Genomic DNA, 72,089 nt, shown 5'->3' on the forward strand with positions numbered 1-72,089 from the left:
ATCCATTTTTACAATTGAAAGTTTGAGGGTGTAATTACAACTACCAATATACTTCAGGAGTAGTTTTTGCAACTTGCCCAAATAAATAAAACAGTAGGTATCAATATAAATTATAGACATATCCATGGTTTCCAAATTTTTAAGCCTCATTTGGTAACCATTTGGTTTTTTTTTAAAAAAATTAAGTCTATTTCATCACGTTTCTTACAATAATTTGTATTTTTCTTAACTACAATAGTTACATTTTTTACCAAATTCCAAAAACAAAAACAACTTTTTGAAAGCTAGTTTTTTTAGTTTTCAAAATTTGGCTTGGTTTTTTAAACCACTAGCGAAAAGTAGATAACAAGGAAATAAATTTGGAGTAGAATTAGTGTCTATAAACTCAATTTTCAACATCGATATCGACATTTTGATAAAATTTAAAAACATCGACAATTTTATCAATATTGATATTTTAAATCTTAATTAATACTCATTCTCCAATCTCCTGAATTTATTTATTTATTTTTTTAACTCTATTTATAACTTTTGAGATGATAATTAGTATTTGATGTCCTTATTTATATTTAAGCGATGAATGGATTTCTACCACTTACATCGATTTAACAACATTAGATTTGTGTCCATTTTTTTCTCGTTCAATAATTATGATGTGGGCGAATAATAGATATCAAATTATCGACCTTTTAGAAATAATTGATGTGCCTTTATACCCATTGAGATAGGGTTGGAATGGCTATGTACTAAAGCAACAAAAACGCCAGTAATTTGAATAAAATATAGATAGTAAATATTTTAACTTATTTACAAATACTATATGACTATTTATTAAATTAAATATATATATTTTTTTCACCTTTCTTGTTTTTATAATATTTTCAAATTATTCATTTACCTCAACATCCTATCCATATTTCATCTAATTTTCATAAAATTGAAATCGATACACACCAATAACTTAGGTGATAAGTAAGAAATGTCCCATAAGCGTACAAGACTTTTGTACTGTTATTATAAATATATATGAGATTCACTTTACAAAATAAATATATTTAGTATTAATATGGCTAAATAGTGGTGAGAGCAAAAAATATGAAATGTATTTTATATTATATTATGGTATTAAAAAAATCAATTTCAAAGTGAATTTAGTTCAATGATAATTAACTTGATTATTATTTTTCTAAAAATTGAAGGTTAGATTTTTCTTTTTCGAGTTGCATTTAAAAAACAAAAAAAGAACAAAAACTCAATAAAATGTCCAGTACATACTACATCAATATGGGAAGTAATTTTCATTATTAGGACATACTATATTTAACATCAGCATTTAAAATAATTAGGACCACTGAATTAAGGCCCATTTGACAATATATTTGCTTTTAGTTTTTTTTTTAAATAAATATTTCATGATATTTATTTTTTTTTTTTTAAAAAAAAAAAGTTATATTTTCTCTTTTTCTTCTCATTCTTTTGACCCGCTAAAAACACTAAAATATGAAAAATATGATAACAAAAAATTAATTATCCAATGATCTCTTGTAGTTTTAGAAATTGAATAGATATAAAAAAAAAAAAAAAAAAACAAATAGATTGTTATTAATTCATTAAAAGAACCCTAATCAAATAAAAAGATGCAAGCAAACGTTAAAATAAAAAATGGAAAATTATTTCAAATGATAAAACTACTGAAAATATTTATAAATATAACAAAATTTCAATATATATTAATAAACACTGATAGACTTCTATCGGTGTCTGTCAGATTGATAGATTCTGAAACTTTGCTATATTTGTAAATATTTTGATTCATTTTGCTATATTTGAAAATAGCACATTAAAAATTCGATTTTGAATGTCTTTTTTTAGAATAATAGTAGTAGTAATAATAATAAAATATTAATTGGTAATAAATAACAATATGATATCAAATATTTTTTTAATATGGGTTCCATCTTGAAACTAATTCACAATGAGAGGAGTAACTCGTATATCTTACAAATATCGTGAGATCTTTTAATTTTTTCAATGTGGGATCCTTCAATACGTCTTTCAAAATGATATATCTTTGGATTTACTATTATTCTGATATTAGATTTCGTTTTTTTTATTTTTAGACCGAATACTCGTTGGGAACATACATATGGAAGTATGTAGACACCATTATAGAGCTAAGAAAGATTGTGTTAGATAATGAAAAGGGGTTGCTTTCAAAACCACAAAAATCTATGCAAAAAGGGTGAAATGTTTTGCTCTTTGTTTTTTAAAAAAAATAATGGGAATTAATTGTTTTTATTAGAGGCAATTTATAGTGTGAGAGAGAGTTGAAGGAAAAAGAGAGTGTTATTAAGAAGCGTGGGGTTTTGTGGGAGTGATGAGTGCGACCCATCGATAGACAAAAGGGCAAATAATTAACCATTTTCAAATTTATACTCACTCTTTCTTTCTGCCACAAACAATAACACCACACCATTCATTCATTGTAAATAAAAGGCTCTTCTTTAATTAAACCCACTCATTTAATATCATTAGGGTTTTTAACCTTTTCATTAATGTCATTTGTTACTGTTAATTTGGGAGTTTTCACAACTTGTCAAAGGGGTAATTAAATGTGACCTTTATTATTATTATTATTATTATTTTTAATAATACTCGGTGCATCTTTGAATGACATCTATCTCTGTGTAGTTCACTCCAATCACACAATAAAAAAATTTCAAAAGAGAAGAAAAAAGAGTTCGACACATGGTAAACTATAGTTACACAATTGAGTGGATGACATAGAGATAGATGTAGCTCAAAGATCAAGGATTGAAATCTTCGTCGATACGTGGATGTATCTATAAATTAGAGGGTTCGACATCAATATTAAAGGTTAATCAATACTTTTTATAAATACACATATAAAACATAACAAATCATCATTTATGAATACTAATTAATTATAAGACCTATAACATGGTTTAGAAGTAAAAAATAACTCGGTATCAATATGTTATCCAAAATTAATTTGTTGCATCTATCTCTGTGCTTCCAATGTTACATATATTTTTGTGTAGTCCACCTAAGTGCTCAATTACAAGTTGTCACGTGACAAACAGTGTGTGTTTTTTAAATATGATTTTAAACTTTTTTCTTTTGTAATTAAAGAAGATGCATAATTGCACTCAAATATATCTCTATTTTATCGATATATCTGAAATTTTGTAATTTCAATCTCGATATCAACATTGATATTATAATCTCACCTATGATGCACTTAAACTCAATTGTTTTTTTCAAAAAAAAAAAAAAAAAAAAAAAAAAAAAAAAAAAAGTGCATAGGGGATTTCCTAGGATTCCATACATAATGGTGAAAAACACAGTTGGACCCATGAAAGAGGGGGTGTGTGTCTGCCTTAGCTCCAAAAGTCAGTGTAGCCCACTAAACCTCTTTGTATTGACCATTGGTAAAATATATACACCTACTTACATCAAATGTGTCAAATATAATTTTCCTTTTCTTTATATATTCTTCTCTCTTTATCACCCCTATAATAACTTTGAAATTCTTTGGTCAATACATCAATGAGGACATCAAATAACATTGATATTTGTGATCACTAAGTTGGTAAGAGAGAATTTAGGTAAAGTTCTTCTATATTTGAGTAAAAAAAATAATTGATTTTTTTTATATGATACAATTGAGATGTGTAAATATGAATGCATCTTTAGGATGTACTTAAGTATTGCTCATTTTAATATGTTAATGTACCATTTTTCATATAATCATGTTAACTCTTCGTTACTATCAGAGATCTGGTTATAAATTACGGGATGGTAGAATTAAAATTTTCGTTTTTTTTTTTTTTACTTTTATGTTTTGTCAAATATATTTAAAGTCAAAGAAGATGACCTTAATGTTTGTGAGTATTAGTTGGTAATGAAAAGTGGGTTAAAAAAAAGGCATAAGTGGTGAGAGATATTGTCAATTTACTTTAATTAAATAATTAGAAGTCAAAATTTTCCCTTCCTTTAATTTCATTTTTATTTGACACACATTTCATTTATTAAAAAAAAAGGGATAAATTAATAATAATGATGATGATAACGAAAAGAAAAAAAAATAAATTCATCCTAAAATTGATGTGAAAGAGAAATGTCCAAACAAAAGAATTGGTAGTGCCATAGTAATACAAAAGCTACTCCTGTACTTGTCATGCACACGATTACCTTCTATATTCCTTTTTATAAAAGTAAATGCTTCTACTTTACAAAGTTGTACTCTTTTTTTTTCCAAAAGAAACTTTTCTATCAATAAAAATTAAAAAATCACCGTAACATATATATGTATAAATTTTTTTTTAAAAAAAATTATCTTTTTAGTCTTCAAATTTGGAAGAATATGTACATTTAGTCCATGAGTTTTTAAAAGATATATCTCAATCCCCAAATTTATAAAAATAGGTCAATTTGATCCCTAAATTTTCAAAATATACCTTTTTAGTTCTCCATTTTATAAAAATATGTTTAAAAGGTTCTTAAAATATTTTTTTATTTGATTTTAAAAAAAATAAGTATATGATATTTAAAATTAGAAAAAAAATTAGTTTTTAGAGAGTCGAAAGGATGTGATTTTTAGAAATTATTCTTCTAGTTTAAAATGTAATATACTTTTTAAATCTATCTTAAAAGTTTAGGAACTAAAAATATACATTTTGAAAATTCAAGGACAAAATATATCTAATCTTATAAGTATGAGACTAAAAAGTTACATTTTAAAAATTTATGAATCAAACACACATATTCTTTAAAAATTGAGGACTAAAAGGGTAATTTTGCCAACACCTTTTTATAAGTAATGATAAAATAGTTGATAAGGTGAATATAAACAAAAGATTTAATTTACAATAATAATAATATATAGTTTGAAAATTAAGAAAAATAAAGTATTTATTTGAGAAGGCATAGGAATAATAGGAAAGAAAAAGGGAAATTTTTAAATATAGAAAAATAAAATAAAATATTTACAAAATATAGTAAAATTTTATAACTATCGATGATAGGTGCTATATTACTAGACACGGATAGAAGTAGCATCTATTATTGATAGTTTTAAAATCTTACTATATTTTATAAATATTTTCAATAAATTTACCCTTTGAAATAATTTACCAAAGGAAAAAAAAATTGAGATGAAAATTGAGGGTGAGTTTAGTATAGTGGAAACCTCAATGGGATTGCTGGGGAAATGGTTGACAAATAAAAGCGCATGCCAAACAACAAACAACAACAATATTTGTGTGCTCTTTGCCAATTCCCATTTGTTGACATAAGTGCCCCATCTTTTGCCTTTCATTTCTTATTCTCATAATTCTATTTTCTAATATTAAAGTTGCAAACAAAAAAAAACCAAAAATCCTTTTTTTACCAAGATTTAATTTTAATTTTTAGCTTTAGTTTCTCCTTTGACAAGTTTCAAAAAGGAAAAAAATAAAGGTATAAATCTGATTTTGATCCTTGAACTTTGACTAATGTTCTATTTTAATCTCTAAATTTTAAAAAATATTTGTTTTAGTTGAATATTATTTTATCTGGGTCTCTAAACTTTTAAAAACGATTGTTTTGATCCTTGAACTTTTAAAAAGTGTTTGTTTTGGTTTTAACATATTAAGATTTTGTTAAATTTTAACAAAATGGCAAGGTGATTTGTAATATTTTTATGACTAGGCTACCAAAGTTAGATACGCTAAAAAATCTAGCGTTTCATTTTGAATGAGGTGGCAAAGCTGGAGAATTTAAAATACATTTTTAGTTCAAAATTTTGATGTGTATTATTTATTGACATTTTATTTCACCTTCATCTTACTCAATACACCTAGAGCCTACTCATCAAAAATACAAAGCTCCTTCACATTTCTCTTGAAGAGTTAATATATTTTTAATAACAAAGACCGAAATAAGCATCACTTGAAAGTTTAGGGACTAAAATGAATGTTTCTAAAAGTTTAGAGAAAATTGAAAGTTCAGAGACTAAAATAGGATTTAAACCAAAGAAAACAAACCATACATACTGAAGTATATCCAAAACTCAATATCGAGTGATACAAATTTAAATGAGATTAAATTATAAGTTTAGATCATGTACTCGTTGATATGCAAAATTTAACTTTTTAAAATTGATGTATTTATTGGATACAAAATTAAAGTTTAAGGTTTGATTAAAATAAATTAAATATTCAACAAACAAACACAAAGTAGAAAGGATTTTCATCATATATCTACATTCTTCGCATCTGTCAATGCTTGTTACTAATTCGTCCTCGTTCATTAGTGTATTAGCAATAACTTCTATTAATAAAATGATATATAAGTTGATGTATGCTAATAAAAATAAATTAAAAATAAAGATGTCATATTTACTAAAATATATTTTTGTTTGATAGTTCTGCGCAATTATGGCAATCAATTTTGCCACAATTATCATTTTTATTCTCAAAAAATCTTAAATGACAATTTATTGAAAACAAAAATGCAAAATCATAACTCTTCTCAAGAAAATAATTTAATGTGGTGTGGCCACCGCAACAAAACTTAGTTGTCTTATAATAAATAATAATAGCTGCAAATTCAAAATCTTGTATCCTTATAATCATTGGAAGATAGATTTGACCATTTAAATTACCATTCAAACGAATAAAAGGGTGATGACATATAACTTCGACACCTTTAAATTAATTGTAAATTCAAACCTAATTCAATAAATAAAATATCAATTACCTTCTTAAGGATGTTTGGCTTAAAAAATTAGGGTTGTGGCATCTACCATTTTGTTTAGTCCAAAGAATCTGTAACTTTATGACTTAATGTCTTCAAGATTAAACAACTTTCCAGACGTCACGACTTTACTCTTTAACTTGTCCCAAACACTCCCTTTAGTAGTTGATAGTTCAATCTTTAGACCACATTTACCAATTCATCATAAAAATTGGTGTAGTCGTAATGAGATTTCATTGCTAGATCAATCATAATGAGTCATAATCGCAAACGTAATTAGATTGTTTTTTTATCATATTTACTTAAAATTATGAATCAGTCACATTTACTGCTACCATTATCAATTAGGATCAAACAATAACGGTAAGAATAAATATGACGGATTTCGTGATTCTCATGCTATAACAGTACAATAATGATAACTGTAACGATAATGGTAACGTAATTTTCAAACGCATTCGAATTGATCACTCTCCGCTTCTCGATCGAATTGTAGTTTGATTTGGAAGTGAGCCCCAAATGTCAGTATAAGTACAAAACACAAGTAAACAACACCAAACGGATAATCAAATGAGATTCACTTTTCAAATTATCATTGATTTATTAAGTTATTATAAAGTAAACATGGCATCGAATATGTGATTATTATTATTATATTTCTAAAAGACCCCCACCATGCCTAATTTATGTGTCCTCGTGCCCCAATGACAAAACATAGCATAACATAACTGATACGCAAGCTAAGGAAACACATACATACAAAAAACACAACTCTAAACGCATACGTTTTAATTTTCCTTTGGCCACACATCTTCCTTCTTTCTAATCTCAATCACCTCAAACCCATCTTTCTCGATATTTGTAGATCTTCTTCTCCTCAGTAACACCAAACCAAACGCTTATTATTATTATTTTAAAAAAAATAAATTTGTAAATATTATTTTCATCTACTCATCTATTTGTTTTTTTTTATTTACTTTTTAAAAAATAAAGCTAAGTCTTGAAAACTCTAAAACAATCTTTTTTTTTTTTTTAATATTTTCATTTTTAAAATTTAACTAAGAATTTAAGTGTTTATTTAAAAAAAAAATGAAAATTATGGTAAAAAAATAATGAAAAAAGAAATATAATTTTCAAAAATATTATCGAATGGAGCTCGATAATTATGAGTGTTTGTGGTATTATGGAAAATTTTCTCTATTATCTATATTTAATGCTTGTCACTTCATGCGTTTTAAAAAGTAGAGTGGAGTTTACTAGCATAAAAAAAAATCATGAAAACAAATTTATGTTATAGACAAGGAATCTCCATATATTTTTGTGACAATGGTATGATATTTTACACTTTTAACATGAAACTTTATTTTCAGTTTCATAAAAACACATTGTAATAGTGAAAATAGTTGTTCTTACTTATATACACACGATCTTTCAATCTAGTCAATATGAAATTTTGGTTGCATTCTTAACTATTTTAGTGTAAAGAAATGGAGTATAATATGGTAGAGATTTTGTTTTGTTTTGTTTAAGTTTGCTTGAAAATGTACCAATTTTAAGGTGAAAAGAATTGGTATATTTTTTAAAAATATATAAACATTGTTATATGACAAATTATAATTGAACAAATTGATGAAATATGTAAAGATAGATACTAAGGTGATGTTCCTAAGGGGTGTTTAGTCCACCAATTTCATAAGTAGACGTCAAATGACTATTGAAGTTTGCATACATTTATGAAGTGAATTCATATTTCCCTATTTATCTATTTTGCACATTTATATCTTACAATTCTCCACTCGAAATACATACTTACTAACTCCATCATATTCATTTCAGACTTCATAACTCAATTTTGTTGAGAAAAATCTTCCAGTTATACCACATGAATAAGTAGAAAAATAACATAAAAATTAAAAGAAAACAATAAAACTGAAAACAGAGTGGAAAACTCAAAACTCAGAGAAAAACCACAACCATCATGTAAAATAAGTCTCTCTCTGATCACAATTAAAAGAACACTCTCTCAAAATCTTTATACTATTCATATTTCTTTCCACTCTCAACCTAGAGAATATATAAAGGGAATTTAACTAGAGTTAAACATACACTAAAGTTTAAAGTATCTCTAATTAGGATAAGTTAAAATCAAAGACAGAGAATCCTTTTATGATATCTGACTTTTTTTAACTTTTCGACGTGGGACAACTGCACCGTAAAAAAGCGAAAAAAAGAAAAGAAAAAAAAAGAAAAGAAAAGCGTTACTTGGTTGGTTTGTTCATCAAGAACGAGGAAAGAATAACCATCATTCATCATCCTTTCCTTTCCTCTCTCTCTCTCTCTCTCTCTCAACTGCTTCTAAATATAACCAAACTCTTCTCTCTTCTCTCTTCTCTCCATTATTATTTGCTCTTAAATTCACTCCCATCTGCCTTCTTCTTCTTTCCATCTAATCACTCACTCTTCTCTTCTATGGCTCTCTCTTTTGCCCTTTCAAGAAGGAAGAAGAACAAGTAAGAAGAAGAAGACGATGATGATGATGCTCTTTCTTGAAGTCTCAAAGCGTGTTTTCATGGGGGGTTTCTCAAAGGGTTTCCAACAGAATTTATTGGCATTCTGTCCACCTCCTTCTCTATAGAAACACACCCATAATTTAAGAGGGCTTTGGTTTTTGGAGGTGGGCATACTGCCAATTGAGCTCTGTTTGGATCCTCTTTGTAACACCCTTCTTGATATCCTTACATTTTTAACCTTTCATTATTATTTCATCTCCCTCCTCAGGTATTCATTTCAATTTCCTTTTTTTTCCTAATAAAATTTTAGTTTCTGAAATTTTTTATTTGGGCTTTTGAAAATAGTGGTGTGAAACTAGAAAGTAGGTAAAGATAAAACAAATAAACTTGTAAATCAAATGGGTTTCAAAATCTCTGACATTATGTTTTATGCATCATATATATTGTTCCTCTTTGATTTCTTAGCTTCATCAGTCTCAATTTTACCAAAATCATCCTTTTTTTTTTTTTACTTGAATTTCTTCTGGGTTTTTTGAGGTCTCATCAAATCATGGGTTTTATAGATCTTCTTTTTGAATATCTCAAACCCATGAATCTAGATTCTCAAAAAAAAAAAAAAAAAAAAAAAAAAAACACCATGAATCTAGGGTTTTCTAAGTAGACAAACTAGACATAAGGTTTTTCATAACATGCACTTTCTTTTTTGTTATTGACTTGTTTCGAGGTTTTACTCGATGAATCTTCATTTTAAGGGTCAAGTTATTTATTTATTTTTACACTAATTTTTCTTTTTATTTTGTTGTCCCTATATATATATATGAGATTTATTTATTTATTGATTGATTTATACAGCCGCAGTCATTGATTTACGTACGTGGGCTCATGATTAAAGCCTGACAAAACCCATTAAGTATTTCTCTTAAAAGACGATTTTATCTTCTTCATGGCCTAAAAAATAAAAAAATAAATAAAAGAATACTGCTGGCCTGTTGTAACGTAATCTTAGTAATATCTCATCAGCAAGATTCTAACCTATTGGATGAAAGTGGCCAGTTTTTGTTTTTGCCGGCGATCATGTACGGCGGCGGCGGCCCTGCAGCTAGCCCTTGCTACTGTTCCTTTTATTTATTATTACTACTTTTTCATTTTGTTAAATTAGGTTCAGGTTGGTTGACATTAATTTTACTATTGGATAAAAAATGGCATTGTGTAGTATTTTGGGGATTATAATTAAGTTTATAGTAATTTTTTTTATAGAATTATAAATTAGCAAAATCTAGATCTCTCTACTAGCAATAAGGTTTATCACTCAAATATTTTGAAAGTAAAATTTAAATTTTGTTATATTTACAAATTCTTTTGTACTATGCTATGTTTACAAATATTTTGAGTCTAATTATTATATTTGCAATGACCCATTTATCATTTCTTAAACAAATGTGAAACCCACCCCATGTTAAATTAGGATTGGATTCTGAATTCTGAATCTCTTGATGTTTTGATTCTATGTCACAGATTCTAAACCATCTGGAAAATTGATAGCTAGCAGGGGGAGAATATGAAGAATTATGAATTTCAAAATGGGTGAGTGAATTTTAATTTTCTTTCTTTCTTTTTCTTTTTTTTTTTTCTTTTTAAATTTCTTGTGGATTTATTCTTCATATATATATATATTTATTTTGTGATAAAAGGTTATTACTTGTGAGGATCTGTTGATTCCATATTTCATTTTTAAAAAAAGAGAAACAAAATCGAAAATAATAGTGAGAGGGCGTGCAAATTCTTGTCCCCAAAGGCCAAAGCGATGGGCCAGCTAGTAAGAGTTTTTTTTTTTTTTTTTTTAAATAAATAAATAAATTGGGATTTTGGCGCGGTAATGAAAAGCCTTTTAATTTCAAATTTTTTATGGCAAAATTATTATGGGAGTAACTTATAACAGCAATAATTGTTTCTTTCAAAAAAAAAAAAAAAACAAAACAAAAAGAAGTAATAATTGTAAAGTTTTTTTTTTTTTGGTGGGTTTTGAAAAGAGGAAGAACACTCCTTGAAACAAAACAAGTTTTTTAAGGTTAAAAAAAAAACAATATAGGAAAGAAACAAGAAGTTCTAAAATGTTTTGTAGTCAGACTTGAATTTTTAACACTTTTGGTCTTGTTGAGTTTTCAATTTTGGCTTTTATTTATTTATTATTATTATTTTTACTTTTAGTTATGTCTTGAATGTGAAACAAAAATGTGGTTTGATAGATAATGGTCATTTTTAATCAACAGATGGAGTAAAACTATGTTTGGTAATAATTTTGGTTTTCATTCCTTAATTCTTTTAGATGAACGTTTGTGTGTTTTTTTTTAATAACTTTTATGTTGTACAAGCAATTTTAGAGTTATAAATATTAAACATTAAATTTTTTAAACGTTAGAAACATGAAATATATGAAAGAAGATATATATGTATTTATATGATAAGAAAGTACCCAACTCTTATTTGTCAACAAATATAAATGAAGAAAACAAGTGTTTAGGAATTAGGAGTTGCCAAAACAGCTTGCTAATAAATGTTTGAAGTTGATGTCTTGGGATCTAGTGAAAGGATTCCTATAAAAGGTTTCATTAACTCCTAATTCATGTCGAGTAGACCTTGTTGTTGCGAGAATTCTTAATTCATGAGTTGTAGGGAGGCATAGATTTATGCTCATATAAGTTTTAAATTTGAGGTTGAAGTTTTTTAATATTTTTCTTCTAAGATTATTATGATGTTTGTATTTGATTAATGTTTGTATTTGATTAAAGTTTGTAATAGATATCATGGATATTTGGTATTTAATATTTAAATTTCATGAGATTTTAATGATTAGTATGTGTTCTAGATAAATTTAAGTATTTTAAATTAATAAGACAAGAACCCAATAGTGGGTTGGAGACTCTGTTTGACTTTTTTGAGTAGTTAGCTCGACTAACCAGGATTTTTGAGTTGGTTCAAAAAAATCTCTCAACTCAATCTAACCAAACTCATGTACGTCTTTAGTAAAATTCATGTCCATCCTATTATATTAGGGTTGGTTGTATAAATAACAATAATCATCCCAAAATAATAAAAGATATAGAACAAGGATACACATATTAGAGATATGACCAAAAATTAGTGCCATATATCACTGATAGCAACAATTAATAATAGCTATCCGCACGTAGCACAACATTTGGTGCTTCTTCTTCTTGTTTTTTCAAATTGAAAATTATCACTGGTAGCGACTATCATTGATGATAATTGATAGTAGTTATTAGTGATAGCTACTGATAGTTGTTATGAGTGATTACTTTCAATTTGAGAAATATTAATACAGTCTTTAAATAATACTTTCAATTTGAGAAATATTAATACAGCCTTTAAATAATAACACTTGAAATATCACTTTTCAATTTGCTATCAGTTTTCAATGACTATCATTGATACACTTTGATCAATTATAATCAAACTTGAAATATTAAATACCTAAAGCTATCAGTGGATATCAATGATAGACTTAATAAGTAGTTATCAAGTTTTGGAAGGAAACTATCATCTTTAAAAGATTAACATTTAAAGCTATAATAGATAGAAGTCAATCAATAAGAGGTTTATAAGTGACAATCTCTCTGATATTTACTTAAGTCATATTACCAATATCATTAATATTGTTTATTTTATTGATTTATACCTAAGTCATATCACTGATAGCTATGACTATCATTAATAGTTTTAATCAATGGTTATCACCAATAACTTTTATCAGTGGCTATCAATGATCATCAAATGGAGTTGATTTTCTTTGATATTATCAATACAGGGATATCACCTAAATTCTATCATCATATCATTTATATCACTTATATTTTAGTTATAGATGATAGCTTCTATCATTGATAATATGTTATTAGAGAGAACTTTTGTCATTCTTTTTTACCATCAAATAACATATCATCGTTGATAGCTTTTATTACAGATAACATTTTATTAGTGATAACTTCTTAGCATTCCACTTATACTTTAGTTCGAGATTCAACTTTATTAATTAATTAGCTAAGTTGGTTATCAATGATAGACTTCTATAAGTAGTGGGTATTATTTGTGAAAAAAATCATCAAAGGGTAAGCTATCAATGATAGAAAATATAAGTGATTATCACTTATAGACTTTCATTAGTGATTTTCGATTTTGAAAGATTAACACTTAAAGCTATCAGGGGCTATCATTGAGAAAGTTTTATCATGGTTATCAATAATAGGCTTTTATCCCTAATAGACTTTTATCACTTATAGACTTTTATCACTATTATCTACCTAAATTCGATATTGCTAATACATGAGTATGACTGATATTTGTCTAAGTTTTATCAGTAATATCACTAAAAATTGTTATTATCAATACACAAATATTATAGTACACAACACAAATATTTTAGTTTGTGCCCTTCATTTTGAGCCATCTATGTCATTTTTTCAAATTTATTTTTGATAGACATCATATTCTTAAAGTCCTATAAAAAGAAAAAAAATTATTGGCATGTTTGATATCGTTCACATTTCTTATTTTTGGAGAAATAAACATATTTAATAACTATTATTGTTTTTTATTTCAAAATTTTAAGAAATATTTCTAAAAATGGTGGAAATTTGTGAACTAAAAAAAAGTAGTCTCTTTCAAATCTGTTTTCATTTGTTATTTATATTTAATGTTTCATTATAATAATCAAATTTGATGATTGACTTGTTAGTATTAAGTCACATATGAATTGGATACTTTAGAGGGTATAGAAAACTAAGTCTCATAATTCTTTTGAAAAAAAAATGTAAAAGTTAGATAAGGGAAAGAAAATTAAAAAAGAAAGAAAGAAAGAGAAGAAGCAAAAATTAGAGAGAACACAATCTTTTTTTTAAAAAAAAGAAGCAAAAATCGAAGATAGAAGAGAAAACAAAAAAGAAAAGAAAAGAAAGGGAAGCAGTAAAAACCAAAAGAGGGAAAGAAAATTTTTAAAAAAAGAAAAAAAATAAAGGAAAGAAACCGAAACGATTAAAAAAAAGAAAGGGAAGAAGCAAAAACTGGATAAAAGAGAAAGAAAATAAAAAAAGGAAAGGGAAGAAGCAAAGTCATAAGAAAGAAAAAGAACAGGAAAAAAAGAGAAGAAGAAAAAAAAAAAGAAAGAGTAGAAGCAAAAATCGAGAAAATAAGAGAAAAGAAAAAAAGAAAAAATATCGAAAGAAGCAAAAATTGAAGAAAATAAAGAAAAGAAAAAAAAAGAAAGGGAAGAATAATGTGTGCAACAAAATAGGCAAGGGAGGGTTAAATTGAAAATTAGAAAAAATTCAAAAGTTGACTAGTCAACATTTCTATGTTTGCAAATATTTTAGAGATGTGATATATTTTTAGATATGTTTCTCTTATTTTACTATCTATTACAAATATCCACTATATTACTAGGTAAAAAGCAATACCGAGTCGTGCATCACTTCAATTATAAAGGAAAATACAATTAATTTTTTTAAGAAGAAGAAAAGTTTTGAGGAAACTGTGACTGGACATTTGAGTGGCGGCACAAAGAAAGGTGCATCTGGGGATTTTCTTAGGTAAAGTAACTTTTTTGTCTCAAAGTTTTGGGTTGAATTTTCATTTGTTTCTTAGGTTTCAAAATGTTACAATATTAATACTTAAGTTTCGAGTTTGGTTTCAACTTAGTTTTAGGTTTCATAGTGTTATAATTTAGTTATTAAGTTTCAAGATTTATACTTTTAACTTCAATTTTTACTAAATACTCAATTTTAATGTTTAGAGTTAATATTTATTGATTAATCGAGGAGAATCATAATTAATTAAGTTTCACTATTTTTTCAAACGATATTAAAATTAATTTAAAATTTTTATTTTATGATTATTTTAAATTAATTAATAGACATTAATGCTAAAATTAAAGTGACTATTTAGTAAAAAATCGATGTTAAAAATATAAATCTTGAAATTTAAGGATTAAATTGAAAAAAAAAAAAAAAAATCACAACTCAAGACTGAATTAAAGTCAAACCTAAAATCTAAAAGGTTATACGTGTAACACTTGGAGAGAAATTAGTTCCAAAACCATGTTGTTTTCTTTTGTTATTTTAATGACTTCTAATTATTTCTTAGGAGTATTATAAATTGAAAATGATGTTATTAAGCACAATAAATTAACATGTATCTTAAATTATTTTTGCAGTTGGAAAAAAAAAAATAATTATGACTTCAAAATTTAAGAAGCCTCACCATTCAAAATTAAATTCTCCAAGATGATTATGGAGTAGGTTTGAAAAGATTATAAACTTTCATTTAATGTTCTCGAGAGTAAAAGCTAAATTTAAAAATTAAAACAAGTAGTTTTCTAATATTTGCTTTTGTGTTTAGAATTTGATGAATAATTTAAGTGTTTCTTTAATAAAAGTGAAATTTAGAATTGAAAAGTTGGGAAGAAACAAATATAAATTTAAAAACTGAAAACCGAAAATGTTATAAATTAGGGCTAGTATGGTTATCAAACGAAGACTATTTTGTGTATATTAACAAGCAAGAAGATGCAACAAAGGCTACATTAGCCACTGCCACATTGGAAGATGTTACTACCACATCAAATTCAAAAAGCTTAGACAACTCAAGGCCACACCAACTTGGCAAATAACTCAACATTTGAATTTTGTGCAGTTCTGAATTTCTTAATATTACCACTCTTCAGCTGTCCTAAATTAAATTACTATAGAAACCAATATAGAAATAATTTTCAAATATTTGGAGAGTGGGTTTGGGATGATCTTTGCCACCAAATATTTAGGGGACGTTCGGGACAAGAGTTATCATTAAAATATAATAATCACCTCTTGCTATGATAAAAACTATTTCAAAACCTCTCATTAGCTACCGTCAACACTATTTCAAAACCCCAATTTGTTACCGTATTTACTATTTATTACCGTTTTTACTATTTTACCTTCATCATTTTTTTTTCTATTATTTGCTATGGTATTTACTATTTTCTTCTCAAACTAAAATAGTTTACACATCAAATACATAACTAAAGTAATCTACACCCCAAATGTAAACTATCGTAACCCAACTATAATAATCTAGGATTATAATAATTAACTCATTGTCCAAAACGCCTTCGTAAATATGATTTTGATACTATCTGATTGTGAATCACAAATCAAATTCACAGCTTGATAATTGGTTAAATGGGGATGGCATAGCTACGAGGCATGCAATTTGATATTATATTGTAATGAACATCTTCATACCCTCATCGATTAAGAATGGCAAATACAAAGGGCGATTTGTTATGGGCTTTGAGGTATTCACCCAAGCCAACCATTAACTTCATTTGCCTATTCACGTACTGGCGAATTGAGATTTGGATGGAGAGCTTCCACAAGGATCTTGACCAAGTTTATGATAGACTTCTAAGTCTTGGCCAACATATGATCATATCAAAGTAAAAATACTTGATTGCATTCTAAATACTATATTTATCTTTGCACATTTTGTTTAATTGTTAGAACAATATTTTGTCACACGACAAATTCTTACTTCTTTATGTGTGATTAGAATAAAATGCATATGCTTCCATTATTTCTCTGTTTCTACTTAATTTTGTTACTTTCATTGTCTGAGAAAACATATTGGTATTCTGGACTCTAGACGATAGAGAAAATAATCCGATCCTTGATTATCTTTCCATCGAATAAAGTGATACGTGTTGGGTTTTTTTTTTTTTTCCTTCTTTTGTATTTTGTATTTTGTTATTCTTATTCATGTTAGGTAGACCAATCTTTGTAGGGGCAACAGATTTGTTGCCAACTGCATTATTCAAAGGAGAAATAGTGGAGTTGAGATGCAAGAATGACTTCTTAAAATGCAAAAATCTCTCCCTTTGTGTTCTCACCTTGAAGTTGAGAGAACTATTAACAAAAGTCAAATTTTGGTTGAATGAAACTATAGTGTAAATGTTGAAAGCAATTGATTTTTTGTAATTAAACTACAAAGAAAAGGAAAGAAGCAACTAAGGAATTCTACCTCACTGTGGGTTAGAGGTGTACATGGGTTAGAGGGATTTTTTGGACCAATCCGAAATTTCGAGTTGGCTACCTGAATGACAACTCGAATAAGGTCTCCAACCCAATCCTTAAAATTTGGATTGGATTGGATTGGGTTATCGGGTTATTCATTTTTTTCTTTTTTTATTAACTTAAAATACTTAAATTTGTGCACGCCACATACTAATAATTAAAATTTCATAAAACTCAAATATTAAATATCAAAATCCAAGATAACTATTATAAACTTCATACAAACATCATAAAAATATGAGTTAATATATATATATATTAAAAATTCAGGTTGAGTTGGATCAACCGAAATTTTTAAAAGTGTAACTTGAACCCAATGCAACCCGAAAAAACATAAAAAATTCAACCAAATTCAACAAGATTAAAACTAGCTCAACCTAACCATTACAATTTGAATTATATAATCCAAATTGTTAAGGTTGTCAGGTCACTTGAATACCCTTACTACGGACATCTAAATATGGATGTCTAATTCGACTTGCAGTTTTTTTTTTAATTGTTTGTAAAGAAAGCATACTCTCAGATGATGCTCATATTTAGAGGAATGGACTTGCATGTCATTTTGAATCTTTGATAGAGATAGAAAATCTTTTGAGAATAGTGGAACTTGTAGAAATATAATTTATTGTGAGATTGAAAAAGTTTATTGTGTGGCGACTAAAATTCTTTACGTTGTACAATGATGCACACATTGGCACACCCACACCACACCTTTAGGAATGCTATTAAGATGTTATTAGAGTAGTACTTAGGATGTTATTCCAGTATGAAAAATATTTGGATGCAGCTCTCGCATCTCTTGCTACACCCAATTAAAAATTAACATCTGTCTATTTTTTTTTAAAAAAGTGATTATATATATAAATATATATATTTATGTGTATGTACAGGAAAGGGGAGTATGGTAGAGTATTGCACTTCTTATTCTTGTCTGATCAACCACTTCTTCATTTCCATGGCAGTCGTGTAAATAACAATTCAAGAATAACTGATCTAATATTCCTCTTCTCTTTAAACTACAATCAGAATTGTTCTTCACTATCATGCTATCATGTATAACCATAAAATTTAATTCAAGAAGAATCCAAATTGAAGGGGGGGGGGAATGGAGATAAAATCACAAGCAAATTTATGAATTCCATTCACTGCATTACCCACATACGTTTGAGATCTTTATTCTGCCAAGAAGAAAGGGAAACATTCCAAAACAAATAAGGTACAGTCGTGTGATTTACTAGGGAGCTTAGTCATATGAATTACCCTAAAGAAGCAGAATGATCAGAGGTCAACTTATTCATTTCCAACATATTATATATGAAGGTACCTTCATAATAAATTTACAGAGACGAAGCTACATGATGAAGATCCACGTAGCCAGATAACACAGCCCGGTTTCGCTCCTTTACCTTTGTCTGATAAAGGACCCTACATTGTATATGGGCAGTTCTCTCATCAGTTTCAAGTCTATTTAGAATGGAACTTTTATCACTTCTAGAATAGTATAGAGTACTTCTAAGCTCAAAAGCACAGATACAAATATAAATATAATATACCGATACAATAGAACAGAGTGATGCGCCAATTCCTAAAACTAACATACGGATACATTGAAGTTACGTTATTTTTTAAGAGAGTGGGAAAAAAGAATCTAGCAGCGTGGAATCATGGTTAAGCAACTAGAGCAAATAATAGAGGAGTAAGAGAAGAAGAATGAAGTTGAAGGTGAAGGGAGAGGGGCATGAATCATGATTTAGATAGTGAGAGAGAAAAGAAGAATGAAAATTTAATTACTATTGCAGTTTTTTCTTTTACCTTTTCTGTTTTTATTATTTTATTATTTTATTTTTAATCTATTTTGTTTGGTTTACTAGATTTAAGTGAACTTTAAATAAAATAGGTTATGAGTTGGAATTTTTAAATGGTTGGACTTAAATTTAGAAAGAAAAAAAAAAGATCCAGCATATCCCCTTCACGTATCTAGAAGGGGATACGCACATCTAAAAAATAAAAAATTTAAAAAAAATTAAAGAAAAATCATATACCTCAAAACACATATTTCTCACGTATTTGGACGTATCTGTATTTGTGCTTCCTAGCTTCTAAGTAAAAACACTTTTCAAATTCATCATAATCTTTAGGCTTAAAACTTTAAAGTATTTTGAAAAATTGAAAAAGCATTTCTATGTGCCTTCTGAAAAAAAAAAATATCCCCTAATTTGTGTTTTCCAAAAGTGATTATAGGAGCATTTGACTTTTTTTAAAAAAGCTCCTCTTGGGTTATTTTATTCGATGTCTTCAAACATATGATTACAAAGTAGTTAACTTATGCAGTAGAAAAGAAGCAGAAGCATACCTCGAGCCCTCAAGCCACATCTCCGTTACCAAAATTTCACCTGGGTACACGTGCAAAAGAAACTTTCCTAATAAGCATTTTATTTTGCTCAAGTCTCCTTTACACACACATTTAATTACTGCCCGCACAGCAAATCCCAATGTACACAATCCATGAAGTATTGGCTTCGAGAACCTATAACATTGCAGTTGAATAATTTTTCAAGTGAATAAAGTTGCATTTGTTTCAAAAAATATGTGATTATAAACCAAAACTCATATCAAGTGATTTACAAGACTACATTTACCAATGAAATGAAATCAAAACTCCATTCCTAGCATTACAATAACCTTCCTAGCATTACAATAACCATTAAGTCGATTCAACATGGCATGTAGTGTCGTTTCGATTATAACTTGATGCAGACAACACTTTCACCAACCCAAATATCGGTTTGACCTCCCACCCAAAAATTGTTCAACTAAAAAAGAGATATATAGCAAGGAACAAGGCATCAAAATCTAAATCATTATCATTGTACTCATTGTACTCATTGTCCTTAAGGTAACTTCCTAGTTCCTGCACTCTGATCATACATTAAGGATGAAGATCTAGCCAGTTTTATGGGCATTGATGAAAGGACATATTGAATATTTCCCGCTAGGTTTATAAAGATTGATGAACATATTAAAAACGATGACGATTCAAATTCCAAACACTGACAACCAAAAACATAGGAAATTGGATCATATAGCAGCAAACAAGAAGTGAGTGAGATACTAACCCTGCAATCTTTGCAACTACAGGATCAGAATGAAGAGGATTATAGTCACCTGATAAACTATACAGTAATGCCTGCAGATCAAAATAACAAAAAGAGAAAATTCTGTATTAATGAGATAACAAGATTAAAGTATGAGAACAATACTGGTATTTGTATAGTGCAATAAAAATAACCACCCATGAAAAACTGTTAAGCAATGATAACCTGCAATATATAAAAAAAGGAGGAAAATAAAGGTTACATATATTAGAGGGTCCCTTATCTTTTAAATTTTTTTCTCAATTTGATTCTAAATCTTTTAAAATTATCAACTTTACCCCCATATTAAAAATTATCAATTAAGTCTTTCTATTATAAAATCCAGATAAGTTTCGTTAATAGAAAGTTATGTTTCATTCAATTATTGTTTTGTTAATATATTCGAGCATATTACTTACAAGATATGAATTTTGATAATGGACACAGGTTGGATTCTATCAAGCAGGTTGGAGGAGTTTGTATGTCAAATTGTCCATTAATAATCAAGTAACATCATGTCCACTCATCCAAACATGTAAATAAAAATAAAATAATAATTTAATGATATAAAGATTTTTCTTGACAGATTTTAACAATTATATTTTATGGACCTGATTGAGAATTTTAATATAGCAAGGCACTAAATTGAAAAAAAATTAAATGATTAGGAACCATTAAATATATTTAGTCCAAAGTAAAAGTAAAAGTAAACAAACAAAAGTTCGTTGTAGCAGTCATTGCCAACTTACCTGAGATGGTCCAGTATAATCCTCATACACAGTAAAAGGCGGTGTCTTTGGAATTTTTCCTACCAATCCTTGATCTTTCGGGTAGTTTGTATAGGAGAACGGGTGAGAAGAACTTGAGAATCCGCCGGCACCTCGCAGAAAGAGACTTGTCCTGCCAAGTTTATCCAGCCATAGTCAATCCCTCCCATAACCACCTTAAAAGCTTTAGTAAAATATAATAATTATAATAAATCAATAAATAAAAAGAAGAAGAAACACTGCTTACCGATTCATGCATAATAATTGTCCAGACTTTTTGTCATAACTTTTTGTCGCAATCTCAAGAATAGCTGCTTTTCCTGAAAATGATTATGAATATTTATTGACACTTCAAAGAAAAGGTCTAAAATTAATAGATTCGTTCTCTCATAAACCTCTTATATGGGACTTCACTTTTAATCATTTGCATTCAACTATAAGCAACAAAAATCAAATAAATATCGTACAAAAAAAAGTCAAAATAACAACCAGTCGAACAAGTACAAACCTTTGTCATGCAGCCCAGCAAGAGAGACTTTATTCTCCAACTGCGCAGGTAAAACCCCATGAGAATAAATATAAATATATTTCAGCATTAAGGAATGCACATACAAACCTGATATGGGAACTACTAAAGATAATCAAACATAGATTCAGTACGGAGCCTTACATATCCGCTTGATGGCAGTGGCTTGTACAATTCAATGTATTGCTGACCATGAAGAGCGAGCTTTGGGTCAAACCTGATGACAGGGATAAGAAAAGAAAAGATGGCAGAACAACTTTAACAATAGAAAATAAAGATTACACTAGCATTAGCACACAAAAGAACCTTGCTAGCTTCTCAAATGAATACATGAGTACTTACGACAATCCAGGCAAGCTCAGACCCGTTCTCATAGTATCATGGATAAATAAAGCAGAAAATGTTGGCAGAACCTACAGAAAGAGAAACTTCAAGTAACAAATAATTGATGAAGAATCACAGCCGTTTGCTGTGTATTAGAGTTGTAAAAGTGCATGCCCTATAAAATTCTATCAATTGGCTTATAAATTGGCATCTCTGCTCTATGTTGAGCGTGCAGGGAAGAAGATGATGAATCACATGAAGTATTTGAATTACAGATGAAATATACTTTTTAGGAGGAGTGAGCCAATTAATAAAAAGATACATAAAAGGACAAAACAAGCATAATCTGAAGGTAGGGGTCTGTTCTAACAAAGAGGAAAGGACAAATTGATCGAAGGATTAAGAATGAGAGGAGAAGTAGGGGACACAAGTGAGGTTCACGCCTCCAGGGTAAAACACAATAGAGAAGGCAAAATTGTGTAACGGGAATGCAAAATAAGTGGGGGTATCTTTTGGTGGAGAAATGGACGTAGTTGAAGAGCTTCTAGTATCACCATAGTTATCCCCTTTTTATAAAAACCAAATATGGACTCTCTCCTCCATCCCGACACACTCCCCCTCCCTTCTGTATCCAGCAAACATGATTCACCCATCCACCTCCCGGTTTATCTACAGCCGAAATGTATCCGCCTAAGCCTTCCTCTGTGACCATCAACCGGAAAGTCTTCTCCATCGATTCCGACGATCATTATAGGGCTTCCTGCATCCGCCTGACCTGATCCAAGTCCCTTTCCACCTTACTGACTGCCCCATTAAACCAGAAAATTTTAAAAAAATTTCGCTTCGACGATCAAACGATCTGGACTGAAAAATCTTCAAACAGAAGAGGCATCTTGGCCGAGATTGCCAAACTAGATAACAATGGTGGCCTTAACAAGATCCTTATACCGATTGGTGAAGACAGAAGGGAATGGAAAGCTTTTTATACCCTTCTGCAATCCTTCTCACAAACAGCAGCATGGCCCACAACCAGCCACCATTATTGCCCCAACTATCTGGCAGCTCTATACCACCCCCCCACTCTAAAGGTCGACACTTGACGGGACAAACAATCTTTGGAGTACCCATATATGGCACAATCCATTTCAGCACGACTATTATCATCAAGAGGCAATGTTTCCACGACGACTGGTATAACATTATGAGAGCGTTACAGATCCACGTTTGTGATTGTTGCGCCGTTAACCCGATACAAGCCGATGGCACTCTTTTATGATGTGAAAATACTGACCAAGCCAAAATCCTTGATGCAATCAAGGATTGGTACAAGGTGGGTCCTCTCTTTCTTAAATTCTCACCATGGAGCAACAGTGCCGCAAAAGAAAACCCCGTCATTCCCTGTTATGGAGGCTAGATCAGAATCAGGAATCTCCCGTTGGATCGATGGGACGACACCACTTTCAAATTTATTGGGGACGCCTGCGGAGGTTTTATTGAGGCGGCCAAGATAACCCTCTCTCGTTTGGATCTCTTAGAAGCATCGATAATAATTGAGAAAAATTCCCCACGCTTCCTTCCGACAGAAATTGGATCTCTTCCCCTTCCTCGAATCCGGTTACAGTTCAAATCAACTCAGTTTTTTGTAGTGATCATTTTCTAGGTTTTGTCGTCGAAATCCATGGAGCCTACCCACCAGATGATCTCTCCTCTCCGATTAGCACGACGCCCAATGAATCTAAGGATTTGCAGAAAGGTCTCTTTGGACCGTACCCTGTCCCCAATGGTAGGCCTGCCACACAGGTACGTTCTTCTGACTCCACACCAAACCCTTCGTCCTCTCTCCTCTTGACTTAACGTTTCTCTTGCTGACCACCCGCCACCCCCCAAACCCCTTCTCCAACTCCAACTGGCCCACCAATCTTTTCACTAAAGCCCATCCACCACCCGCTCCTTTTGACACTACCCGATCCAAGCCCACGTCCCCCAAACAATCCATAGGCTTATCTACCTTGGTTGACTCCTTCGCTCTCGCTAACTTCATCAACCCAAATTACCCTTACCCCAACCCCACCCTACCCATTTACCACCAACCCGCAAACGTGCACTGATCCATCACCAATTGCCCCACCCGACCCACCCGCCTCCCTACCCCTCACTCTAACCCATTTGATTTATGCCAATCACCTCGAAAACTCTCCATTTCTATCCAAAACAAAGAATTGTACCTCATTCTTGGAACAAAATTCTTATCCTTAGCCTCTTGCCCTAATTTCTCCGACCATGAGGATTTATCTAACAGTCCTCTCCCTCTCTCCACTGCCCCCCCTTCTGCCTTCTCTAATCCCCCTCCTCCTTCCTAGACTGTACCTACATAATACTTTGATCGAAACTACCGTCTTGGCCAAGAGTGACCTTGACCCAGAAGAGGATATGGAACCATCCACACTTGACCCAACTTACCATCTTTGGATTGTGGTCCCTTGGCTCTTGGAGCATAACCTGCGCATCACGGCTATCCCTTCTTCCTCTAAAAGAGTCAAGCGAACATAGAAACAATCAAGAGGCATAAATGAGCTAAAAATGCTCTTTTCATCTATCGACTATGAAAAGATATCCTCCAAGGCCATTTCTGGTGGGTCGACATCAACTAAATGATTATTCTCTCCTGGAACGAGCAAGGTATAAATGCCTGGGAAAAACGAGCTATGGTGAAAAATCTTATCCTTAAACACAACCCTATGATAGTTATCCTTCAAAAAACCAAACTTGAAGAGGTGGATTGTACAATTATAAAGTCACTCTAGAGTTCGAGACATATTAGCTGGCCTGTGTTGGAGGCTTTGGGTACTACTAAAGGTATCATCATCATATGGAACGACCCCTCCTTTGTTTCCAGAGAAGTTATCAAAGGTCTCTTCTCCCTTACTTTGCGTTTCTACTTGGCTGACGGTTTTCCCTTTTGGCTTTCTAGTATTTATGGTCCGTCTCGTGCTAGAGATAGACCCCTTTTTTAGCAAGAACTCTATGATCTCCTGTGCACAAAAAATTGGATCCTTGCAAGTGATTTCAATGCATCTCGATGGTCATATGAAAAATTAAGTGGCAGACCATAATCGGCGTGTATGAAAGCATTTAATTGTTCTATTGATATGGCAGACCTGCTGGACATCTCTTTACACAATGGCTTGTACACTTGGTCTGGTTATAGACATTACCCTGTTTTCACCCTTATAGACAAATTTTTTATTATAGATAGCATACAACAAAAATTTGCCTATACCACATCCAAGAGATTGGAAAGACCCATCTCTGACCATTACCCTATCTTGCTATCCATTGGTGCAGACAAATGGGGCCCTACACCGTTTCGTTTTGAAAATGTGGCTAATGCATAGAGATTTTGGAAGCACAGTTGAGTATTGGTGGAGGAATACTCCTTTGCACGGTCGACCTAGACATGGTTTAATTGTCAAGTTAAAAGGCCTTAAAGAGATTCTCGGAGTATGGAACAAATCCACTTTCGGTTGCGTTCGTACATAGAAAAACCAACTCATGGCTAAATCACTCTGTTGGACAGCCTTGAGGAGTCACATGATAGCCTGCCTATCCATAGGGAACAGAAAAAGAGTCTCAAGGCTAAACTCCTCATTGTGGTGGCCAAAGAAGAAACCCTTTGGCGGCAAAAGTGCAAATCCGTTTGGCTTAACAAAGGTGATCTCAACACCTACTTCTTTCATCGTGTTATGGCCACTAGAAGGAGGCAAACACTATACTTGAAATTATCTCCTCTGATGGTGTGAGCCTTCTTTCGAAACCTGACATTGTTGATGAATTTTTGAATTTCTACACCAGGCTTTATACGAAGAAGGACAATCTACATGCTTTCCCCATACTTGCTTGGCCCTCCCTTACTAAACAGCAGTCCGGTTGTTGGAATCTCCCTCCACCGAACAGGAAATTTGGTGTGCGGTCTGCACTCTTGGCACAAGCAAGTCCCTGGGCCCTGATGGTTAAGTTCTATAAAAAATCTTGGCACATCCTTAAGAACAACATATTGAGGTTGTTCTAGGATTTTTTAATGAAGGGTATTGTAAATGCTAATCTTAATGAGACTTATATTTGCCTCATCCCCAAGCGTGTTGATGCCAAGAGAGTTGGTGACTTCAGACCTATCAGCATCACTACTGGGATCTACAAGATATTGCCGAGAGTCCTCTCTTTTAGGCTTAAGAGTGTTCTCCCCTTCCTCATTTTCAAGCACCGATCAACCTTTGTTGAAGGCCGTCAGATTCTCAATGCATCACTCATCGCAAATGAGCTCATTGAGGAGTGGAATAGAAAGGGCAAGAAGAGCATTGTTATCAAACTCGATACAAAAAAGGCTTTTGATACCATTGATTGGGCCTTTTTGGACTCCATATGACAAGCCAGAGGCTTCGATTGTCTTTGGAGAAAATGGATCATGGGATGTTTTTCATCTGCAAATTTCTCTATGATCATCAATGGTTGTCCTAGGGGGAAAATCCATGCCATTAAAGGTATTAGATAAGGGGATCCCCGCTCACCCTTCCTTTTCAATATCATTATTGATACCCTTAGTAGGATGTTGTCACAAGCATACTTGGATGGGAGGATTCAGGGTTTCGGGGTGGACAAGGGCAAGCTCACTATCACATACCTACAATTTGTAGACGATACCCTACTTTTCTCCACCTACGACCATGCACTTATTAAAAACGTAATTGACGTTGTTAAGTCTTTTGAGTCTTATTGGGGGTTATCCATTAATCACCATAAATCTGAAATTATGGGTATTAACCTCTCTGCTAGTGAGCTCCATACACTGCGGATTTATATGATTGCAAGGCGGATTCGTGGCCAAGTTCCTATCTTGGGCTTCCCCTCCATGGAAAACCTAGAACTTTATCGTTTTGGGCCGTGGTTGAAAAAATTGAACAAAGAATAAAGGCTTGGGGTTCATCTTACATTTCTAAAGGAGGGACGTTGACCCTCATTCAAGCATCCTTGAGTTATCTGCCTACATACTATCTCTCCCTTTACAAACTTTCTAGTAAGGTGGCTCATACTATGGAAAAGCTCTATAGAGATTTCCTCTGGAAAGGGAAAGACGATGGTTTGAGCTTGCACCTTGTTCGTTGGGACAAAGTTACCTCTCCCCAATCTTTTGGTGGCTTGGGTGTCACCTACCTCAAGCTTAGGGACGAGGGCCTTCTTGCAAAGTGGATTTGGCGTTTTAGGGTGGAGAAATCTGCTCTCTAGAGAAGGGTGATTGCTGCAAATTTTGGCACTTCTAGGTGTGGCAACAAGGCCGGTTCCCGCTCTTTGTCCATTGCCAAGGGCCCATGGAAAGCTTTGTCATACCTTCAACCTTGGATAATGGTCGATCTATTTCCTTTTGGGGAGACTCGTGGGTGAATAACAACCCTTTGAAGGTTGCTTTTCCCAATCTATTTGCGTTGTCCCTCGCCAAGGGTGCTATGGTCTCCGAGCTATGGAACTCAATGGAGGGTGGGTGGAATCTTTATCCCCATAGACACCTCAATGACCTAGAAACAGAAGAATAGGTTGTCTTCTCACATTTGCTTGCATCACATCCGCCCCTGCAAACAGAAGATAAGTGGTATTGGAAGCTTGAGCCATCGAGGACCTACACAACAAAATCTTGGATCGACAATAGTTTTGATAATGGCACCAATTTATATGAAGGCCCGATAGGTGCTATTTGGTCTGACCAATATCCCAAAAAAAATTAAAATTTTCCTTTGAGAGCTTGCTCATAAGGCCGTCCTCACTTCCGACAAACTGTAGTGCTGCCTCCCCACAATGACACTTTCACCTTATTGGTGCTCCCTTTGTCAGAATGACATGGAAAACCAAAGTCATCTCTTCATGTTCTGCCCTTTCTCCAAGAAGTTTTGGAACCACATTTTTCGTGCATGCAACTGGTGTGTGGTCTTTCCTGCTGATGTTACCCATTTTCCATCCCTTGTTCTTGACAGCCACCCTTTCAAGGGTAGAAAGGGCCTTATCTGGAAACAGCTCGTTAGAGCTTTTTTGTGGTCGATTTGGCTTGAACGTAACAATTGTCTCTTCAACAACAAAGCCCAACATTTCAATGTTTTCTTAGACCATGTGATCTACATTGCTATCTCTTGGTGTAAATTGTCTAAACATTTCAATTCGTATAGTTTTGATTCTCTTTTGTCCAAATGGAGATGTCTCTTGTAACTCCTTTGGTTCGGGGACTCTCTCCCCTTCTCTTTTGTAATTTCATATATCAATGAAATTTTTTCTTATCAAAAAGAAAAAAAGTTAACCCTTTTTTAAGACTTCGTGCTTGTTTCCTTTGAATGTGTGAATGTAATACTAGTTCCTATTGTTTTAACCACCATGAATGGGCCTAGTAGTCAATAAGGTCCCATGTAAATAATAAAGAGCTTAGATTAAATGAGTTCAAGCTAAGATGCATAGTCACAAACATGGGAGATGTACATAGCAACAAATCAGTTTCTAAAAATATTAAAAACATAGAACCACCATGGGTTGGCCTAGTGGTCAAAAAGGGTCATGAGTATAATTGAGGACTTAGAGGAAATGAATTCAATCCATGGTGGTCATCTACCTAGGATTCAACATCCTACTAGTTTCCTTGGGACCCAATGTTATAGAGACAGGCATGTTATCTTTATCCCGTGAGATTAGTCGAGATAGGCATCCTAAATACTCATGGATATCAAACAAAAAAATGTAGTAGATAAGAGCCCTTTGGGATACATTTAAAAAAACAAAAGAAATATATGTATTATTGATTCATCTTTAACATTAGAAAAGCTCAAAGGCTTTTATTTGCCATGGCTATGCTTAGAGGTGGAAGATGTCTCCTACTGGATTTTATTCGCCAAGGCTATGGTTAGGATGTTATTCATCTTTAACATCTTTAACGTTAGAAAAGCCCAAAAATCACAATAGTGCACTTCCTCCAGATCTCTATCAATTGACTGATCACGACCCCCCAGCCCATTGAAAATGGTAGTCTCAGCCCCAAATTCCCACCATGCTCTGCCCTCTTTATATATCTCAATACATATTTTACAAATTGTAGATGAAGTACCTTGATGTATTCTTGACCATTTTCATTGTAAACATATTTCAGCTCATCAGCATCCACAGCTTCCTGACAACACACTCCAATACCCAGAGCATAGAGTGCAACATCTCTGTCAATCAACAGCAAGAAGCACACTAATCGACAGCAACACTAGCCTCCCTCAAGTAAAATAGTTGAATGCATAAGCTTAGTAATAAGGATTTACCTCTCAGTATAGGTGGATGTCGTCTACAGCAAAAATAAATTAGAATAAATCAATTTCTACACGTCTAATGGAAAAGAAAATCAAAATAACATGTGAAAATTAGTAAATTTTCTTCTCCAACCAATAGATGCAGATCGATAGCCTCAACTAGTGATGTATTTGAAACTAAAGTTGGCAAATATATACATATATGTGTGTGTGTGCATGAACGCATGCATGCACGGAGCTGGCTGTCCAAACCCAAACTTTTAAAAGAAAACAGCAATAAATTTATGATTCCTTCAGAACTTGATAATATACCATCTTATAACATCCAAACCCAAACTTCTAAAAGAAAACAACAATAAATTTATGATTCCTTCAGAACTTGATAAATATACCATCTTATGTCAACATCCAAAAGCTAATGTTAGATAAAGGTGAAAACATACAACATTATCAAGAAGTTGAAGGAAAAAAAAAAAATTATGTATCCAAGATGAAGCGATGCCTTAAAAAAGGTTCTGAAAATGCAAAACCGAACTATCCTTTTTCAAACCATTCAGTATAAGAAATAAAATTCAAAACCAATTATCTTAATACAGCACAATACAATTCACTTAAAATTAACTAATCCGTCGTGTTTGATTATATATCAAACATGGACAGTATCCAACCAAATGTGTCCACGTGTTGTAGAGAAGAAGAAAGCCTAGGTTGTTTATCTATTCACCTTCCAGATCCACTGACAAAAGAGAATAGGAATCAAAAGGCACTGGCCACCAAGAACTCACCCCTGCACTCTTCAATATGAAATTTTCTGTGACAAAATTATTCGCTTCGTGCGCAAGCACAGACCACTCGTCAAAACTCCTGATCCTCACCGAGAACACACAAAAAAAGGGCTAAGTAACAAAATCTATAGCTAAGGTAAGAAATTGGAAGAGAAAGTTAAGTCCACAGTGAATTATACCATTGAAAAAAGAGAAAGACGAGAACAAAAGCAAAAAGTTCACTAAGAAAGATAGAAAAGCCTCGACACAAAAGTTCCTGTCACTTCTAATTCTGACAGAGAGAACAGAACAAAATCCAAAACGACATCGAACTCAATAAGAAACCTAATTAAACAGACTTGAGAGTCAAGAGATGAACAATTCTTCGTGTTCATATATTGTTCTATGTTAATGAAAGCTAGTTCGATTACAAAAACACGAAAGCGAAAGAAAGAGAGCGTAGATTGAACAGAAGAAGGTGAATGAATGGAAATCCCAAACCTCAGGAAATTTGTGAGCAAGAATACGAGCAGGATCAAAGGGCGATGGATTATCCGCCATGAGAAACCTCGAAGCAGCCTCAGTCTATGGGAAACTGAAATCGGCAAAACCAGTTTTACAGATTGGAGAGGATAAGGGGCTATCGATCAGAGCACGGAATGGGGAAGGATGGCGCAGTGACGTGCCAAACCAGGCAAAGTCAGAGACTAATGCTGACCTCCATGCTCAAATGGATAATTTCTAGTGAACCACCCAAAATCAAAATCCCCCAATTTTGGGAAACTGCCAATTCCAACAGTAATGAATCAGAAACTCACCTTTGTATCCACCAAAAAAAACAAAAAAAAAAACAAAAAACAAAAAACAGAAAAAGGTTTATTTTTGGAATCGGATACTTTGTTTGCAGTTTGTCACATAACCATGTGGCAACTCGTTTAGATTTTTTGGTCAGTTTTCGAGCTTGGTGAGGGGATTTTTCCCCATGGATCCGGATTTCTAATGTGAACTATTGCTTTTCTAGTTCATGTTAATTTGGTTTGTGATGTCTTGTTTTTAAAAAAAAAACTAATATATAAATTAACTATTGAAGAAGCTTGTTAAAATTCATAGATTTTAGAAAATAAATCAATTATCTTTGATGTTGGTTTTGTAACAATTTTACATGGTTCACGTGTTTATCAATTTATTGAACACGCAAGAGATTTTTGTTTTTAAAAATATTTGTAACCACGACTTATTAAAGGATTACAATTGCAACACATTCAAAAATTTAAGATCAAAATTGTAATACTTTATGGTTGATATAAATATATTTTATTTTTACAAAACGATTTTCTGTATTATATTCCTACCTCTTCCCTACCAATAAAATAATATAGAATATAAACTCATACTTAAAAGAGGGACCATAAAATTAAATAGGTCATCGTTCAACAAATTAAAAGTTCAAATCTCTATCCTACATAAAGCTGAATTAAAAAAAAAATCAAATATATTTTTTTAAAAGACTATTTTCAAATATACAAAATAAACCAAAATATTCATAAAATATAGTAAAATTTTAGAATCTATCTATGATAGACTTTGACCGACATTAGTATAATAATATCTATCATTGATAAACTTTGAAATTTTGCTATATTTTGTATAAATTTTCAACAATTTTGTTCTTTGAAATATATTTTTTTTAATTTTCTTTTTATGATTTGTCTAATAGATGCCCATTGTCACTAAAGTTCAATATGTCAATAAAAATTTACAAAAAAATAAGCCACAAACGTATTATCTCTTAAATAGGCAATCTACTATTACTTGGTGAAGTATTTTCAATACGAATATAATTATATTTCGAAAGAAATAGTATTTAAAAATAAGATATTTTAAATATATCGTAAATTTATTAACAAAGGATTGAATCCAAATATATATGACATATATTAGGGGTTTGCAGCCATCATTTGGAGTCAACTTTTCGACCAAACCATCATAGTCGATTTAGTAAATGTTCAAACCGACCTCGATCGTCGAGAAGTGTAAAGCAGCCATAGGTCAATTGATTGGTTTTATTCTTTAGACTTTTTTAAAAAAAATTGTCAGTTTGGAACACCAACCGAGTCCCTCCTTTTCTCCGACCGACCACCTTCGATTCCATTGATTTTAGTCAGTGAGCCCGATTTTTTTGGTCTATCATACTCATCCCTAATATATATAGACTTATTGAATATTATCTAATTATATTAGACATACAAATAAAAATAGCTTATTACTATAAAATAAATATATAAATAAACATAAAGTATTTTAGATATAATGTCTTATAAGGATGAATTACTATTTTAAAGATTGGGATCAAACTAAGAGTAGAGATACAAGACAATGTCATATATTTAGGCTTTATCATAACTTTCAACTTGTAAAAATAAGAATATCTATGACCTAATTAACGAGAGGGGGGGAAAAAGAGTTTGCAAGGAAATTGAATGAAATAGTATGAATATAGAAAGAAAAATAAAATGAAAATGACCTCGAGCTAAGGACATTTTTTGAGAAGCAAATAATAATAAATGGGTTGTTCCCAAGCAGAAGAAGGCGTAAATATGAAATGGCAAAACGTTTAGGGTTGGAAGAGAGGCTTATTAGAGTGGCCTGGTTCGTCTCCCAGTGGCTCTGCCACAAAGCAGAGCATTCTTTGGAATTGGATACTCGTCTCTCAAAGATGTCGATGGAGTGTAAACTCTTAAGTAAAATTGTTGCCCTAAGTACTGCCTTGCCCAGAATTCTGACCTTAAATTCCACATTCCTACGTTGTCTAGCGCCACATATATTGCAGTCCATGACTTTGGATACACCTGCCATTAACAATGGTTAACTTCACATCTTCCTTCCAAAAATTATTTTAAAACAATAAATCATAGATTTTAGATTTTTTTTTTCATATTTAAAATCACTATAAAACATATCTTTAATTAATGCATTTTTCATATTATTGAAATTGATTTTGAATGGGTAAAAAAAAAAATTTATATTTTTTAAAATGACAAAAGTGATTTTTTAGGAAAAATCTTATAAGTTAAAAATTTCCAAAAATATTTATATTTTATAGCAAAAGTTTCACAAATGTTTTGTATTTTTAGATCTTTTTGCTCTAAAATGTAAATATAATATTTTTTATATTTAAAAAGACCCCATTTTTTTAACCATTTTACAATCACTCCTAAACATGTTGTAACTAGCTAATAAACTTTACTTCCATCTTCAAATTTCTTATCTATTTTTTACCTATGTTTTTTAAATATGACTTAATTTTAAAAAGTAAAAATAGTAATTTTTAAAAAATTATTTTTTAAAAAAATTAACTAAGAATTCAAATGTTTTATTTAAGAATATTAAAAAACGAAAGTGAAGAGATTGGGAGGAAAAAGCATAAATTTGAAAAGTAGAATAAAAACAAAATTGTTATCAACGGTCTTAAGACTCATTTGATAATTATTTAGGCTCTTTTTGATAACTATTTCATTTTTTATTTTTGATTCTTGAAGATTAAACTTATTTCCTCTCCATTTCTAATAATGATTTACATATTTCTTAAGTACAATGGTTGATTTTCTTAGCTAAATTCAAAAAATAAAACACATGTTTTTAAAGCTACTTTTTTAAATTTTCAAATTTTGACTTGGTTTTTTTAAACCGTATAAAAATTAGATCACAAATGAATAAATTTGGGAGTAAAAGCAATGTCTCTAAGTTTAATTTTCAAAAATAAAAAAATTTAAAACAAAATATTTACCAAAGATTAGTTTTTGTTTTCACAAAAGAAAAAAAAAATGTTTGTTTTCTTCCGATTACTTTCCATTGTTTGTCTTCTTTTTTCCAAGTTAACATTTGAATTTAATGCAAAATTTAAAAAAAAAAAATTAAAAACTATATTTTTTTTCCAAAACTTACACTGATTTCGGAAACACTCTCAAAAAAGTAGACAACAATGAATTAATTAGAGAGTAATGTTTATGAACACATTTTAAAAAAATAAAAGACAAAATATCAAATGGCTATTAAACTATCGTTGGTTTCTTGTTTCGGAAAAAATTTAGCTTATAGACACACTTTTCCTATCTGAGGTTCTCTATTTTGTTATCTATATTCTAATCATGTTTTCAAAATTCATGTAGTCTTGAAAATTAAAAAGAAAAATTTTGAAGTATTTGCTTTTACTTATGAAATTTGATTAGGGATAATTGTTTCTTGAAGACCACACATTTTAGTAAAAACTGGAGTTTGGTTGTACCTGAGTGGTACAACGTGCAATAGCGTCTCGTAGATTGTATTGGTTTCTGCTATTTGATGTCCATTGCCCTCCATCCATACTGAATTTCACAAACATTTGTTTTCAGATTTAAAAAAAAAAAAAAAAAAAAAAAACCAAGAGAAATGAAGAAGAAGAAGCAGGAGATGAGAGGTTAATTACCCAACAACGAAGAAGGAGTAGCCATCGAGATGCCAGCTCTGGATGAGGTCTTCGTTGTTCTGGAAAACAATTTCGACAAAAGCTCTGTAATCAGCGCCCATAACAGAGGTGTCTTGGTAGATTCCTCCGCCGTTTGGCCAGTCGGAAATGCTTCCCACCCGGAAAACTCCTCCTATTTTGAAGAAGTCCGCCACCTTCAGGGGAGTATCTGCCGGGATAAATGACACGCTGTTCACGGCGTATCTTTGCTTCCCATTCACAAGCCCCGCTGAGTTCGACAGAACAATGGTTCTGGTTGTGCTGATGAGACCATAGTGATAAGACCCTTGTGGATTCGGCCGAGGCCCACTGGCTGTAAGATTGGTTCTGCAATTCGCATGCCAAATTAATCACATTATTAAAGGCTGCACCATCTAGACAATCTTTTTTTTAAAAAAATAATTATATATTTTTTAAATTCTATTTATAGTGGGTAAGGAAGAGAGGTGGAATTAGATGCAATTTACTAATAAAAGATATAGTGTTTATATTATCAACCTCGTGGTCTGAGATTCGATTCTCCCATCCCACACTTTAATTACAATACATTTGCAAACAAAAAAAAAACTGTTTAACATTTTTATAGAAAACATCTTATTTTTATTGATATTTCAATAAAAGAATTATTACAACATTTTTTATTTATTTTTTTTTATGATTTTGAAACATATTATTATTTATATTATATTTACATCAGTAATATTTAATTGTTTATTTTCATGTTTCTTGAACTTTTTCTAAGATATAATAAAAATATTGGTTTATTTCTTATGTTGATAAATCTATGAAAATGTAGAAATTAATGGAAATATGATGTTCACCAAAATTTAATATCATAGATAAACTATAAAATTTATCAAAAGTGAAAGATTGAAATTTATGAAATTGAATGCTTCAAACGAAAAATTGTGAAATTGAAGTTTAAGGTAAAATTGGCATGTCTGACTCATTTTTTCCTCAATAAACCAAACATTTTTTCCAAAAGACGATCTTTCTAAAATGATTTTTTTTAGTTTTTCGGACAACGTAATCATCAAATAGTTATCTAACGTACCTCAAAATTTGATTTTGATTAATTTATAATAAACAAAAGTAAGTTAGGTAGGTGGGTAGATTAATTACCGGATGGCTCGAGCCTGGTTAAGGGACCAATCAATTTGGATAGTTGGGCCACCAGGAGGCGGTCCTTGGACGGAGCCGGCGGAGTTGGCATAACGGAGAATAGCGGTGGTGGTGAGGATAGGAGTGGTAAAGCGAGAAGAAACAACAATGTAAAAGTCCTGAGCCGGCTGATCTGTTGTGACAAGAACGGAATAAGATTGGCCGACGTGAATGTCAAGGGAAGAGAATTCCGTTTGGAGGGTATGGGTTCCTTCAACTTCCACCACCTTCATTCTGTGGCCTTGAATTCTGAAGTTGAGAGAGCTTTGAAGCCCCACGTTTGAGATCCTCAGCCTGTAAGTTTTTCCTAATAAAACACATACACAACCAATCAACCAATTAATGATGAGCCCCTCCGAATCTAATTATCCCTTAATAACTACTAGTTAAAACACCACTTTTATTTTCTAATCCATCAATGATGATCTGAAAAGTGGATCAATTTCGTCATATTTGTTGTTGTTACATGTATGTTCTATAATCCTAATGAAATGTGATTATCATGTTTGTTGATACGTAGGACCCGTTAGGACATACCATTAATATTACTGTTACCGATATTATTATTGTTACTTTTATAGTTATCGTTACTGATTGACCTTAAACGACAAAGATAACTATAAGAAGATAATGATACCAGACAACACAAAGCAAACAATCTCAATCGTAATCAAATTACGTTTGCAAAATACTTAAGTAATCGTGATCTAAAGCAATTCAATTATGTTTATCGTTGAGGCTCAGTAGATTGATCTATCAATAAAATTCTATCACGATTAGACTAATTTTAATTACGGATGGACAAACATGACTTAAATTCGACTTGCTTTCACTGAAAAGTTATTAGCCAGAGCTTTCTTAATTACCTTGTTCCACATTGAAAGAGGCAGTTCTATTGGGCCCACGACCATTGATGAGGATTCCGTCGGGGAGTGGGAGCATTGAGCCATTGTCTAGTTGGGCCCTCAGCGTCTGCAAAAACAAATCCAAATTGTTGTATTTTAAAATGGCTAAATTTTAGGGGAAAGGAATACTTCTATAATATAATGCTCAGATCTATATTTAGTTATGTAGAAGATTCTCTCTCTACATTCTACATAAATCGTATATGTTTCTTCTTCACATGAGATGGAATCACTTTCCTAAAAACAAATAGAAAATAGTTTCTCACGTTCCCAATCCTAGTAATAATGGCCCCCCTGATTAAAATTGGTAATAAGCAAAAAAGAGAGACAAGAGCAAGAATGAACAGGACGCACCTTTTTGTTTTGTTTTTTCATTTCCTTGTCAATTGGACTATTTGGAGAATGGGGTTGGTGAAATTCATGTATAAAAAACGTTTATGTTAAAATACTATTTTCGTCCATATATTTTGGTTTCTCAATTTTAGTTGTAATTTTAAATGTCCAATTTTAATTCTTTTCAATAAATCTTAAATTCAAATCCTTACTCTTAGTTTATTGCTGGTTTTTTTTCTTTTAAACTCTCGCTATCTACGTGTATTTCAATATAATTTCTAAAATATATTCACATATTTTAACTTTGGACTATTTATTATTTAATCAATTTTGAAGAAAAATTACCTTTAAGGAACTCAACTATGATTGTAAATGAATTAAAATTAAGCAAATTCAAAATACAGACCAAAATAGTATATTTGTTTTTTTTTTTTTTTCTTTTTGGAGTTTTATATGAAAGTTGGAGATTTATATCACTCACATTAAAGTTGATAATAAATACTCGATGCTAGTTGAAATATTGTCACTTTAACAATGTTTGGCTTTGAGGTATTCCGAGAATCAAACTCAGGAGTTCGCACCCAACCCAAAACTTATTAGAAGGCCAAACCAAACAGAAAAGGACAAGAAAGTGGATTAAAGTTGGGCTTAGAATTTTTTTTCCTTTTTTTAGTATGTTATATTTGCACCGTTACAAATGTGACGCCTTTTTCAAAACGAACCGATCGACCATTCTCTTTCAAGTGTTTCATTTCAGATTCAGAATTCTACCTTCTAAAAGTTACCTTAAACTGGGCTAATAAATTAGCGAGAATTGGTTTATCTCATATAAAGAGAGAAGAAAGAAAAAGCCTATAATAATGACTTAGGGACGTTTGGTATTAAGATTATCTTAAGACTATAGTAACCATCTTTTCTTATGATAAATACTATTTCAAAACTCCAATTAGCTACAATAAACACTATTTCAAAATTCTTATTTGCTATAGCAAATCTATTATTTTTTTATTCTTTGTTATAATATTTACTCTTTCATTCTCAAACTAAAATAATTTATATCTCGAACACATACAGTTATAATCAAAACTAAAATAATCTACACCAAAAATATAAATTATTATAATTTAACTATAATAATTTAGGATTATAATAATCATCCCTAAGAATTAGGTGGGTTGAATACAGTTGTCTTTTCTAATTATGGGGAGAGTTTCATATGGTTAAATTAAATTAAGGAGGATCCTAAGTTGGGGGAAAGCGCGTTTAGGGGAGCCTAGGAATCAGTGCCAAAACGGATTCGTAAGGGCGCTTTCGTTGGCTGGAAAATCTGGATTCCATACAGCCCAACAATACAGAAAGCTCCTTTCGAAAGGGAAAAAAGAAAAAAAACAATGAAAAAGGCTTTTCATCAAATAGATGCACATGTCAACAAATCAATTAAATTCAGCTTATGATTATCGCACTGACAGGCAGCCATGGCCCTCACCATTGAAGAAATAAAGTTCCCTTTAATTAATCCAGCTGTTAATCTGAGTAGAGAGAGACTAGAGAGAGAAGCATAAAGGATATGAAGAGAGTCAAACATTACAGGTCAAGCAGTAGAACAGCAATGGTCTATGTCTACCGACAGAGGCAAAAGGGAAAAGAAAAAAAAAAAGTAGATTATAAAAAATATTTTAAAACTTTGTTATTTCTTTAGAAAAATATCCTCAATGTACTTATTTAAATATATATTTTCAAGATTGATCCATACAAGCATCTTAGTCACTACCCTTCGTTTCACTTCACTCAATTTTTCATCCATCTTCAAAGAAATTTTTGTGCAACTGCTTTTTTTTAAATACTTTTATAATTATTGACCCACTTCCTATAAACATAAAATGAAAAAAATATAACAAATTGTGAGAAAATGAAAATTGCAATAGAGATGATTATTGCATTAGGGTTACCATACACATGTTCATCCCTAATGCAACACGTTATAAAATGTGATAGTACACCCTGAAATAAGTCGAAGTTTAAATTTCATACATTTGTGGGAGATAGATCATTAATCATAAAGGAAAATGGTCATCCGTGAAAAGAAAAAAAAAACTCATATTTAATATTTGAAATATTTTAAAATAAACATATCTTTGTACATCATATATGAATTACCAAAAAAATATTAAAAATATTTTTTTTTTAAAAAAAAGAAAAGTTTGTAGTATTTGTGCGAGATGCACAAAAATAGACCATGGGTTAGAAAAGAATGGTTATTTTTCTTTTTTATAATTTAGCAAAAAAGGAAGAAAAAAAAAGTCAAATAAAACGGCGATTCCATTCCCTTCTATCTGGCCTTATCCCGCGACTATTATTCAATACTTTTTCACCTCTTTCACATTTGCCAGAGCTCAACTTTGAAACTAATATGAATGATTAAAAGTTCAATCTAACGAATAGCTTAATTCTGAAAAGAAGTTTAAAAAACGGGTTGAATAGTGATTAATTACCGTATGATTGGCTTGGTACCAGTCACCGATGAGGACAGTGTAATCGCCGGCAGGATCCGGGAACGGAACAGGAATTCGGGGGCGGCTGAGAATTCTAATCCCACCAAAACCACCGGCGGCCTTATGGAAGCCAAGAGAAGGGAAGTAATAGAAGCTTCCGATCTGATCTTTCATTTGAAGAATGTAAGTGAAGTTCTTCCCTGGAGGAATTGGGCAAGTTGTTCCGTACACACCGTCTTCGTATGAGTTTCTTCTCTGTTGAATCCCATTCCTAATTATCCCACAGTCCACACACCATTTTTCAGTTAATCAAACTTCCAATTAAGACAATAGATCCAATAATAACGATAATTTGTAGGCATTGTCTCAAACACCTTCTTCAACTAATTAAACCAGATCCAACCCCTAAATTTGACCAAATTAACTAGGAAGCATATTTTCACATTCAGTAACTAAAATGGAGATCTCGAGTCACAGATAAATTACCAGGAGAGGAGAAAAGGCTCATCCAAACTATTGAAGACATTGATAATGATATTATCATTAGTAACAGAGTGAATATCAGGGCCAGGAAACTGACCATTAATCAGAATGCCCTAAAAAGAAAGAACAGAGCAGATTCAGATCCATTCTCAATTGGACGAAGAACACAAGAATCAATGAAATTGAAGCGAAAACCTAACCTGCTGGGGGACGCCGAGGGGGTAAATGGTGCCGTAAGTTACATTCCAGTCGAAGAATCTGTAAGGATCGTCGGCTCGAACAATGGCGAAGAAGGAAATGCAGAGGAAGAGGAGAGGTGGAAGAGAGGATCCCATTAAGGCAATCGCCATTGTGAAGGGGGAGAAATGGCGATTGAAGGATTGAGAGGAGTGAGAGAGGAAGAGAGTGGAGGTTTATATTTAAGCTAGGTTCAGAGAGTAGGTAGTGAATGTACAAAGCCAGAGGACTGAATAGCGGGAGTGAAAGTGACGTAGTTTTTTTTTTTGGCTGACTAGACAAATTTAAATCTGGAAATGGATGGGTAAGAAATAAGAATTGCAACAACTTTTGGGGGGAAAATGAAAAACGGAGGGATAATAGATTTAGTTTGGAATGAGTCTAGTTAGAAGGGGGAGACAATTGCCCAAAAGACCCATTTTAAATGTTCAAAATGGTAAATGACTCCGTTTTTGAAAAAAATATCAAATGTCCTTTTGTTGATATCGTGATCATGTGAAGTTACGATATTACCCTTCTTTTTTCTTTTTTTCTCTTCTCAGTGCGAGAAATCTTCCTCTGCATGTCTTCTTCTTCTTCCCCACTTCTTTTCCTCTATATATCTTCTTCTTCTCCAGCACGATGAGTCCACACGAGCAGCTTTGACGTGACCACCCCCGGTGAGCGAGACTGAGAGAGATGAGTGATTTTGTGAGTGAGGAAACAAAGAGAGAGCAAAACAAGTGAGAGTGAGAGAAATAATGATTTGTAAGTGAAAAAGAAAGTGAGAGCGATACAAGCAAGAGCCAGGTGAGCGAGAGCGAGACTTCTTTTGCATGTGTGTGCAAATATATTTTGATAATTTCACCCGAATTTGACGTCAGCAAAGGATCATTTGACTTTTTTTTATTAAAAAAAAAAAAAAAAACCAGATCATTTCACATTTCTTACCTAATTTTTGGGTCATCCATCCGGCGTACCCAAAAGAGGATAATGGCCATAACTTATAAGAAATGTTTTCAAGTTTGTATAAATAAGGTCCATATATTTTAGTTTCTCTATTTTGAAGATAATTCAATTTTAGTACATGTATTTTCAAATATCAAATTTAAGTTAATGTAATTACAATAAATATTAAAGTTAATTTTTATCGAAATTGACTAAATAATAATAATAATTTTCATATAAAGAAGTATAATATGTGAATATTTTTGTAAAAATTATAGTGAAAACACGAATAGATAAAAAAAAAAAAAAAAGTTTATGGAAAAAATCAACATAACAAGCATTAGGACTAAATTGAATGAGTATAGGGACAAAAACAATATTTTAACCTATAAATAGCCCCTTTAAATGAACTTGTTTGTGTGAGTTTATTCAATGACAATCCCAACCATAAATGAAACTAGGTAAGAAAAAAAAAAGCTTAAAAATATAACTCCTCAATGGAAAAACCTCTCATTACTGAATGGAAAAATATCTAATACTATCGTGATACATATTTCTCTCATTTATTTTTTGAAATGTCATAAAATAATTTATTAATTTATCATTCATTTATTTTATAGACTTCACATAATTCTTGAATACTACATTTGTGACAAACAATGAAGGAAGGTATTATGAAAAAAATTTCCATACACCCTCATAGAATTGGGTCTTATTATAGGGTGTGATTCCAAAGGCCATTGTAGATTTGATCTTATGCTTATATATACCATATTGGTGTTTCTTAATTTGAGATTTTTTGCAATCTATGCTTTATTTCAATATCATTTTGTCAATCCTACCCATACAACTCACCATCAGAGAGTTGTCAATCGTGTGCAAATCTAGAAATGGCTAGTGTTTATTTTAGTGAAAAAAATAGGTATTTTAGGAAATAGCAGATGAGCTTAATTGATTAAATAAATTATTCAGTACAGAAGGATCCAACAAATAATACAGGGATTGCAAAGGAAACCCAATGAAAAGATAACACGTATACAAAAGAATAACAAATATGTAACCAAACAAACGACATCATTAAGAATAAAGAATAGAGAGGAAAAGAAAAGGATTAATGATTTATTGTGATGGTCTCTTTGGGCTCTGTTAAGTTGGGCCCCTCTGTTCTCACATCCCCCCTCAAACGAGAGGGTGAAGGTAGAAGCCTGAGTTTGTGGAAAAGAGCAGTGAAGTGGGCCTCTATCAATGGTTTGGTTAAAGCATTTGTTAGTTGATCTAAATAAGGCACATATCGAAGGTCGATTGTTTTAGGAACACCTTGTTTACTGCGAGAGTGAAAGACCAGATTGGCAGCTAGTGAGAGGGCACTTAAGTTATGAAACCAAATGATAGGAGTAGCAGACGGGCAGAGGTTGAGTTTTTGAAGACGAGACTGAACCCAAGTGATTTCAGCTATAATCTGAGCTAAAGAACGGTATTATGATTCTGTACTTGATCTAGCAACCACTTATTGATTTTTTGAAGACCAAGAGATCAGGGAATGGCCAAGAAAAAGGCAATGAGCTGCAATAGACTTCCTATCATCAACACTACATGATCAATCAACATCAGTATAGGCAACAAAATCCACGTGTTCTATTTTTGGGAGAAACAAACCATAATAGATAGTGCCCTTAAGATAGCGAAGAACACGCTTAGCTGCTTGCCAATGGAGAGACATAAGATGCTGTAAAAACTTAATTTATTTACAATGTATGAAATGTTTCAGTCTGGTGTGTGTGAGATACTGAAGAGCACCCAAAATGTTTCGATATTGAGTTGGGTTGTCCATAGGTTCCCCATCAATAGCAGAGAGCTGCTTACCTATGATGGCTGGGGTTGAACATGGCTTAATATAGGATAACTCAAAGCGATCCAATAGATCAACAATGTACTTTCTTTGTAGTAAATGCATCCCACCAGGAATTCAGAGAACTTTAACCCCCAAATAATAGCTCAACATACCTAAATATTTCAGAGAAAACATAGCATTTAATTGTCCAATGAACCTGTTTATAAAGAATGAGGAGTCACCTGTGATTAGTATATCATTAACATAAATCAACACAAATACCATGTGACCATTATTTCAAAAGAAAAAGAGTGAGTTATCAGCTCAAGAATTGACGAATCCCTAGTGAAGAAGAGTATGTTTGAGATGATCAAACCAAGCTTAAAGTGCCTACTTGAGACGATATAAGGCCTTGTGTAATTTGCAGATATGGGTTGGTCGTTGCAAGTTAATAAATCCATCTAGTTGCTTCATATAAACATCCTCTTCAAAAGTTCCATTAAGGAATGCATTGTTTATGTCAAGTTGTCTGACAGCCTAGTCTTTTGAGACAGCCAGGGAGAGGGTTATACGAATGGTAGGAGCTTTTACAACTAGACTAGAAGTCTCATGAAAATCCATGCCTGGTAATTGATAAAATCCTTTTGCAACCAAACGAGTTTTTCATCGTTCTATGGAACCATTATGAAGTCGCTTGACTTTGAATACCCATTTGTTACCTACAAGGTTGACACCCGAAGGGCAAGGAACAAGACTCCACATTCCATTTTTTGCAAGAGCAGTCATTTCAGTATCCATAGCAGCTTTTATTAATCTTATGAAAGCGCCTCAGAAATAGAGAGAAGCTCATGTGCAGGGGAAAAGGTAGATGCATATAGAGAAGTCCATTATTTTGGCTTAAAGATGCCACTTTTGGCTCGAGTCTGCATTAAATGGGATGGGGTTAAACTTGTAATGGTAGCAGGCCTGAGGGGCAGAGGATGAGCATCTGATTAAGAGGAATAGATGCCTCAACATAGGGAATGATAATATCACTATGAGTAGGTGAGGTGGTGACAAACCGGGGAGATAGAGAGGATGACGCTACACTGACCACAGAAGAGTGAGCTATATTTGTTGAAGACATAGAAGAGGGAGGAGTAGAATACTGAAGGAAATCAGACTCGAGATTTCCATGAGCAGTGGAAAAAAGTTATTCCAAATCACAATCATGAATGAACATTACATTTACAGTCGAACATAAACAAGCGGTTATACAATTAATACAGAAATTATAGCATGAAATCTCAAATGAATAAAGAGAAAACTCTACGAACATTTGAAAATGCATCTCCACACTCCTTTGCGCTCGACCGCTCGAACAACAGCAATCTTGAACGCTCGATTTACATGACCGCAACACAGAACGAACAATTCATACTCGTCCTCAACGATCGCCTCAGTTATGAACTCCTTAGCAACACGAATGACCTCCACAAGATCTCGACGGTGTCGAGTTGAGTATGACACCACCAACAAGGCTACCTTGGTATTCTCGATGTGAGAATCCAAAGGTTGGGCTCTGTTCGGACTTGGAATAAGGAAGATGAAGGAGGAAACACCGATCGTATACATGACTGGGCAAATGGGAGATGGCAGAGACCTATCGTATAGGTCAATGCCCAATCGTTTAGCTAAAGCTATGCGATCGGCTATGCAATCGTTTAGTAAATATTGTACGATCGTTTAGCTCGCAAATGCACGATCGTTTAGTTTGCCCAAGTTGTCGTTTAGTTTATCTATATTTACTTGACAACTCCGTGAGTTTCTTTTTTTTTTTTCTAGAGAAAAATCTCAAAAAACTTACTAAAATTAGGAAAACCATTTTCCTTTTATCTCACGGTTACCATGAATCACTAATAATCACCCACTCAATTGGTTTTTAAAGAAAATAATTAATTATCCAATAATGAATATTATTATAAATATAGATGATAACCAACTTATCATACTATATTTATAATCTATAGTTTTAATATTTCATCTCATGAAACATATAAACCATAGTTCTTTTTTTATTCCATGGTACTTAATGTAAATCTCATTTACATCAATCCTCCACTAGATGTATCTCATACATAATACTGATATAATCAAAATACCTCTTGTCAATTTGAACATTTCAAATCAACACTAAGAACTGATCCTCAACTGAATCCATTGAGCTACCAATGGGACCTTTTGGACCTGTAGCTCGAAGCTCCAACGGTATATGAATAACTGACTAAACCCTTTAGTCACGGGATCCACTATCCGTTAACTGCCAGACACTTCACTAAAACCAACAACTGAACTCTTCTTACCACAAATATATTATGTGCCCATCTTAACCAATCAGTAGTGCGACAACCTTTCACATATCGCTCGTAATTACAGTTGGGCCAATAACCATTGTACCCCTGTAGTTACATTTGTCTCCTTAAGTACCACTAATCCCTCTAATGAACATAAGTCATAGTTCTACTATGACTGAGTCTTCTCTTCCAAAGAGAAGCTGTGGCCACTATGTTCAAGCCCCGGAATCAGCCTTAGGGGAACAATCTCTCTACTTATCCCTGCTTCGAGAAAGAAGTGAATTCCATCTTATGGATTGAGTTTCTAGCTCCCAGATCAGACAAGTCCCCAAAAAGGTAGGCATGTTGAGTTGGCAATCTGGCCACTCTCACCCATACTAATCAAAGGACCGCCCTCAAAGACAAGAGTTCCCAAAATACTAAGGATTGAGGTTGTGTCACCTATGATCGTTTAGGTGAGATGAAAGTCTCTAGTATCAACCGCGTTATATACAAAGTCTAGTCATCTCATGGTCCTGTCTCTTATACACATCTAGATGTGTATAAGAGACAGGTCCAGGTCTTATACAAACTCTTTGTATAGGACACCCCGCTCACACGTCTCCACATAAATGGTTAGGATCTACCATTTGTAGTAGTTTACAATACTTGTAAACCTTTACAAAGTGGGTCGCATCTGCAATGTCACCAGGATCAGGTATCCCACCTTAATCCTTATACTACAGACCTATTTAAGTTATCACTTAAGTCATGATCCACTTGTATATCACATATACAAGTTTAAGTTTATATAAGATAACCAAGGAGCTTTGTTTATTGGATATGAGTAAATGTCAGAATTAAATAACACTTACTTTATTCATTAATCAATGTGTATCTTTACAAAACAACGAGACTTCGGGAGAATTAGAACACCAATCCCAATAGATACGCAAGTGAAGGAGAAGAATTTGGTACAATGGGCAATTGTAATGAAGGGAAAGGAGACCAATGGATAACAATGGAGGTTATGGGATTGGAGGAGGATGTTGAATGGTTGAGAAAGTCAGAATTGAAAGGGAAGGAGGACTCATCAAACACAACATGTCTAGATATATAAATTCAATTGGTGGAGCTGAGACATTTGTAACCTTTGTGGGTTTCAGCAAGGAAGACATGCTTGGTGTTATGAAATTGGAATTTATGAGATTGATATGGTTGAAGGCAGGGATAACAGGCTTCCCAAAGGTACAGAGAAGAGAATAATCGGGCAATTGATTGAAAGCTTTTTGCCAAGGGGAGAGATTTTGTAGAATGGGGGTAGATAACCGATTTATTGGAAAGATAGTAGAGACAAAGGCATCCCACCAATACCTCAATGATATGGAAGCTTGTGCTAGAAGAGTAAGGCCCATTTCAATAATATGATGGTGTTTGCGTTCAACCATACCGCTTTTGGCTGGTATGATGATAGGGGTGACGAAACTCAATCTCATTCTGAGTTAAGAAGGAATGGAATGAACGAAACTCGCCATACCAATCACTGTGATTAATTTTAATTTTTTTTCTCAAATCTATTTTCTACAAGAGATTTAAATTGAATGAAGGCAAAAAGAAATTCACTATTGTGTTTAAGAGGATAAATATAGGTTAGTCTCGTGAAGTCATTGACAAAACTAATGTAACATTGAAAACCCAAGGTAGAAAAAATAGAGGATGGTCCCCAAAGATCATAGTATACAATTTCAAGAGGTTGAGAAGTACGGGAATTTGATCGATTAAAGGGTAGTCGATGCAATTTGTCTAGTTGACAAGCTTCACAAAACTCAATTGCTTCATTAGAAGAAGGATTCAAATTACACAATTTAAATACTTAACTTAAAACACGATTTGAGACATGACCTAGTCTTTGGTGCCAAATAGACTTAGACACCTTACATGAAGTATTATTATAAATATGAAAGTTAGATGGACTCACATGTCTGAAGGCAGTAGAAAGATTATATTTGGACTTTTAATTGAAGGGAGACTCTAGAGATGGTTTTAATATAGGAAGATTCAGCTAATATAGCCCATCCTTAAGTGTTCCGTGCATCATTACCTTCTTCGTGTCCTTGGCCTTCACAAGACAATAATGGGAGTGAAATTCAACGAACAGATTATTATCAGTAGTTAATTTTGTAACGCTAATGAGATTACGTTTAATCTATGGAACATGAAGTATTTCCTTTAAAACAATGCATGAATCCTTACTTGTTTTTTAGTTAATCAAACTATTTTCAATGTGAAAGATAGGTAAATTAGTGTCATCACCAACAGTTAAGGTTTTTTCACCATTATATTCAGCTTTCTGGTTCAAGTTACCAACATTAGCAATCACATAGCTTGTTGCTCCACCCTCAGCAAGCCATTTTGGATCATTTAGAATCTCTGGTGTGGCAATGTAAGCCAAACCACTACTTCATTGGTTATTTCCAGCACCAGCTCCATGAGGGTTATTGAACTCTTCATCATAGCGAGAATAGTAGGAATTTGCAGAGTGACCATACCTGTCACATGCTTGGCAAGTTGGATCGATTGTTACCTGAACATCCACATCCTCATCCACGCAAGTTTCCACGATTACTGTTGTTGTGATTGTTTGAGTTTTTTCCATTACTACCCCTAACTTGATTGTTATTTCCATTATTGTTTTCGTTGTTGTAGGGTTGATTTCCATGGAACTGTCCTTGTCTGTTGAAAGTTGTTGATGGTTTAACTAGTTCTGATATAATAGGGCTAAGGCTGAAGTGAGCCGAGTCCGTTCAAAGGTTACTAGGGTAGAGTGAAGTTCCTGCCAATTAGAAATATCTTTTCCTTCTATCGTGTAAACTATTGGAACATACTCAGCATCCAGACCTACTAGTACATATGACATAAGATCATAAAAAATGACCAGATTACCTACTAATTTTAGGTTATTAGAGGCTTGTTTCATTATAGTCAGATAATCAACTACTCTATTGTTCCCTTTCTTGGTATTCTGAAGAATGCCCCTGAGTTGATTTATCCTAGCTTTGCTAGTAGCACCGTACATTATTTCTAGTGCTTTCGAGACCTCCCAAGAGGTTTTGAGACTCACTATATCAGTAGCGATTGGAGGGTTCATTAACCCGAACAACCATCCCAGTAGAGCTTGATCGATCATGACCCATTCTTCAAAAAGAGGGTTTGGCACCAATTCTTTCTTTCCATCTACGACAACAATTCCAACAGCTCTGATGGTGGAGCTTTTGTACCGAGGACATGACCATCAACTTGTCCTTTAAGGCTAGAACCATTCCTATCCACAGAAGATAATTTTTCTCGTCAAGCTTCATGGTCAAGACAATGTTTAGAGGATGGCCAAAGGAGGAGCTTATCACATTGCTCGCGGAGGAAGAGGATGAAGTAGCCATGGCGTTAGCCTTCTCTAGCTCTGATACCAAGTGACAAAATAGGAATTTCAGGAAATAGTAGATGAGCTTAATTGATTGAATGAATTATTCAGTACAGAAGGATCCAATAAATAAATCAGGGCCAGTAGAGGAAGCCCAATGAAAAGATAACACATATGCAAAAGAATAACGAATATGTAACTAAACAAACGACATCGTAAAAAATAAAGAATAGAGAAGAAAAAGAAAAGGATCAATGATTTGTTGTGATAGGCTATTTGGGCTCTGTTAAGTTGGGCTCTTTGGGCTCTATTATCACAATTTTGAGTAATATATAGGTACAACTTGGTATCTAACTATGTTCATGTATCTCCTTAATTTTTTTTAAAGAGGGCAAATATCAATTTATACTCCTGAACTTTGGGTGTTGTATCAATTTAAGTCCTAAACTAATAATTGTATCAATTTAAATCCTGAACTTTCATAATTATATCAACTTAAACCCTCCATTATGTTTTATTTGGATACACTTATGAATGTTCAAGATTTAAATTGATATAATTATTAGTTTGAAGTTTAAATTGATACAAATTCCAAAACTCAGGGTTTCGATACAACCCCAAAGTTTAAGGTTTAAATTGATACAATTCTTAATTTAAGATTTAAATTGATATAATTCCCAAAATTTAGGGGTATAAATTGATATTTGTCCTTTAAAAATCATTATCAAATTTACAAATTTAAATGACCCTTTTATTTAGTTGTATTTGGCTCAAGAAATTATAGTTGAGAGATGGAGAGAGTAAAGTTGTAAACTTCACTTCAGGAGTGTTTGACAACTAAGGAGAGTTAGATTGAGTTGGTAAAAACAATGTTTGACAACCAACTTTAAATGTTGGTGGAGTTGAGTTGGTTATTTTACCAACTCACCCCAACTCTCCCTCCAATGTTTTTAATGGTTCCATCCATCGGTTTTCGTTGGTGATTACCGCTACCACACTCCAACGACCACCTTCGAGTGGCCAACTCCGACAACCAACTCCGAGCTCCGACAACTACCTCCGATGACACTCCGGCAACCAATTCCAACAACCACCTTGGTAAAAAAAAAAACTTTGACTTCCACATTCGCACGACCAACTTCGACGAAGAACTCTGAGCTCCACCAACCATCTCCGCCGACAACTCTAGCGACTAACTCAAATGACTACCTTTGCAAACAACTTCGACGACATACTCTACCTACCACCTTCATGTGCCCAACTTCGATGACCAATGATAAAATAAAAACAGTGGGTTTAATTATCCATCATTCTATCACTCTCACTAGTTTTCCCACGCATTTTCATTGTTCACCCAACTCCCTCAATTACTTTATCGTTTTTCTCTCTCTCATGCTCTCTTCACATTTACTCCACTTCTCTCATCTTCTCTCTTCTTTCATCCTCTAATTCGTCTTTCTCATTTTTTCTCTTCTTTCTGTCTGACTCGTATGAGCTTTATTTCCATTTTTTTTCTCAACTCCACATTTCTCTTTTTTTTATTTTCTTTCTATGGCTGTTCTTTTATATCTAATTATTCTTCTTCTATTTCATTTTTTTCTTAGATCTAAAAAATATTACGTACGACGTCCTATTATTGTTTCACTAAACAAAAGTTCAACGATATGTTTTAAACAACCTATCACTTGATATTTTAAAATATTAGATAATTCTAATGAAATAGTGAAATTTAAAATTATGGCTCAAGTTTTTTTTTTTTTTTTAAAAAAAAGGATAGTTTGTATAGTGATGCAACATAATAATAGAAAAAATAGACATCAATATTTCTAAAATCATTTCATCGGTTTTAGAACAAGGTAAATCCATATTCCACAATGGTAAAAAAGACTATCTAATAGTTGGTTTTATGATTTAAATTGTAAGATTTTGATTTTTTTTTAAGATTAATATTTAAGTGTCATCTTTTCTATCTAAAACAATGTCAATAATTTTATTTGATGGCACTAATCCTTACAGTTTCTTTTAATTTTTACGGTAATTAATGATTAAGTTGGGTTTTTGAATTGAATAGTCACTTCTATTTGAGTGTTTAAAAAATTGAATTCAAAATTTTGTGTTATGTATATGAATATTATGTAGAGAATTTGTTATGTTTTCAGAATGGAAAAGAATTGGAAGTTTTTTGTTTTTGTCTTATAAAAGTTAGAAAAAATATGTGTATAGTTGAAAAATAACATCAACAATAGCAAAAAAAAAAAAAAAAAAAAAAAAAAAAATCAATTTCATTTACAAAAACAACACCAGATATCAAACTCAACTCTGCATTCAAACACAGACAATAATTACCAACTTAACTCAACTTTGCACACCAAACACAGACAATTTAACTCTTTAGATAATAATTATCAACTCAACTCTCTACTTTTATCGCGCATCAAACACCCCCTTCATGTTTAGTCCAAAGAGTTTGACGACTCACAGACTCAAAACTATCAATTTTATGCTTTATTAACTGAGTGTGGATCCCACAATTCCATAACTTCACTCCTTACTTCAAAACACTAAAAAATATTTCACGGTTTTGTTTTTATTTTGGATTAATATAATAATATATATAGTACAATAAATCAAAAGAGATTCAAATCAATAATCTCTTGGTTGCTCGCACAAACTATATGTCACCGAGTTATGTCGCCGTAGCGATTATGAAATAATTATTGTAACATGATTAAATGTAATAATCATTTCTCTAAATCTGTAGATGATATATTTATAACTTTGTGAAACATATCACATGCAACATAAAACTTATTTTTAGAAAACTGATGGTAGACAAGGAATATATATTTTATTTTTATTTTTTCAAAAGTAGTATACTGGTTCGCTAAGTATATATTAAAAAACTTTTTAAATTCTAGAAAAAACCAATTTGTAAGAACTATCAAATAATTTGCAAATTTTAGAAAGAATAATATCAGTGCACACATTGAAGTACCTGAGTCCAAAATATCATCAACATTTTGTTAGTCTTCTCGTCGTAGTTGTCTTTAAATAGTTTAAAATTAAAAAAATATATATATTAAAAATAATCTTTTAAATGAGAATAATGATATTTTTACATTCTAAGAAAATACATAATATTTGCAAACGGTTGTTTATTATTATTTTTTAGCTGAACAATCAATTGATTGATTTTTTTTAATCAATGATATATATTTTAATTAATTGAGTTATGTTTTAATTAAAAACTATTTGAAAATATACGTTCTACTTTTTAATTATATTAATTTTCTAATGAATTAAAAGTGATGAATAAAGTAATACACGAAAGTTAGTCATTCCAAAGTCTCACCATTTTGTAAATTCTCTATTTATTAATTCCTTCTATTTTGGTTTCTAAATTTTTAAAATATCTATCAACTATTAAATTTTTACATTTATTTTAGTTTGATCCTCGTGTTTATTTTAATCTTTAAATTTTAAAAAATAACTATTTTGATCTCTACCTTTGTTTTGATTTTAACAAAAATAACATAGTTTCAATTCGACGTACTAATTAGGACATACGATATTAAATTGTTAATATGAACATGATTACACAAACAACATAAATTAAATGCGAACATTCAACAACGGTTACTATCAAATTGAAAATAATTTGGCAATGACCAAAATGGATGTTAGAAAACCAAACATTTTCAACCTCCGATTATCACAATGGAACAAACTTAAACGTAAAGGAACTAAATTACATATTTTGGAAATTAAAAAAGTTGGAACTAAAATGAAATTTAAACATATATTTAACCTTCAACTCATTTATAAAATTATAATGTACAAAGAAATTGAATTTGAAATTTGATATTATATTACCAAATAAGCTTAGCTCAACAGTAATTAATATGATCTTCCTATGTATAGGTTGAAGGTTAGATCTCCATCATTGCAATTATTATAGTGAACAAAATTAATAGGTTTAAATCCTATTTTAGTCTTTGAACTTTGAATCTTGTTCTATTTTAGTCTGTAAATTAAAAAAAAAAAAAAATTATTCTAGTACCTAAATTTTTAAAAAGTGCTTATTCAGGTTCCTACTATTAAGAATTTGTTAACTCTCAAGTCTCAAATAAAAAAATGAAAAGATGACATGTATTTTTAGATAACTAAACTGTCAAATAAGTTAGCCACATTAAAAATATAGGGTTTGAATTTTGAATTAGGCAGCAAATTGATTTTCTATATGAGAACTCTAAAGTTATTTTATGTTCAAGATTTTGTATTTTGGTGTATTGGTTGTAGTTATTTTACTTCACCTTCATTTTGCTAACACATGTTAGACACAATTTCATCAAAGAGTTAACAAAATCTTAATGGTAGGAATTGAAATAAACACTTTTTTAAAAGTTCAGGGATTAAAACGATAATTTTTTTAAAGTTTATGGATCAAAATAGAATAAGATTCAAAATTGAATGACGATGGATCTAGGATTTAAACCAAATTAATATTATATTATGGATGTTGAGGTTGGTTATTGTCGGTGCGTGGGGTTGGCATATAATTTGGACATTGCAACTTTGAAAAAAAAAATGGGTGTTTTGGCTAACTGGCCTTTGGCTTTGGCCCCCCACATGGGATAGCATTGGCTCTTAGCAAAAGCATGTGATGAAATTAAACATGTGGGCCTCTTTCTCTCTATTCATATTTCTAAGCAAATCCAATTCCCCATATCCATCTCCAAGTTGACAAATCCAACCAAAATCAATCTCCTTTGGCAATACAATGCCAAGAGAATGAGAATGAACATATGTATCTAATGATACCCTCACCTTTTCCACCTTGTTTTGACTTGAATGTGTATGTTGTTGGGTCGTTTTGATATCTCCTTTTCAGACTTGGAAGTAATTACGAGCAAGGATGAAAATATTTATGGATATGTTGACAAATCGACGGGTTCAATATCAATATTAAATATCCATGAATATCTCTAACATATTTTATAAATTCTCGTAAAACATAATAAAAATGTTATCTATTTAGCCCATTATCAATATGACTATGAATAACAATATTCATAACTAATTTGGAATAAAATAACTTAATTATTAATTTAAATAAATTTTATAAATTTTTTGACTTACAGAAATATCAATTGATATCGATATTTTATTGATATATCTGTAAAATTGAAATCTCAATATCGATATTGAAATCGGCATTTTAATCCTTGATTATGAGAGAATCTTATATAATGGAGTTTTCTTAGGTCTCCAACAATGTATTATTAAGGCTAAATTAGGAAAAATACTCTAGAATTTTTTCCTTTATTTTAAAAGTACTCTTATACTTTTAAAAATTGCAATATTACCTTTTGCCGACTTTTATAAATGTTCTAAAACTATTATTGGCATAGAAATTCTTTAGAATATTGAATATAAATTGGAGCTTAAACTGTGCGGTAATGAGCTAAAATGACGTTGTGATCCAAATTTTCGTTCTAGGTCATTGTCACGCCATTTTATGTCTCAATTTTTATCCAAAATTTTAAAGAATATTTTCTACTTTAAGAGTATTTTTAAAATTTATGAAATTTCAAAGGAAATATTGTAACTTTTAGAATTATAGAAATATTTTTGAAACAAATGGAAAAGCTGAATGATTGATTTAATAATATTATCCACTTTGGACATGGACTCTTATGATTTTTGTTTATTTTGTTTCATCTAACAATGGTCGATATAGAAAGGTGAACAGTTAATTGTAACGATCGTGTTCATTTTAATTATTGGACTTTAAAAGTTTCAATTATTTTCATTGTTGAGTTCTATGCCCTAAAATTCGTAGATAATAAATGAAAATAATTAACCGTCATCATAAAGAATTATCGATGTTATTTCAATAAGTATTATTGATTGTGTTGTATTCTATTTTATCTTAATAACCCTAAATCTAATAAACTAATATCTTAGGTTGTCTTATGAGTCTTGAACTGTATGTGGAGACATACAAGGATCAATGTTCAAGATACAGTCTAAAGGGTATATAATATAAGGATAAGGTTGGGTACTTTATGCTGGAGACACTATGAATATGACCCACTTTATATTTGATACAAACGCAATGATCCAACACATTCGTGTAGGTGACATGTGAGTGAGGATATCTTATGCAATGAGTTTTCATAAGATTAGACCGCGAAATAATAACCAATAGATGTTACATCGTTGACTAGTTAGGTTTCTATTTTAATAGGACGACCTAGGCAACTTAATCTTAATCCTAAGTGTATTATGAACTCTTGTTCACAAAGAATTATCCTTTGATTTGTATGGGTGAGAGTGGCCAGATTGCTGACTCAATAAGTCTACCATTTTGGGGACAAGACCGAGTGGGGAGCTAGGAACATAATAATACAAGATGGAGTTCACTCCTTCCCGACTTTAAGGTAAGTAGATGACTGTTCCCTTAAGTAGTGTCTCCAGGACTTGAACAAAATATCCTATCGTCTCGCTGGATCGAGAAGAATTTCTATTTAATAGTTGAACCATAAACCAGTAGTTCATTAGAGAAGCTAGGGGTGGAAATGATCTGGTTTGCTGGTCAAACCGGATAAACCAAATTTTCTAAAATGTGAAACCAAATCGAATCTATGCGGTTTGATTCGATTTTGGTATTTAAAAAAAAAAATCTATAGTATATTTCTTTTAATTAAAAAACGGTCCGGTTTGATTCGATTCGGATTTAAATTCAGTTTTGTTCTTTAAATTAAAAACGATTCAATTTTAAATTCGGTTTTACTCTTTTTTTAATATATATATATATATATATATATAGTTAAAAACAGTTCGATTCGGTTTCAAATTCAATTTTTGAAATTGAAACCGAACCGAACTGAATTAATTCGATTTCAAAATTTCTTCAAACCGGACTGAACTGCATTTTCGGTTCGGTTTGATTTGATTTTTAAAAATAGTTTGGTTTTTGCGGTTTGAATGGCCACCCCTAAAAGGAGCACTAGTACTTAAGGATACAGAGGTAACCCAAGGGTAAAACAGTAATTTGATCCAATTGATATTAAGGACACTCTTGAAGAACTAACTTGCTATTATTCGTTTATATCTGTAGACACAAAAATATATCTATAGTGAGAAGAGTGCAACTATGATCTTTAGTGGAGTATACCCACAGTTAATGAATATTGATTAATTTGGTTAATAAGTTTAGCCAATTAATCTTATATCGTTGGAGTTTCTGCTTTCTAGGTTCACAAAGTCTTCTTGTTAGCTCATTAAAGTTATTAATGAGGAATGATATGAATTGTTCAAATCAATTAAGGAAATTTTATATTAATGTGATTAATGTATAATTAGTTATTGATGTGATCTACAATTCAAATTATGGTAGAAAGAAATATTTGAATGAGATTCAAATATTTAATTCATGTGAATTAGATTTATAAAGAATTAATTAATTATAATATTAGATAGGTGGAAGCATATAAACATGTAATGTTTAAATATTAATTAATTAATTAACTATATATTAAATTAGATTTAATGTGGGGTTATTCAATTAATATGCCAATTAATTAAATAAGGGGTCATTTAATTAATTGGCATCAAGAGTGAAAATGAAAATATTTAGAGAAGGTGTAAACCATTCTCCATATAAATTCATTCTATTAGCCCATTTAGGGCAAAGATTCAATTTGTGCAAAAAAAAATTATACCATAACCTCCAAGGGAATTCCTCTTACACTTTATCTACAATCTCTCTCTTCCTCTTTCAAGCGTTGGAGACCACTAATCCAACTCTAGGAATCCTAGAGAATAACAAGGTTATTTTTGTAGTGGTGTCGGTGATCGTTGAGAAGACGTTCGTGTGAACAAGAGGAATTTCGAGAAGTTTGGGAGTCTAGAAAGTAAGAATCATTTTTCCCTTTCGTTTCTCCTTTATAATGCATGCTTATTATAATGTTTATCCTATTCTATTCTGTTTTAGTTTAATGTATTTTATTTCTTTAAAATCGAAAACCCGAATGCAAGAAATTCTCATGCTTTCGCTCGAGATTCGATCCCTACAACTGGTATCAGAGCCAATGCTTGTATTTATGTTTTTTTTTTCACATGTTGGAAACAAAAATCAGTGTAGAAAGATGGGTTTTAATTTGAATTTCGAATATGAGGTATGCAATATTGGATGTTTACATTTTTTGGCATATAGCTTTACTTTTTAATCTGATTAAAATGTAAGGGCTCATTGTTTTTTGGGCATTTAAATTTTTCTATCGAGTCTACAAGTTCGTATCGATCAAGAAGTAAGAGTTGCTAAAAAGATCGGTGAAAAACAAAGGTTTTCGGTCCAAGTTCGAAGGAAAACGTAGCAAAAGAGAGGTTTCTGGATTGCAACGTCACAATACTACTATCAAAACGTTGCAACACTGGGAGGCTGGGCCAGACGGACAATATCACAATGCTACCCCCCAGCGTTACAACGTTCCGAACTTCACAGGCGCGCGCGAGGAGTTCAATAGTCATGGGTTTGATCCTCCTCTTCGGTGTTTGCAACAGTTTTTTCTTGTTTTGTGTAATTTTATTTATTTTATTAATTGAATTAATATAAATTAGTTATATTGATTTAATTAATTTTTTTAGGGTGCCAAAATTTGGTCCACAATTTGCTATTTAATTTATTATGCATTTGATGTATGTATAAATTAATAAATGAATTTATCTTACATAATGTATGTCATATAGATTTAAAATCTCACCTTAGGATAAACATTTTCATGCATTATATTTAATATAAGAGTTATATTGTTTATAATTGTATGATTTAATTAGCATGTCCATGCATCATAATATAAGTGTTATAATATTTTGTTGTATGATTAATTAAGTATGTTCATGCATCATACTATGCTATGAATGTTATAATGTACGGTAGAATGATGAATATATATGTTTAATTTTCATGGATAACAAATATAAACGTTATATTTTTCCAATGAAAATGAACCTTGCATTGAGCATGATACTACTTATATAAATATAATTTATATTATATTTGATCAACGTCATTAAATGCAAATTATAGGTTTTAATGTGACATTAAAATATAAGTGTTATATGTTTAATGTGATAGATTAAAATTTATAATCATTGTATGCAAACATAGGTCCAGATTATTTTAAATGGTTTAAAATTAGTTCTCCTACTTATGTTAGAAGTATTTCTAATGAGATTAGAAATAGGTTAATATTTTAATTTATTTTAATAGTATTAAAATTAATTCCATTAAAAGATTAAATTCATAAAATAATTGTCCATAAGGGACCTTTGTCTTAGGAACGTTCTGTCTAGGTGGAGTATTTAAGCTGACGAAAACAGAACACCTCCACTTAAGAATCGACCTGGAAGGTGAATTGGGCAAATATTTTACAAGCATGCAATAAATGATTGATTTTATTAAAGAGTTTAATAAATGTAATCAAGTATCGTTAAAATATTTAATATAAATGTTATATAGAGTAAATTAAGAAAGACTTAGATAGATTCATTAGCCAGAATTTGACTAAGTATAATAAAAACCTAAAATAGTAGAATACTTTAGTGGGAGAAAAATAGTATATGGGATATATCATTTTTAGCTCTCACGTCCTTAAGAGTTCACACTGTGAGATTCATGCTCAGCTTCGTGTCCCCCTGGGAGAAGGCGCGTGTCAACGTATTATACGATCTCCTCCATTAGGTTGCACCGTGAGATTCCTATGGTCTGCCTGTGTATCATCATGGAGCGACCATCCCTTTGGAGGGTCTGATCATAGGATTCGGAACAACACAAACTCCAGTGATGCATAGGGTTTTTCAGGTTAATCTTTGACAGTTGTCTTTCTTAATGGTAGCCTGTTGAAGCGTACCTCTGGGATTTGAAAATGGTAGGGTCACACTTATGGGATGAATTAAGCTAGTTAATGAATCATTGATCGAAAAATGGTAGCTAAGAACTATAGAAATAAGAGTTATTATGGTATTAGTAATTAACTATGATTGTCTTAATTTAGGGAAGAGGTAATTGATCACCCTTCGATGATTGTTGCTCTAAACTTTGAAGTATCATTGCAAAAACTAAATCCATAGTTTAATTAGGGTTCATTGATTACATGTTTTTACTAAATTGATTGGATACTTGGTTCCATAATGTGTTAAGACAAATATAACTAATATGGTCAATTATTATTATTCGTTGAAGCATGTCTTCCATAATAATTTCTTTACTTAAGAACGAAAAACTAACCGAAGAAAATTATGCGGCGTAAAAATTTAACTTGAATACAATTCTAGTTATAGATGATATATGGTTCGTCTTAATGGAGGATTTTTCTCCAATTCCCGCTTGTAATGCATCCCAAGCATTAAAGGATACTTATGACCATTGGACAAAGGTCAATGAAAAGACCTGAGTCTATATCTTGGCAAGTCTGTCTGACGTTCTTACCAAGAAACATGAGGCCATGATCACTGCACATTAGATCCAAGAGATGTTTGGACCAAAGGAACCTATAGATAGGGATCCTTGAGCGGAAGCGAATCGTCCCAATTTCCCAAAATTCATATAACACAAAATTTTACAGAGAAGAACAAAACCAGGCATTTAATTCAGAAAATTACAACATGCTTAAAACAAAATACAAAGAAAATAAAATAAGTTAGAAAACCCTTACCTTTGAAAAACGTTTTTCAATTGATTCCCACGAACAAATGAACAACACTGCGAAATTTTCTTTGTATTCTCAGGAATGAGAACTGAGGAGTTTGTGGACTCTGACTATTTTGGTTGAGAGAGTTTGATGAAGAGAGAAGGAGGAAGATGATGGAATTCCTTACCGGACGTTTTTGTTTTTAGAGAGAATATCTCTATTTTCGATTTTCACACACTCCACAGAATAGGAAACCCACACCCACTCATACGTCTGAGAGAGTAAAAGAAGGAACTCCCTCCCAAAAAATAGTTTTAATAAATTAAATTAAATAAATAAATTTATTTAATAAAATATTTAATATATATATATATATATATATATAATAACTATCTTATCATATAATATATATTAAAACTATATGTTATATCAAATATAACATATAATCTATAGTTTCATTCTCTCTTACCAATGACTTTTAATATAAATCCCATTTATTTTAAATTTAATTATATGAATCCAATTTATACAATTAATATTTGAATCATATTCAAATATTTATTTCCTCTCAAATATATTTTATATGTTATAATATATCAAACACATTATAGTAATTATATTATATATAATTAAAATTAAATTAAATCAATTATATCATATATAATCAATTTCCTAAATTAATTTGAATAATTCAAATTAATCCAAAAACTGATTCTCACTAATTTTCGTTGAGCTACAAAGGGGACCTCATGGACCTACAACTTGAAGCTCAAACGGTACGTGATAATTATAATTAATTAAACTCTTTAATTAAAGTATGCATCATCCGTTAATTGTCAAACATTCCACTAAAAATCAACAGTTGAACTTTTCGCACTACAAATATATTTCTGTATCCATTGGATATAACTAGTCAACAATATAATGACATTTCACAAATTGCGCATAAATACAACTATGCCAAAATTACCGTTTTTTCCCTATAGTTACATCTATCTCTTTAAGTACCACCGATCCCTCTAATGAACAATAAATCATAGTTCAACTATAACCAAACCCCTCTCGGATCAAGAGAGGGTGTGGCGCTACATTGTTCAAGCCTCGGAATCAGCCCTTAAGGGAGCAATTTTTCTACTTACTCCGACGTTGGAGAAGGAGTGAATTCCTTCTTGTCTAGCTGTGTTCTCAGCTCCCTAATCAAACGAATCCCAAAATGGTAGGTTTGTTGAGTTGACAATCTGACCACTCATACCCATACAAATCAAAAGACCGTTTTCATAGGCAGGAGTTCACAACTCACTCAGGATTTAGGTCATGTTACCCATGGTCATCCTGGTGAAATGTAAGTTTCTATTATAAATGGCGTTATATAATGGGACTAAACATTTCGTGGTTCGGTCTTATAAAAACTTCTTTGTATAGAATATCCTCACTCACATATCTCTACATGAATGATCAGGATCAAATCATTTGTAGCACTTTACAACAATTGTAACATGGTCATACTTGTAGTGTCACCAGGATAAGGTATTCAACCTTATCCATCTATTACAGATAATTTAGGTTATCATTAAAACATGATCCACCCATATTTCTCTACATACCTGTTTAAGCTACAAGATAACCTTGGATGTTAGTTTATTGGTTTGTAGTTAATGCAACTCAAATTGAAATAAAACATCATATATTTTATTAAATAAATAAAATGTGTATATATTACAATTACAAACTATAGCACTTTACGAGATTTAGGGCATCAACCTCAACATAGACAACCTTTCTCTCCAATACGCGATCCTCAAGTACGTTTATAATGTACACATGAAGAAAGGCCAGTTAGTGAGAGAACATGTTCTTGACTCGATAGTCTAATTCAATATTGTTGAGATGAACGACATCATCATCGACGAGAAAAGTTTGCAATCTCTTCCGAAGAATTACCTCCAATTCCGTAGCAATATGGTTATGAATAAAATAGAGTACACTATGACTATCTTTTTAAATGAGTCACAGACTTATCGGTCTCTTATGAAATGTAAGGGACCGGTAGAAGAAGAGGAAAATGTTGGTCATTCCAAGAAGTCCCACAAGGGTTCATCCTCTGAAACTAAGTCTGTTCCTTCATCTTCTAGTTCAAAAAAGATCCAAAAAAAGAAAAAAGAAAAGGGAAAGGCCCCCACTGCTCGGAAAGGCAAGGGCAAAGCTAAAGTGATTGACAAGGACAAATGCTTCCACTGCAATGTGGATGGTCATGGGAAACACAATTGCCCTAAGTATCTCACCAAGAAAAAGAAAGAAAAGAAAAGTAAAGACGATTTACTTGTCTTAGAAACTTGTTTAATAGAAAATGATCATAATGTCTAGATACTTGATTCAGGAGCCACTAATCATGTTTATTCTTCTTTATAGAGAATTAATTCCTTCCAACAACTCGAGAAGGTCGAAATGATGCTCAAGGTTAGAATGAAAGACACTATTTCAGTTCGTGTAGTGGGATCTGCTAAGTTTATTTTTAGAAATAGATACTTAATTTTGGAAAATTTGTATATAGTTCCCAAAATTAAGATGTATCTAGTTCTTGTTTAATTGAACAATCATATTCTGTTTCTTTTTCATTCAATGAAGCATTCATTATGAAAAATAGTGCCACGATTTGTTTAACTAAACTAGAAGATAACTTATATGTGTTAAGACCAACTGAATCAAAAGCACTTTTAAATCATAAAATGTTTAAAACTGCGAATACTCAAACTAAAAAGCAAAGAATTTCTCCAAGTAACAATAATACGTATCTTTGACATTTGAGATTGGGTCACATAAATCTCGATAGGATCAGGAGAGTGGTAAATAATGGACTTCTAAGTGAGTTAAAAGATGATTCATTACCTCCATGTGAGTTCTGTCTTGAAGGAAAAATATCTAAAAGACCTTTCAGTGGAAAAGATTATAGAGCCAAAGAAGTTCCTATATTCAGATCTTTGTGGTCCAATGAATTTAAGAGTTTGATAAGGGTACGAATACTTCATCTATTTCATAGATGATTATTAGAGGTATAGTTACTTATACCTAATGGGACATAAGTCTGAAGCCCTTGAAAAGTTCAAGGAGTATAAGGTTGAAGTTAAAAACCTGTTAGGTAAAACGATGGGGTGGAGAGTACATGGATATTGCATTCCAAGACAATATGATAAAACATAGAATCCAATCCCAACTTTCAATACCTGGTACACCTTAGCAAAATGGAGTATTAAAGAGGAGAAATAGAAACTTGTTAGACATGGTTCGTTCTTGATGAGCTATGCTCAAAGCTCATTTTAAGGGTATACAGTAGTGATTGCAGTTCATATCTTGAATAATGCTCCTTCAAAAAGTGTTTCTAAAACGCCTTTCGAGTTATGGAGAGGGCATAAACCTAGTTGGCGTTACTTTAGAATATGGGGTTGTTCTACACAAGTGTTAATGAAAAATCCTAAGAAGTTGAAACCTCATTCAAGGTTATGCTAATTTGTCGGTTACCCTAAGGAAACGAGAAGTTGTCTGTTCTATGACCATCAAGAAAATAAGATGTTTGTATTGACAAACGTTACATTCTTAGAGGAAGATCACATGAGAGATCATAAACCATGGAGTAAATTAGTATTGAATAAAGCTACTGAAGAATCAACAAGGGTTGTTGATATTGGGATTGGTGTCCTAATTTTCCCCGGAGTCTCGTAGTTTATAAAGATTGTACACATTGTCATGAAGATAATAAGAATTATTTTATTTTGCATTTACTCATATCTAATAAATAGAGATCCATAGTTATTGTATGTAAACTTAAGCATGTATATGAGATATATAAGTAGATCACGCCTTAAGTGATAACCTAAAAAGGTCTATAGTATAAGGATTAAGGAGGGATATTTTATCCTAGTGACACTACAGATATGACCCGCATTGTAGAGGTTTACAAGCGTCATGAACTACCACAGATGGTTGATCCTGACCATTCATGTGGAGACATGTGAGCGGGGGTGTCCTATACAAAGAGTTTGTATAAGACCGGACCACGAGATGATTAGTCTCTTTATATAACGCCGTTGATACTTGAGACTTATATCTCACCTAAACGACCATAGGTGACATGACCTTAATCCTGAGTGTTTTGGGAACTTCTGCCTTTGAGGGCGGTCCTTTGATTAATATTGGCGAGAGTGGCCAGATTGTCAACTCAACAAGCCTACCTTTTTGGGGATTTGTCTGATTGGGGATTGGGAACTCAGTTATATAAGACCAAATTCACTCTTTCCCTGAAGCAGAGGTAAGTAGATAGATTGCTCCCTTAAGGGCTGATTCCAGGTCTTGAACATAGTGGCCACAACCTCTCTTTGTAAGAGAAAACTCAGTCATAGTAAGACTATGACTTATGCTCATTAGAGAAATCAATGGTACTTAAGGAGTTAGATGTAACTACAGGGGCATAACGGTAAATAGGCCCAGCTGTATTTACGAGCGATCTATGAAGGGTTATCGCATTGTTGATTGGTTGATATGAACACAAAATATATCTGTAGTGAGGAGAGTGCAATTGTCGATCTTTAGTGGAGTGTCTGGCAGTTAACGGATAGTGGATCCCATGACTAAAGAGTTTAGTCAGTTATTCACACCATTGACGCTTCAAGCTATAGGTTCATAAGGTCCCTTTAGTAGCTCAATAGATTCAAGTTGAGAATCAGTTCTTGGGGTTGATTTGAAATGTTCAAATTAACAAGAGAAAATTAGATTATATATGATATAACCGGTATGATGTATGAGATACATCAAGTGGAGGATTATTGTTAATATGATTACATCAAGTACCATGAAATAAAAAAAGAACTATGGTTTATATGTTTCATGAGATGAAATATTAAAACTATAGGTTATAAATATAATATGATAAGTTGGTTATCATATATATATTTATAATAATATTAATTATTTGATAATTATCTCTTTTTCTTTTATAATCAATTGAATGAGAGGTTATTGGTGGTTTTATGGTAATCGTGAGATAAAAGGAAAAATATTTTCCTAATTTGTGAGAGTTACTCAATTCAGAAAGTACTCATGATGAAGGCTATCAAGTAAACTAAGCGATAGCTATTAGAGAGACTAAACGATCGTGGACTAAAACTATACGATAGTTCATTCAGCTGGTCGTAGCTAAACGATCGTGTTGCATTGTCTATACGATAGGATGCCATCTTCTACACGATCAAACATATTTTCTATACGATAGATTATACTATCTTCTACTTGCTTGATTATCTACACGATCGTTGTCCTCCTGTCTCTTCCTCAAGTCAAATTCATACAGAGCTCACAACTCCTGGATTCTCACACCGAGAATACTAAGGTAACCATTGTGGTGGTGTCCTCACTCAACTCGATTGATTTCGAGGTTCTGGAGGCCGTTTATTGGGTTCGTGATCATTGTGTTCATTGTGTTCGTGTTGTACGGTCGTTGTATTTGAGAGCTGTGTTGCTGTTCTTGGATGATTGGAAATTGATTGAGGGAGTTTGAAGAATGAGTATTCAAAGGTAAACATACTATAATTTCTAGTTGTTGCATGACCTGTTAGTTTCCATTCTATGACTGTAATTGTGTACGTTCAATTTCGAATAGAATTTGGAACGACACTGCTCATGGAAATCCTCATGTCTGATTTCCTTCAGTTGATGCAGCTGGTTCTTCATCTATAGTTAATGAAGAAGCATGTACTTCATGTTAGTCTCATCCTTCTCAATCATTAAGAGTGCCTCGATGCAGTTGGAGGGTTATATAACAATCTAACCGTTACTTGGGTTTAATTGAAACTCAGGCTGTCATACCATATGATGGCATTGAGGATCCATTTTCCTATAAATAGGCAATGAATGACGTAGACAAGGACCAATAGGTCAAAGCCATAGACCTTGAAATGGAGTCTATGTACTTCAATTCAGTATGTGAACTTGTAGATCTACCTGAAGGTGTTAAACCCATAGACTGTAAGTGGATTATAAAAGAAAGAGAGATGTACCTAGAAAGATACATATCTTCAAAGCTAGACTTGTAGCAAAGAATTATACCCAGAGGGAATGGGTAGACTATGAGGTAACCTTTTCCCTATTGCTATACTTAAGTCTATAAGAATTATCTTATTCATAACCACATATTATGACTATGAGATATGGCAAATAGATGTCAAGACTACTTTTCTGAATGGTAATCTTAAAGAGAACATTTTTATGTCTCAGCCGGAGGGGTTCGTAGCCCAAGATTAGGAGTAAAAAGTTTGTAAGTTGAATCAGTCCATTTATGGGTCGAAGCAAGTGTCCAGATCTTGGAAAATTAGATTTGATACCCGATAAAATCTTTTGGTTTTGATCAAAACGTTGATGAACTGTGTGTCTACAAGAAAATCATCAATGGTAAAGTAGCTTTCTTAGTAATTTATGTGGACGACATCCTACTCAATGGGAATGATATATGATACCTTATTGATATTAAAAATTGGCTGGTAGCCCAATTCCAAATGAAAGATTTGGGAGAGGCGCAGTATGTACTTGAGATCCAAATTATTAAGGATCGCAATAACAGAACGCTGGCTCTGTCTCAAGTAACTTATATCGATAAAATTTGACTCGACATTCGATGCAGAAGTCTAAGAAGGGTTTATTATCTTTCAGGCATGACGTTCACTTGTCTAAGGAACAGTGTCCTAAGACACCTTAAGAAGTTGAGGATATGAGACGTATTCTCTATGTTTCAGTTATGGGCAGCTTAATGTATGTAATGCCCTGCATTAGGCCAGACATTTGTTATGCAATGGAATAGTCAATAGGTACTATTTTAATCCAGGGTTAGACCACTGAACTGCGATTAAGAATATCCTCAAATATCATAGAAGAACGATAGACTACAAGTTTCTGTGTAGGTCTAAGGATTTGGTTCTTACAGGATACATTGACTCCAATTTCCAAACTGACAAGGATTCTAGGAAATCCAAGCCAGGATCAGTGTTTACCCTGAATGGAAGAGCTGTAGTATGGTTTAGCATTAAGCAAGGATGCATTTCATAATCCACTATGGATGTTGAATATGTAGTTGCTTGTGAAGTAGTGAATGAAGCAATTTGGCTCAGGAAGTTCCTAAGTGATTTAGAAGTGGTTCCGAACATGGACTTGCATATCACCTTATACTGTGACAACAGTGGAGCAGTAGCCAACTCTAAAGAACCTCATAGCCATAAAGAAGGAATACATATTAAGAGGAAGTATCACCTGATACGGAAGATCATGTAATGAGGAAATGTGATTGTCACAAAGAGCACAACATTGCTGATCCTTTCATGAAGGATCTCTCGGCTAAAATGTCGAGAGTGATCTAGAGAATTTAGATTTGTGAGACATGTACATTGTATAATCTAGGGCAAGTGAGAAATGTGTAATGAGTATATGAATGCCCTAGTTTATTGTATTTATTTACCATATTCCTGCTGTTTTGGATTTTGATATTATATACATCTCACTAACTAGAGTTTTAGTTTAAGTGGGTGTTTGTTGGATTTTATGCTCTAAAACTCATAGATAGTAAATTTAAATAATTTACTGTCATCAATAAAGAGTTATCCATATTATTTCAATAAATGTTATTGATTGTATTGTATTTTATTTTGTCTAGGGGTGGAAACGGCTCGGTTCGGTGGTCAAATTCAATAAATCGGTTCGGTGGTCAAACCGAACCGAACCGAATTTTTTAAAATGTGAAATTGAACCAAACCGAACCGCATATATACGGTTTGGTTCGATTTCAAATTCGGTTTTGACATTTTTAAAAAATTCATGTTATATATATTTTTTAATTAAAAACGGTTCGGTTTTGTTCTTTAAATTGAAAGTTGTTCGGTTTTAAATTCAGTTTTACTCTTTTTTTTAATATATATATTAGTTAAAAACGGTTCAGTTCGGTTTCAAATTTGGTTTTGGCATTTTTAAAAAATCAATGTTATATATTTTTTTAATTAAAAATGGTTCGATTCGGTTCAGTTTTAAATTCGGTTTTACTCTTTTTTTTAATATATATATATATATATATTAGTTAAAAACGGTTCGGTTCGGTTTCAAATTCGGTTTTCGAAAGTGAAACCAAACTGAACCGAATTAATTCGATTTCAAAATTCCTTCAAACCAGATCGAACCGCATTTTTCAGTTTCACTGAGTTTTCGGTTCGGTTTGGTTTTATTTTTAGAAACGGTTCGATTTTTGCGGTTTGAATGACCACCCCTAATTTTGTCTTAATAACCCTAAATCCAATAAACTAACATCATGGGTTGTCTTATGAGTCTTGAACTGTATGTGGAAACATATAGGAATCAGTGTTCAAGATACAACCTAAATAGTCTGTAGTATAAGGATAAGGTTGAGTACGACCCACTTTGTATTTGATACAATAGTGATCCAATGCGTTCGTGTAGATGACATGCGAGTGGGGGTATCCTATGCAATGAGTTTGCATAAGATTGAACCGGGAAATAGTAATCATTAGAATCGTTGACTAGTTAGGTTTCTATTTCAATAGGATAATCTAGGTAACTTAGTCTTAATATTATGAATTCTTGTTCACGAGGGATTGTCCTTTGATTGTATGAGTGAGAGTGATTAACTTGTTGGCTTAATAAGCCTACCATTTTGGGGATAAGACCGAGTGAGAAACTGGGAACATAATAATACAAGATGGAGTTCACTCTTTCTCGACTTTAGGGTAAGTAGATGAATGTTCCATTAAGTGGTGTCTATGAGACTTAAACAAATGGCCCTACCTTCTCACTGGCTCGAGAGGGGTTTTTATTTAATGGTTGGACCATAAACAGATTTTATTAGAGGAGTAATGGTACTTAAGGATACAGAGGTAACCCAAGGGTAAAACCGTTTTTGACCCAATTAGTGTTACGAATATTAGTGAAGAACTAACTTGTTGTTATTGGTTTATATCCATAGATATAGGAATATATCTAACGTGAGAAGATCGCAGCTGTGGGTCTTTAATAGAGTGTACCCACAGTCAACGAATATTGATTAATTTAGCTAATAAGTTTAGTCAATTAATCTCATATCACTGGAGCTTCTGTTCTGTAGGTCCACATGGTCCCCTTGTTAGCTTACTAAATGATATTAATGAGGAATGATTTAAATGGGTCAAATCAATTAAGTAAATTGTATATTAATGTAATTAATATATAATTAATTATAGATGTGATCTATAATTCAAATTAGGTAAGAGAGAAATATTTGAATGAGATATAAATATTTAATTCATGTGAATTAGATTCATGAAAAATTAGTTGAAGCATATAAACATGTGATGTTTATATACTAATTAATCAATTAACTATATATTAAATTAGATTTAATGTGTGGCTATTTAATTAATGTGTCAATTAATTACATAAGATGTTATTTAATTAATTGGCATCAAGGGTGAAAATGAAAATACTTAGAGAAGGGGTAAACTCTTATCCATATAAATTCATCATATTAGCCCATGTAGGGCAAAGATTTAAATTGTGCAAAAATATATATATATATATATATACCCTAGCCTCTAAGAGAATTCCTCTCTATGTTTTCTCTACAATCTCTCTACCTCTTCCTCTTCCAAGTGTTGGAGACCATTCATCAAACTCTTGAAAGCCTATAGAATAATAAGGTTATTCTTGTGGTGGCATTGATGATTGTTGAGAAGACATTCGTGTGAAGAATAAGAGGAATTTCGTGAAGTTTGGGAATTTACGAAAGTAAGAATCGTTCATCTCTTTTATTTCTTCTTTATAATGCATGTTTATTATAATGTTTATCCCATTCTATTCCATTTTAGTTTGTTGTTTTTTATTTCTTTAAAATAGAAAAACCGAATGTAAGTCGTTTTCACGCTTCCGTTCGGAATTCAATCTTTACATTCATAACCTTACGATTTTCATTGTAATAAGCCATTGCCGTCAATATCATTATTTAAAAGGAAAAAACTTGGGTGCACCCACACAATATTCTATAGCAATGTGCTATGTGACAATTTTTTTTAAAAGATGATTTTTTTATTTGATTTTTAGACCATGTTTACATCTTTTGAAAATTAATCGATCAACGGTAATGCAAAAAGTGGGTTCCAGTTGATTACTTTTGTTGTTGTTGTTTACCTGTTTTCCATACTCGTAATGAGTTGTAGGCTTGCCTTCATGTAATCTGATTGAGTAATAAAATGTATTCAAACTGATTGCATTTGAAAATTATGTGGGATCCACTACCTTTACATTACAAATTGTTACTGTAATAGTATGAAAATTATGAACTTGCCACATTTATTATTACCTTTGCCATTACCGTTAATGTGATAGATTCATTTTTTTTTTGATAAATACAATCTAATTGTATTTTTTATTTTAGACGTATTACGATTCATCCATCAATAAAATCCTATTTTAATTATATCAATTATCATTACGATTTGACAAATGTAACCTTAGTAAAGAAAATTTACAATCAAGTGGTGGTTTTAATTTTACCAAGAATATCTCGTGATTGGGCTTTCCTTCTGACTTCAATGTATTGGTAAATTGGAAATATAATAAAGTAATGAAAATGAAAAGACAAATAAAGAGGAAATATTCGGTGGGCTTTCAATGAATGAATAATATAAAGAAGGCTAAACACTGTATACGAGGGAACTGGCTCAGACAGGACAGAAGAATTGGGAAGCACTTTGTCGTTCACATTGTGTAAGGTAAGGATTAAGATAGCTGCTTGCGAAAAACAAAAGCACTTTTCGTATTATTATTATTATTATTATTTTCTCAATCAAATTCAAACCCCACTCGAGATTTGCACACATCACATCGCCAACCTCAAACGCACATAATGTATTTGATTTATTAGTTCCATATTTTATAAATTTGAGAAAATTTGAGAAAACTATAATTATTGTTTTTCTATGAAAAATTATAATTATTGTCACACTCTAAATTATAACTGTTGGGTTCAATAATAGCAATGCTATGGTTTAACGATGATTTTGTGCATTTTATAATAAATATATAATGGTTCAATTACAACTATTTTGCAAATTTAGTGGGTAAATAATTAAACTAAACTTTTAAAAATAGGACCATAAAATGTGAAAACAGTAAAAAAAAAAGTAGGGATAAAAATTGTCAGAACGAAATAAGTTTAATATTAGACCCAAAATGCTCAATCTAAATATAGGTTTTGGTTACAATTCAAACTCATTTCATTATAGATCCCAAACAACCCCTTAGTTTATGGATGATTTTCACAATGTCCTCTATAAACTTGTAAAAACAATCTATTCTTAAAAACAATCTATTCTTATGTTGCAATTTGCAAATATGCCATTGGAGAACTAATAAGATTGATCGATCAAGTAAACATCAAGGAATCAAGAGGGTAATTTGTTATAAGAAAGATAGTCAAATAAAATTCAATTTGATTATTTGTCTATTTATTTTTAATGCATTCAGCGTACAACTAAAACATTTTACTTTATGTAAATTAAAGTTAAAATGTAATGTCAGCCCTAGCACTCCGTCTGACTTTTAAAATATCGACTTTAATATTAAACTTTAAAAACCAAAAAGTATAACCTTCTAAAAAATAGATCCTAAATTTATGTTATACAATGAGATTTCTGGGGGGGGGGAGGAATAAAATTGCTACATGGATGCCCATAGTTTCCCAATGGACTTCATTGTTTGTATTGCTGGTGTCGAATCAGATATGTTGAATGCTGAACTATTCCTTTTTCTCCATTTGCCTTGTTTCTTCAATCACAAACAATGAAGAATGTCTTAGCGCATGCTGATTCTTGTTAAGATTATTCCTTGGCCATCATACAAAAATGCTTCAGAAGTCGAGAGTTCCACACTGTTTGCTCTCAATGCTTCTTTTATGTCCATTACTACTTCCATTCGTTTCCCTCTTCCCCTCGCTATCATGCCCTCGACTGCGCCCAATACCCAACTTTGGCAAACCTCGGTTTAGGCCCTCGAGCAGAACACAAGCTTTACACCATTTCTGCATCAAGGAAATGGAGATAACAGATGCTCAGATATCCAATTGTACGAGAGTTAAATTTGAGAAGATTAAAAATGAATGCCAAATTGAACGGTATGAGCTCTCCTGTAGATGTACATAAATAGGTGGAAGACGTAATTCAAGGCTACCACTTGTAAAAGAAACAGAACAACAGAAAATCTGACAACTTTCGATATATCATTTGACAGTAGGTTGCATCCAAAACAAGTTCAGCAGCTTCGTAAAATGTTTATTAGGGGGAAAAACTTTTACAAAAGTGGATTTATTTCACCAATTGTGGTGATTCTCAATCTACACAATGTGACTATGTGGTGATTCTCAGTCTACACAATGTGCCCATGTGGTGATTGCAATTTGCAACTATATGGTAAGTAAAATAGATCCAATTATAGGCTGACAAGATCTATACCAATGAAGGGTTGGGGAAACATAATACAGAGAATAG

The 72,089-nt window shown here is 32.0% G+C and overlaps 3 protein-coding genes and 1 long non-coding RNA gene across 5 annotated transcripts in view; 1 reads left to right on the plus strand and 3 right to left on the minus strand.

Annotated features, from left to right (window-relative positions):
* The first annotated feature begins 9,054 nt into the window (after positions 1-9,054).
* On the plus strand, positions 9,055-17,043 carry LOC120075127. Of its 2 annotated transcripts, XR_005481198.1 has the most exons (3): positions 9,055-9,537; positions 10,785-10,853; positions 14,727-17,043. It is a non-coding gene; the product is annotated as an uncharacterized LOC120075127 (long non-coding RNA). The 2 variants fall into 2 exon arrangements; XR_005481197.1 differs by lacking the exon at positions 14,727-17,043 and having other exon boundaries at positions 10,785-11,922.
* A 1,468-nt stretch (positions 17,044-18,511) lies between these two features.
* LOC120075272 (enoyl-CoA hydratase 2, peroxisomal) lies at positions 18,512-31,242 on the minus strand. Its single transcript, XM_039028493.1, has 12 exons — positions 31,126-31,242; positions 30,731-31,012; positions 29,478-29,500; positions 29,276-29,381; positions 22,162-22,232; positions 21,964-22,036; positions 21,802-21,841; positions 21,541-21,613; positions 21,276-21,426; positions 20,509-20,579; positions 19,746-19,919; positions 18,512-18,817 (listed from the first exon to the last, which is right to left on the minus strand). The coding sequence occupies exons 2-12, from the start codon at positions 30,788-30,790 to the stop codon at positions 18,730-18,732; spliced, it is 930 nt and encodes a 309-aa protein (XP_038884421.1). The 5' UTR covers positions 30,791-31,012; positions 31,126-31,242; the 3' UTR covers positions 18,512-18,729.
* Positions 31,243-32,590: 1,348 nt separating this feature from the next.
* On the minus strand, positions 32,591-40,556 carry LOC120076585 (L-ascorbate oxidase homolog). The gene is made up of 8 exons (XM_039030457.1): positions 40,308-40,556; positions 40,111-40,220; positions 39,625-39,895; positions 36,761-36,866; positions 35,856-36,201; positions 34,695-35,060; positions 34,515-34,593; positions 32,591-33,078 (listed from the first exon to the last, which is right to left on the minus strand). The coding sequence occupies exons 1-8, from the start codon at positions 40,455-40,457 to the stop codon at positions 32,866-32,868; spliced, it is 1,641 nt and encodes a 546-aa protein (XP_038886385.1). The 5' UTR covers positions 40,458-40,556; the 3' UTR covers positions 32,591-32,865.
* Positions 40,557-71,072: 30,516 nt separating this feature from the next.
* LOC120076610 (cytoplasmic tRNA 2-thiolation protein 1) overlaps positions 71,073-72,089 on the minus strand; it is a 5,055-nt gene continuing 4,038 nt past the window's right edge. The window contains exon 10 of the mRNA XM_039030487.1: positions 71,073-71,623. Within this exon, the coding sequence (XP_038886415.1) occupies positions 71,453-71,623 (171 nt within the window). The 3' untranslated portion in view covers positions 71,073-71,452. The remainder of the gene's footprint in view (positions 71,624-72,089) is intronic.

The sequence above is a fragment of the Benincasa hispida genome, chromosome 4, assembly GCF_009727055.1.
Source record: "Benincasa hispida cultivar B227 chromosome 4, ASM972705v1, whole genome shotgun sequence".
In the NCBI taxonomy this organism is placed as follows: domain Eukaryota; kingdom Viridiplantae; phylum Streptophyta; class Magnoliopsida; order Cucurbitales; family Cucurbitaceae; genus Benincasa; species Benincasa hispida.

What these genes read in the sequence shown, in the direction of transcription:
- LOC120075272 (XM_039028493.1), bottom strand. Translation starts at nt 30,790, where the DNA reads ATGGCGGATAATCCATCGCCCTTTGATCCTGCTCGTATTCTTGCTCAC. An exon ending in CTGAGCTTGCCTGGATTGTC is followed by an intron (nt 22,037 to 22,161) that starts GTAAGTACTCAT and finishes CCCTGTCATCAG; the next exon opens with GTTTGACCCAAAGCTCGCTC. An exon ending in ATGTGGCTTGAGGGCTCGAG is followed by an intron (nt 18,818 to 19,745) that starts GTATGCTTCTGC and finishes TATACAATGTAG; the next exon opens with GGTCCTTTATCAGACAAAGG.
- LOC120076585 (XM_039030457.1), bottom strand. Translation starts at nt 40,457, where the DNA reads ATGGCGATTGCCTTAATGGGATCCTCTCTTCCACCTCTCCTCTTCCTC. An exon ending in GAGCCTTTTCTCCTCTCCTG is followed by an intron (nt 39,896 to 40,110) that starts GTAATTTATCTG and finishes TGGGATAATTAG; the next exon opens with GAATGGGATTCAACAGAGAA. An exon ending in TTGCACGTTGTACCACTCAG is followed by an intron (nt 33,079 to 34,514) that starts GTACAACCAAAC and finishes TGTTAATGGCAG; the next exon opens with GTGTATCCAAAGTCATGGAC.